Here is a 72089-nt window from a genome sequence, read left to right as displayed (position 1 = left end):
TTGGGGAAGAGGGTTATGAAAAGGTGTAAAGAGGAGAGAAGAAAAGGTAGGGATCCTGTGGGGTCCACAGATCAAGTGGGGTCAAGGACTTAACATCCCTGCTCCAATTAGGCGTGAGAACGCCCTTGCTGTGCAATCCTGGCCTTTAACGCCAGACTGCTGCTTGTTTCTGGCGTTAAACGCCCAAATGTAGCATATTTCTGGCGTTTAACGCTAGACAGATGCTTGTTTCTGGCGTTAAACGCCAGCTTGGTGCTTGTTTCTGGCATTAAACACCAGATAGATGCTTGTTTCTGGCGTTTAACGCCAAACTGCTCTTCCTCTAGGGTGTGCTGTTTTTAATGCTATTTTTCATTCTGTTTTTGATTTTTCAGTAGTTTTTGTGACTCCACATGATCATCAACCTAATAAAACACGAAATACACAAGGAAAATAAAATAGATATAATTAAATAACATTAGGTTGCCTCCCAACAAGTGCTTCTTTAATGTCAATAGCTTGACAGTGAGCTCTCATGGATCTTCACAAATGTGTAGAGCATTGTTGGGACCTCCCAACACCAAACTTAGAGTTCGAATGTGGGGGTTTAACACCAAACTTAGAGTTTGGTTGTGACCTCCCAACACCAAACTTAGAGTTTGACTGTGAGGCTTTGGTTGACTCTGCAGTGAGAGAAGCTTTTCATGCTTCCTTTCCATGGTTACAGAAGGAGATCCTTGAGTTTCAAACACAAGGTTGTCCTCATTCAGTTGGAGGACCAACTCTCCTCTGTCCACATCAATCACAGCTCTTGCTGTGACTAGGAAGGGTCTTCCAAGGATGACGGATTCATCCTCATCCTTCCCAGTGTCTAGGATTATGAAATCAACAGGGATGTAAAGGCCTTCAACCTTTACTAACACGTCCTCTACTTGTCCATAAGCCTGTTTTCTTGAGTTGTCTGCCATCTTTAATGAGATTCTGGCAGCTTGCACCTCAAAGATCCCAAGTTTCTCCATTACAGAGAGTGGCATTAAGTTTATTCCTGACCCCAGGTCACACAGAGCCTTCTCAAAGGTCATGGTGCCTATGATACAGGGTATTAAGAATTTGCCAGGATCTTGTTTCTTTTGAGGTAATTTCTACCTATCCAATGCATTTAGTTTATTGGTGAGCAAGGGAGGTTCATCTTCCCAAGTCTCATTACCAAATAGCTTGGCATTTAGCTTCATGATTGCACCAAGGTATTTAGCAACTTGCTCTTCAGTAATGTCTTTATCTTCTTCAGAGGAAGAATACTCATCAGAGCTCATGAAGGGTAGAAAGAGGTTCAATAGAATCTCTATGGTCTCTAGATGAGCCTCAGATTCCTTTGGTTCCTCAAAGAGATACTCCTTATTGGTCACTGAACGTCCCAGGAGGTCTTCCTCACTAGGAGTCACGTCCTCCTCCTCCCTTGTAGGTTCGGCCATGATGGTTAAATCAATGGCCTTGCACTCTCTCTTTGGATTTTCTTCTGTATTTCTTGGGAGAGTACTAGGAGGAGTTTCAGTGACTCTTTTACTCAGCTGGCCCACTTGTGCCTCCAAGTTCCTAATGGAGGACCTTGTTTCATTCATGAAACTCATAGTGGCCTTAGATAGATCAGAGACTATATTTGCTAAGCTAGATGGGTTTTGCTCAGAATTCTCTGTCTGTTGCTGAGTGGATGATGGAAAAGGTTTGCTATTGCTAAACCTGTTTCTTCGACCATTATTAAAGCCTTGTTGAGGCTTTTGTTGATCCTTCCAAGAGAAATTTGGATGATTTCTCTATGAGGGATTATAGGTGTTTCCATAGGGTTCACCCATGTAATTCACCTCTGCTATTGCAGGGTTCTCAGGATCATAAGCTTTTTCTTCAGAAGATGCCTCTTTAGTACTGTTGGATGATTCCTTCAATCCATTCAGACTCTGAGAGATCATATTGACTTGTTAAGTCAATATTTTGTTCTGAGCCAATATGGCATTCAAAGCATCAATTTCAAGAACTCCCTTCCTTTGAGGTGTCCCATTACTTACAGAATTCCTCTCAGAAGTGTACATGAACTGGTTATTAGCAACCATGTCAATGAGTTCTTGAGCTTCTGCAGGCGTTTTCTTTAGGTGAATAAATCCACCTGCAGAATGGTCCAATGACATTTTAGATAATTCAGATAGACCATCATAGAATATATCCAGGATGGCCATTCTGAAAGCATGTCAGAAGGACACTTTTTGGTCAGTTCCTTGTATCTCTCCCAAGCTTCATAGAGGGATTCACCTTCTTTCTGTGTGAAGGTTTGAACATCTACTCTAAGCTTGCTAAGCTTTTGAGGAGGAAAGAACTTGGCTAAGAAAGCCGTGACCAGCTTATCCCAAAAGTTCAGGCTATCCTTAGGTTGAGAGTCCAACCATGTTCTAGCTCTGTCTCTTACAGCAAATGGGAAAAGCAAAAGCCTGTAGACCTCGGGATCAACCCTATTAGTCTTAACAGTATCACAGATCTGCAAGAATTCAGTTAAGAACAAAAAGGGATCTTCAGATGGAAGTCCATAAAACTTGCAATTCTGTTGCATCAGAGAAACTAATTGAGGTTTCAGCTCAAAATTGTTTGCTCCAATAGCAGGGATTGAGATGCTTCTTCCATGTAAATTGGAATTAGGTACAGTAAAGTCACCAAGCATCTTCCTTGCATTGTTATTATTTTCGGCCATGTCTCCTTCTTTTTCAAAATTTTCAGTCATATTTTCTCCAGAGAGTTGTGCTTTAGCTTCCTCTTCAGAGTCCTTTCAGGTTCAGGATCAGCTTCAACAAGAATATTCTTATCCTTGTTCCTGCTCATATGAAAAAAAAGAAAACAAAAAAGAAAATTTGGAATCCTCTATGTCACAGTATAGAGATTCCTTATGTAAGTATAAGAAGAGAAGAATGGAGGAAGGAAAAAATAAGAATCCAAACAAAGGGAGATGAATGAGTTCGAATTCTTGGGTGAAAGAGGGGTGTTAGTAGATGAATAAATAATTAGAAAGAGATGAGGAGAAGAGAAATTCGAAAATTAAATAAATTAAAATAAAAGTATTTTTATTTTTAAATTGAATTTAAAATAAAAATTAAAGTTCGAAAATTTAAGAAAGGAAAATTGAATCAAATTAAATTAAATTTAAAACAATTAGTTAATTTAAAAAGGAATTTTGAAAAAGAGGGAAGGGATTTTCGAAAATTAGAGAGAGGGAGTTAGTTAGGTAGTTTTGAAAAAGATAAGAATCAAACAAAAAGTTAAGTGGTTAATTGAAAAAGATTTGAAAATTAATTTTTGAAAAGATAAGAAGTTAGAAAAGAAGTTGGAAAAGATTTTGAAATTGATTTTGAAAAAGATGTGATTGACATTTATTTTGAAAAAGATTTGAAAAAGAAATTTAAAAAGATTTGATTTTTGAAATCAAAGTTGATTACTTGACTAACAAGAAACTAAAAAGGTATTATTCTAAAATTTAAAGATTGGACCTTTCTTAATAGGCAAGTAACAAACTTAAAGATTTTTGAATCAATCACATTAATTGTTAGTAAAGATTTTGAAATTATGAAATAAAATAAGAAAAAGATTTTTGAAAATCAATTTGAAATTTTCAAAAATCATAAAAGAAAAATGAAAAAGATTTGATTTTTGAAAAAGATTTGAAAAAGATAGAATTTTTAAATTGAAAATTTGATTTGACTCATAAGAAACAACTAGATTTTAAAAAGTTTTGAAAAAAAATAAACTCAAATTTTCGAAATTTATGAGTGAAATAAGAGAAAGATAATTTTTTTTTATTTTTTGAATTTTTAATGAAGAAAGAAAAACATCAAAGAGACTCAATGCATGAGAATTTTGGATCAAAACAAATGATGCATGCAAGAACATTATGAATGTCAAGATGAACACCAAGAACACTTTGAAGATCATGATGAACATCAAGTATGTATTTTTGAAAAATTTTCAATAAAAGAAAACATGCAAGACACCAAACTTAGAAATTTTTAATATTTAGACACTAAGAAATTGAAAATGCATATGAAAAACAAGAAAAGACACAAAACAAGAAAATATGAAGATCAAACAAGAAGACTTATCAAGAACAACTTGAAGATCATGAAGAACACATGCATGAGTTTTCGAAAAATGCACAAATTTTAAAAAACATGCAATTGACACCAAACTTAAAATTTGACACAAGACTCAAACAAGAAACATAAAATTTTTGGTTTTTATGATTTTATAAGAATTTTTTTGGTTTTTTTCGAAAATTATTTTGGAAAAACGAAGAAGAAGAAAATTTTTTTTTTGTATTATTTTCAAAAATAAGAAATAAAAAAGCTTAAAAATAAAATAAAATTACCTAATCTGAGCAACAAGATGAACCGTCAGTTGTCCAAACTCGAACAATCCCCGGCAACGGCGCCAAAAACTTGGTGCGCGAAAATCGTGACGGTTCATTCCTTGGTAACGGCGCTAAAAACTTAATACGCACGTTCATAATCTTAGTTCTTTGTCACAACTTCGCACAACTAACCAGCAAGTGCACTGGGTTGTCCAAGTAATAAACCTTACGTGAGTAAGGGTCGATCCCACGGAGATTGTCGGCTTGAAGCAAGCTATGGTCACCTTGTAAATCTCAGTCAGGCTGATTCAATTGATTATGAAGATTTAATAATTAAAAGATAAATAAAACGTAAATTAAAGATAGAGATACTTATGTAATTCATTGGTGAGAATTTCAGATAAGCGTATGAAGATGTTTGTTCCTCCTGAACCTCTGCTTTCCTATTGTTTTCATCCAATCTTTCATACTCCTTTCTATGGCAAGCTGTATGTTAGGCATCACCGTTGTCAATGGCTACATCCTGTCCTCTGAGTGAAAATGGTCCAATGCACTGTCACTGCATGGCTAATCATTTGTCGGTCCTCGATCATACTGGAATAGGATCCATTGATCCTTTTGCGTCTGTCACTACGCCCAACACTCGCGAGTTTGAAGCTCTTCGCAACCATCCCTTCCCAGATCCTATTCGGAATACCACAGACAAGGTTTAGACTTTCTGGATCTCAAGAATGGCCGTCCATGTATTCTAACTTATACCACGAAGACTCTGATTAAGGAATCCCAGAGATATTCATTCAATCTAAGGTAGAACAGAAGTGGTTGTCAGGCACGCGTTCAAAGGTTGCGAATGATGATGACTGCCACGATCATCACATTCATATTAAAGTGCGAATGAATATCTTAGAATTAGAATAAGCTGGAATTGAATAGAAAAACAATAGTACTTTGTATTAATTCATGAGGAACAGCAGAGCTCCACACCTTAATCTATGGTGTGTAGAAACTCTACCATTGAAAATACATAAGAACAAAGTCCAGGCATGGCCGAATGGCCAGCCCCCATAAAGGTCTAAGATAGCATAAGACTGATCAAAGATGATCTGAAGATGTAAATACAATAGTAAAAAGTCCTATTTATACTAAACTAGTTACTAGAGTTTACAGAAATGAGTAAATGATGCAGAAATCCACTTCTGGGGCCCACTTGGTGTGTGCTTGGGCTGAGCATTGAGCTTTACACGTGTAGAGGCTTCTCTTGGAGTTGAACGCCAGTTTGTAACCTGTTTCTGGCGTTTAACTCCACTTTGCAACCTGTTTCTGGCGTTTAACTCCAGAATGCAACATGGAACTGGCGTTGAATGCTAGTTTTCGTCATCTAAACTCGGACAAAGTATGAACTATTATATATTTCTGGAAATCCCTGGATGTCTACTTTCTAACGCAATTGAAAGCGCACCATTTGGAGTTCTGGAACTCCAGAAAATCCACTTTGAGTGCAGGGAGGTCAGAATCCACCAGCATCTGCAGTCCTTCTTCAACCTTTGAATTTGATTTTTGCTCAAGTCCCTCAATTTCAGCCAGAAAATACCTGAAATCACAGAAAAGCACACAAAATTATAGTAAAGTCCAGAAATATGATTTTTATTTAAAAACTAATAAAAGTATACTAAAAACTAACTAAATTATACTAAAAACTATGTAAAAACAATGCCAAAAAGCGTATAAATTATCCGCTCATCAGTACGCATGGTAAGGGAACGTGCGCGTGTGCTACTTTTTCACGCTACCACGTGTACGCGTGGCCCACGCACACCCGTGGCCTCTGCTTGCTGCAAAACTGGATTTTTGATTGTTGAAACAAGATTTTTACTTCTAAACCTTCATTTTCTTCCTTCTAGACTTAAGGTATAGTACTAAGTCGAGTAACTAGTTGAAGCTAGGAAAATGAGGTAACTTGGAAATGAAGAAAAGGGAAGATATGAGGATTTATAAGAAAAGAGATGAACATTAAATAAAGTTATGATGCCATGGCTTGAATGAATGAATAACTAATGATTATGAACATAAATGACTTATTAATGATGTTATCTGAGATACGAGTTTTCCTGGGTAATAGAACCGTGGGTTGCCACCACGTGTTCTAGGTTGAATCTTGATACTCTGTTGACCCTACGTCGTAAGGGTGACCAGGCATGTATAAATTCCCGGGTATGGATATCCCCCATTGAGTGATTAAATGATGAATGAATGTGAAATCTATGCATAGACTCATGGGGATGTGCGATGGGGGATAGTCTAAGGTTTTCGGACTTGTCGGGTTGGCTAGATAACCGATAGATGAGTCTCATCAGCCATAGGACAGGCACACATCATGTGCGTTTGTTTGTTTTGATTGCTATGCATTACCTGGGATTGCCTAACTGAATATATATATCCTGCTACCTGTTCTACTTGCTACTTGTACTATCTGCTTCTTACTTGTGCGTGAACTTGTTTGGTTGCTTGTCTTTGCTGAATTATGGATGACGGAGGGACGGAGGAAAGGTGAAAAGGGTTGGTGCTTATGTTAGGTTTAAAATTGAGTAAGTTTAGGAATAGCTAGATTACCTACACCTATTTATGGCTTTTGCTTAGAAAATTAAGTTTTACAATTGTATGACGAAGTTCTAGGATTGCCTCTGGCATTCCCATAACCTTATTTATTATACGTGTGGCACCTTTACCATGCTGAGAACCTCCGGTTCTCATCCCATACGGTGTTGTTATTTTCAGATGCAGGTCGAGAGGCTCTTCGCTAGACGTCTGGATCTTCGTAGCGGAGTAGTCCCTGGGTTATTTTGGGTTTTCTGTTTGTATATATATGTACCTATGTACTTAGCCTGCTCTCCAAGAAACTTGTTTATTTTGTTCCTGATAGAGGTTGCGGAAGAGCTAGGGTCTTATTTTGTACTTGGAGTATTTTGGGATACCTGTATATGCATGTATATATATATTCTCCGGCCAGCCTAGGCTTTGCGGGTTGAGTCAGTAGCTAGTTATGATGTATTCTTGGCTTTCTTTACTCTTGTGCTTATCCCTATCCTTAATTTTTTAGGTTTCTTAGCACGCAAGTAATTCTATTCCCTAAGCGTTGCGCTTTTTATTTTGTGGTTTTAATTTACCCGTTTTTCAAGGCTCCTAGTATATTATCTCTTTACTCTATTATATGTATATATTTTATGATTAGAGGTCTGTAACACCACACTACCTCTGTTCTACGATTTAAGCATAAAACTCTGTGTAGTAGGGTGTTACAGGTGGGGGGTGGTACCTGCACCAATGCTTATGTTAGTAAGGGTCTTATGGACGTTTTTAGTAGATCTTTTATTTGAGTAGTTCCACCTTTATTGGTGGATAACTGTTTCCTTTATCTTGGGAGTTTGTCAGAATCTATTTTTTAGTGGAGATAGAGATTGTAAGAGAGATTTGAGGAGATAGTTACTTATTTAGATAAGTACAAACCGGTCTCTTTCATCGTCCCCGACCTCTTTAAAGAGGTCGGATATGAGTAGAGGTCACCCCCTTTTAGGTGGGCCTTTCATCCTTATTGGGCCTAACTTTATGTTTTGGGGCAGGGTATGAACAATGCCCCTGTTTGAGTCCAAGCTTGCCCCGAGGTCAGATTCAAGCATCACTACAAGAATTTGACAAATTAGCGACGAATTTTTGCGAGAAATATTTTTTCTCACTAATCCGTCACTAACCTGCAAGAAATTAGTGACGCACTAACGACAAAATTAATGAGCGGTCACAACATTCCCGAACTTGAGAAAAGAGACCGATTAGTGAGAGATTTACAAGTAAGTTTTTTCTCGCAGATTGACTTTGGTGGCTAAAAAAAGAGCGGGAAAAATTTCCTCGCTAATTTGTCACAAATTAATTAGTGAGTGACAATGTTCTAGCAAATCAGTCACTTAGGGGTTCAATCGAATAAAAATAAAGTAGCGAGAGATATTATTGTCACTATTCCGTCACAAATATTTTGAGACACAATTAGCGAGAAACCGTTCCCACGCTAGTTCGTCGCTAAATAAATTTTGTGCGAAAAGGCTAATTAGTGAGAAACAATGTTACTAGCTAATCTGTCACAAAGACTTGAAATGCATTCTACGATGGACAAATTCCTAGCTAATTTGTCACCAAGGATTTTATTTTTAGCGAGCAATTAGTTTCTCGCTGATTTGTCGCATAATATTGTAAAAATTTAAAATTAGGATAGCGACAGAAAATAGTCGTCGCTAACTCGTCACAACGGATAAATCATTCAACTAGGATAGTGTTCCTTGCTAATTAGTTGCCAAAGTGGAAATACGGATATTGAGTGCCTAGGACCTAAGTAGCGAGAAATTTGCGACCGTTTAACAACTGACACACTTCATTCACTGATTTCAAGTCGCTGATTAGCGGGCAAAATGTATTTGTCGCTAAGTTATCGCAAGTTTAATTTAGTGAGCGACTTGGCAACGGCAATAATATCGCAAAGTAAAAGCTATATCCTACCTAATTTGAAGCAAATTACTCGCTAATCTCGTTGAAAATCCGTCGCAGAGTCGTAATAAATCCAAAGCTAACAGAGAAAATGTTAGAAGTAATTGGTCGCAATTGAGTCACTAATCAAAAGCTTATTTAGTGAGGAATTAGCGACCGCTTAACAACTGATAAACTTTCCTCACTTATTTCATGTTGTTACTAATTTGTGAGGAAACACGTTAGTCCTTATTCCCTCACTACTTTTACTAGTGGCTCACGTGCTTGTTCAGCCGCTTTTCTATTGAGTTGAAGAAATTAATTTTATATTTTTATTTTTAAAATTATAAATTTAGTTTTAATAATTAAAAATAAATTATTAAAAAAATAAAATTCCTTCAGTTATTTAACATGTAAATTGTATAAAATAAATAAATTTAAATGAAAAATAAGATTAAAAAATATTTTGTTGTTATTATGTGTAACAAAATGAATATAAACACTTACTAATATTATATAAAGATTAGTTATTTATAAATATTATTAAATTTATTTATTTTCTCAATCTTGTTTAATTAGAAGCAAATTAAAAAATTTACATTGAAATCATTCTTTATTTTCATCTATAATTTCAATAGATAAAAAATCTTATTGAAATCATTTTTTTAATTTTATTATTTTTAAAAATTATTAATTTTTATTTTTATTATATCATCTCATCATATTATACACTATCATTTTCTCTTATCATCTATAACAATATATAATGGGAATATGGAGGATTTGGTATCCAATTTTTTTCTATTTTACCCCTATTTCTATAATCTAAAACTACATATTCAGTCACGTACACCCTTTTTGTAAATTCTGCAATAATCCATGAGAGAATTATGTAACTGTTCCACTTTCAATCGTAAAAAAGAGAGTAAAGTATCATTTTTGTCCCCAACGTTTGGGATAAGTCCCAAAGTTGTCCCTAACGTTTTAATCGTCCTATTTAAGTTCCTAACATTTTAAAATTGACTCAATGTTGTCCTGCTGTTAGGGATCCGTTAACAGAATTGACGGCGGGACAAAATTTAGACGATTTTGAAACGTTAGGGACTTAAATATGACGAAAATGTTAGGGACAAAAACGATACATAAAAATAAATTTTTAATTTAATTTTATCTTTCAAGAATATTAATTTTTTACTGTACGTAGTATTTAATTATTTTTCAATTATATCTAAATAAATTACACTTAATCACATTACTTTTATTTTAAATAAATTTATTTTTTTATAATTTTAAAGAATTTTGATACATTAGAGACAAAAGGTATAATTTATATTTTATTTTTTATATATTATTTTTTTCTGCAAGTTTATATACTAGTCATTTTATAAACATTTCATGATAACTAAAAATCTTTAAGAGTAAAATTATAAAAAAAAATAATTTATTTAAAATAAAAGTAATATGATTAAGTGTAATTTACTTAGATGTGATTAAAAAATAACTAAATACTATGTATAGTAAAAAATTGATATTATTGAAGGATAAAATTAAAATTTAATTCTATGTATCATTTTTGTCCCTAACATTTTCGTCCTATTTAAGTCCCTAACGTTTCAAAATCGTCTCAATTTTGTCCCGCCATCAATTCTTTTAGCGGATCCTTAACGGCAGGACAACATTGAGTGAGTTTTGAAACGTTAGGGACTTAAATAGGATGATTAAAATGTTAGGGACAACTTTGGGACTTACCTCAAACGTTGGGGACAAAAACGATACTTTACTCTAAAAAAAATTACTCACTCTCAATAGTAAAATTATTAAAATGGCTCCACTTGCAAAATAGTTTAAACAAGGTAATTTTTTTAATTAAATATATAAACAATAAATTTTCTCTTTAAATTATTATCATACTATTTTAATATACTCTTGATACTTATACAATATATAATGATAATTGGTGTTTAAATTTAAGTTCTAATATTACTTTTAAATAAACGTTTATTATTAAAAAAATTCTTTTGTCATTTACGTTAAAGAAAAAATTTCTACCCATTTTTTCACGGTAACCTCATTAAGATATTCCTATTGGATGTAAATTATTGTTGCAGATTTTTTTTATTAGCATATATTTTTAAGGAATAAAAGTGAAATAGTTCAACAAGGATAATTTTTTTTTAAAATAAATTTATATAGAATAATTTTTCTCTTTAAATTATTAACGTACTCTTCTAATATATTCAAAGTACCTAAACAATATATAATGTCAATTAGCGTTCAAATTTAAGTTGCGATATTATTATTAATGAGAGAGATTTATTATTTTTTTTTAAAATTTACACAGAATAATTTTTGTGTCAATATATCATAATTCATTTTGCATATAATATTCATTCATCTGAGTTTATGGAGTGCCTTAAAAAAATTATATTTAAGTAATTTTTTTATCTTTGGATTATTTTATATTTCGGGATTCGAAATTTTGTATTTTTATTTTTATTCAAGGTTTATTTTCATATTTTATTTTAATTCTGTTATTCAAAACTATGAATATTAATTTTAATTTTAATTTTTAGGATAAATAAAAAGATGAAATATTTTTTATAGATTAAATTATTGTAAAATTTACTTATTATAGAAGAAGTTAAGTCTATTTTTTGACTATAGGAATACATATAATTCACTCTTAAATGTAATCAAAATAAATATAAATTTATTTAATTTTTTAAAATTTATATTAATTATTAAAATATGATATAATGAATACTTAATGAAAAAAAATAATGATAGATATGTGTACGGAGAATGGTAAAAAAAATAATGAAAATAAAAATTAAAAAATTTAAAAGAATAATCTATAACAATATATAATGGGAATACGGAGGATTTGGTATCCAATTCGTTTTTCCTATTTTACCCCTATTTTTATAATCTAAAACTACATATTCAGTTCACGTACTCCGGTTTTATAAATTCTGCAATAATCCATGAGAGAGAATTATGTAACTGTTTCACTTTCAACCGTAAAAAAAATTGCTCACTCTCAATTGTAAAATTATTAAAATGGCTCCACTTGCAAAATAGTTTAAACAAAGTAATTTTTTTAATTAAATATATAAAGAATAATTTTTCTCTTTAAATTATTATCATACTATTTTAATATACTCTTGATACTTATAGAATATATAATGATAATTGGTGTTTAAATTTAAGTTCCAATATTACTCTTAAAAAGACGTTTATTATAAAAAAAATTCTTTTCTTCATTTACGTTAAAGAAAAAAATTTCTACTCATTTTTTCACAGTAACCTCATTAAGATATTCTTATTGGATGTAAATTATTGTTACAGATTTTTTTATTAGCATATATTTTTAAAGAATAAAAGTAAAATAGTTCAACAAGGATAATTTTTTTAAAAATAAATTAATATAGAATAATTTTTCTCTTTAAATTATTAACTTACTCTTCTAATATATTCTAAGTACCTACACAATATATAATATCAATTAGCGTTGAAATTTAAGTTGCAATATTATTATTAATGAGAGAGGTTTATTTTTTTTAAAAAAATTTACGCACAATAATTTTTGTGTCAATATATCATGATTCATTTTGCATATAATATTCATTCATCTAAGTTCATGGAGTACCTTAAAAAAGTTATATTTAAGTAATTTTTTATCTTTTGATTATTTTATATTTTGGGATTCAAAATTTTGTATTTTTATTTTTATTCAAGGTTTATTTTTATATTTTATTTTAATTCTATTAATCAAAACTATGAATATTAATTTTAATTTTTAATTTTTAGGATAAATAAAAAAATGAAATATTTTTTTATAGATTAAATTATTGTAAAGTTTACTTATTATAGAAGAAGTTAAGTCTATTTCTTGACTATAGGAATACATATAATTCACTCTTAAATATAATCAAAATAAATATAAATTTATTTAACTTTTTAAAATTTATATTGATTATTAAAATATGATATAATGAATGTACTCCTATAAAATCATAAAAATGATTTCATAACTATTTTTTTTGTTACGAGAAAACATATAGTACTCTTTTCTATCTTTTTTATACTTAATGAAAAAAAAATAACGATAGATATGTGTATGGGTACACCACCTTCAAGAAGTTGGGTACTTGACGTGTTTTGAAAAAATTTTTAAATGTTGCCTCTTTAAATGTGGGGCGAACGTTATGCGACAATTCCCTTAGAATCCGTGCATAGCTTTAAAGAGGGGTATGAAATGACTGTTGGGCCCCTTCTTTCTTATAAAGTGTCTTACGCTCTTCTTCTTCTCCTTTTTTCATTTCTGAAAAATGCTCCTTTTGCCTTCTTCATCACAAAAACTCGTTCAACTTCTTCCTGTGTTTCTTGCTTCCTAACCATTTTTAGTTCCAAGATTTCTCCATCTTGGACCCTTTGAAGATATTGTTTTGTTGTACGGAGAAGAACGTTCGTATTTCTTGTTGTTTGGCATGCCACTCTATTCTTCAAATCTCATTAAGGTTGGTACTTCTTGACTTTGGTTTTTTGTGTGGCTGTTATGGGCCTTTTGCATCTATTTCTTGTATTCGGGTGAGATTTTAGGTAGTAGCGGAGATTCTTACATTGTTGGTTTTGTTTGTATCTTAAAACTTCTTTGGGAAAAGTTGTTGAATGATGCTGCTTTGTTTACTAAAAACCCTTTTTGAAGCTGTTTTTGTCGTCTAATATTACTGTTATGAACATTTGACTATGTTTTTGGAATTTTGAGAAACTTGCTGCCATTTTATTATTGTAGAACATGATCGTGTTGCCCCTTAATCCCTCTAGTCGATAAAGAATACGCTGAGAACTTTCGTAGGTATCATAGGCTCTGTGAGAATCGGGAGGATAAGCGAAATTATGAAATAGTGGTAGCCGATCCCCAGGAGAGGTATGCTTTCCCCCTTTAGATAGGTCGGAGCATCCTTTTTTTCTATGCTTATGATTGTTTTTTCTCAAAACTAAATGTTAAGCTTCCTTTCTCTAATTTTGAGAGCATTGTTCTTTGGACTTTTAATGTTGCCCCTACCCAGTTACACCCGTATTCTTGGGCCTTTTTGAAAATTTACCAACTTTTGTGTCGATAACTTGATGTCCGACCTTCCCTCAAGGTCTTCTTTTACCTCTTTGTTTTGACCAAGCCTTTTGGTTAAAAAAAGCTAGCTTGGCTTTTCTTCCATACCGTTCAGGCTAGGAAGGTTTTTTTTGCATTTTTGACGAGTCCTTTTACGACTTTAAAAATTATTTTTTCGAGGTCTGAGCTATGGAGGGTGTCCGACCTTTCTTTTTGTATGAGAATGATGAACCCTATTTTCCGTTATACTGGGACGAAAAACCCGTGATATCCAAATATAGCGTAGATGACCTAGATGACCTTGAGAAGGTCGTAGTTGATTTTTTCCAAAAGTTCTGGGGCCGAGCTCCTTACTTGGATACTAAAAAGTTCTTAGGGGACCCCGGTCAGCTTCATTTTGAGCTAGGTAGTTTTCTTACCTTTAGCTTTTTTATTTTGGTTGTGATTTGTGTTGGCAATTAATGTGCTTTCACTTTTACAAAGAAAATGGCTCCGAGGAAGAACGTTGTTGCATGAGGTATACAACAAAAAGAAGCCAAGGGTGCTTTTGCCTGACCTTCGCCAAAGAAGTCAGACTCGGCTTATTCCCGCTCAAAAGAAGGTTATTTCCGCTCTCTCTAGTCGGTTGATTGCTCTTGACTCCCTTCTAGAAAGTGCAGCGATGCCCCCTTCTCCTTAATCCTCGGAGCCACCTCTCAGAAGGCAAAAGAACTGTTGATGAGAGGAATAGTATTTACGATAAATAATTTGACGGGCTCGTCTGGAACGAGAGAAATATTCTCCCTCATAGTCGTATCAGCATGGATGATGTGGCTATTCCGAACCATCTCCAACTTTTAGCCCAAAATGGAATTCGGATAGCGGGAGAGTGTGTATCTTTAGCCAAGGAGTTGTAGAGGACCACTTTCAACGCCACTCAAAGCTCCTTAGTAGCTGCCCGAGCTAAGGTGGAGAGGATGAAGGAGTTAAATAAGGAATTAGAGGAGGAGATGGTGGATTGTGGTCCGACTTGGTGAAGGCTTGGTCTAGAGTCAACATGGCTGAGGCTGCTGCGGCTATGGCAAAGGGTTGAAAAAAAGGGCCGAAGAGAGCTACACCCGAGTTTTCGGGGAGAAGCTCGATCTTCAGGAGGCATTGGAGAAGGCCAAGGAGAGATATGCCATACTTGAAGAATCTATGGCCGAGGGGATGGATGAGATGTTTGCTAAACTAAAGGGCCAGGAACAAGTCCTTATCCCTGAGGCCGATCTATCCTTGTTTAGCCAGGATAACATTGTGGTGGATGAGAAGATCGTCCTGGCCCCTGAAGACGGTGAGGAGGAGCCTTTGCCCAACTCAAAGTCTTCGGGTATAAAAGTCTGTCAGGCTTCTTAGACTCCCGAGGTCCTGCCTGAAGCCCTAAACGTCGAGCTCCCTCCTTCACTACCCCAATCTACCCAGGGCAACCACATCGTGACTGGGGATGACCTCAACCCTTTATTGGGTCCTTCTTTGTAGTTTTTACATGAATGTTTTGAATGACCCATGTGTGTGGGTCCTTTTGATGAACAATTTCTATTTGTAATAGTTGGTAGTTTTTTGGACAAATTTCTTTATGATAGTTGTAGTTTAAACAACTTTTTTAAGTTGTATTTAAAAAACTTTAAAATTTAAAGAGCATTTCTACACCTTAAATAATGAAGCTGTGCGTTTTAGAATTAGCTTTAATACAGTTGCTTAGTTTGGTATTATACTTTGGCAACTTTTTCAACACTGTTTCTTTGCTGAATTTAAGTAGTGAGTTCGTTTATGTAGATTTCCTTTTAAGTTCCGACTTCTTGTAGGCAGACTTTGTTAAGTTATTTTTACACTTTGTTTTTGTTCCACCTTGTAATTAAGGTTAGTTTTCACGAGTTGTTTATATAACTTCTGACATTAATTTGTACCTCGTCGCTTCATCTTGCCAACCATTTTAGGTCGGACAATGATTTTCGCAGTTTGTCGAGCTTAAACTAATGTATTTTTATAGGAAACTTTTGAAGAAGAAATGGAATTTAATTGATAAATGAGAAATTCCTTTACATAAATTTGCTACTAAGGGTGTTTGACTACACTCAGCCCTTGCCATGGTGCCTCGTTAAAACTCCCTTCAGAGAAACCCCTTTTAAGGAAAAAAATCTTAATGTGTAAAGAAGAATACATCAAGGAACAAGGTGTGCTACCTAACTATAGTACTTCTTTAGGTCACATGCATGTCAAGACCTCGAGAGCTCCCTTCCTTAGAGGTCGGACACCTTATAGGGTCCTTTACAGTTTATCGCTAGCTTTCCCTCGCCCGACTTTTAAACTCCTATATCATTTCGTGGTAAAACTTCTTTTGATCACCTTTTTATTATACCTTAGGGCCATCCTTTACTTTAGTGCTTCTTCCTTGATCCGAGCTTGTTCTCGGACTTTTGGGAGGAAGTTGAGCTCTTCCATTTGTGCCTGGGTATTGGCCCCTTCATTGTAGAATATAACCCTAGGTTACTCTTCAGTGATTTCTATGGGAATCATGGCTTCTATTCCGAAAGCAAGTCAGAAAGGTGACTGGTATGCGAAATCGTGATCTTCAACAATGGCGCCAATGGCTTGGTGCTCTCAAACGTGAATCACACTTTGTCACAATTCCGCACAACTAACCAGCAAGTGCACTGGGTCGTCCAAGTAATAAACCTTACGTGAGTAAGGGTCGATCCCACGGAGATTGTTGGCTTGAAGCAATCTTTGGTCACCTTGTAAATCTCAGTCAGGCGGATTCAGATAGTTATGGAGATTTGATAATTAAAACATAATTGAAATATAAACTAGGATAGAGATACTTATGTAATTCATTGGTGAGAATTTTAGATAAGTGTATAGAGATGCCTTTCGTTCCTCTGAACCTTTACTTTCCTGCTGTCTTCATCCAATCATTCCTACTCCTTTCCATGGAAAGCTTTATGTAGGGCATCACCGTTGTCAATGGCTACATCCCATCCTCTCTGTGAAAATGGTCCAATGCGCTATCACTGCATGGAGAATCATCTGTCGATTCTCGATCATACTGGAATAGGATTTACTATCCTTTTGCGTCTATCACTACGCTGACAAACCCCAATTTGACGGTTTATCTTGTATTGAATTTAGGGGATTTTATCACCTTTTACCCACATTTATTCAATGAAATAGCATGGTTTTGTATATTCTCCTTTAATTGTGCTTAAGAGTGAAAACATGCTTTTTAGGTCTTAAAATAGCTAAATTTAATTCTCCTTGATTCCATTAGATGCCTTGATATGTTTGCTAAGTGATTTCAGATTTAGAAGGCAAAGATTGGATCAAGGGAATGAAGAAAGAAGCATGAAAAGGTGGAGAACTCATGAAGAAATGAAAGAACCGGAAAGCTGTCAAGCCGACCTCTTTGCACTTAAACGACCATAACTTGAGCTACAGAGGTCCAATTGATGCGGTTCTAGTTGGGTTGGAAAGCTAACATCCGGGGCTTCGAAACGATATAAGATTTGCCATAGTTGCTACATGTATGGTGGCGCGCACGCGCAAAGTACGCGCACGCGCCGTTGCTGCCACCTAGTTCACTTAAAGCAAAACGTGGCCAACGAATTCTAAAGCCTTGTGGGCCCAATCCAACTCATTTCTGATGCTATTTAACCCAAGGAGTAAAGAGGGAAACATATGTTAGTTACCCATTAGTTTAGTTTAGCTTTGTAGTTAGTTTCTAGAGAGAGAAGCTCTCTCTTCTCTCTAGAATTAGGATTAGGAATTAGGGTTAGATTAGGACCTCATAATTCTAGGTTTAATTCAAGTCTCCTTCTACTTCTACCTTCAATTGATGATTGCTACACTTTGGTTCTTCTCTCTATCCCTATTCTCTTGTTGTAATTTCTCTTATTTTGTTTCTAGGTTTTGTAATTGAGATACTCTTGTTCTCTTTATTTTCTTTCAATAATGCAATTTGAGGTAATTCATGATAATTGTGATTTCCTTGATTGTTGTTGTTAATTCTTTACATTCAATTGTAGTTAGAATTCATTCTTGTTGTGATTGACTATACTTTTCTTTTGTGCCTTCCAAGTGTTTGATTAAATGCTTGGAAGAATGTTAGACTAGAATTTTATGTTCTTGGCTTGAGAAGGTAACTTAGGATTTCTTGAGTCACTAGTGTCCAATTGATTGATAGTTGATAGCCATTAACTCTAGCCTCCATTAATCCAATTAGTGGAAAGCTAGGACTTATGGACTAGGATTGATATAACTCACTTGACTTTCTTTTGTTAATCGATTTAAGGATGACTAAGTGGGATTAATCCTTGCAACTACCATACTTGTGGCTAGTGATAATGATGAAGACCCTTGACAACCAAACCTTGCCAAGACCATTTTGTGAATAAAGTTTTCCTACCATTTAATATTCACATTCCTCATCCAAAACCCCAAAATAAACAAGTCCATAACCAATAACAAGAACACTACCCTGCAAGTCCTTTGAGAGACGACCCGAGGTTTAAATACTTCGGTTTATAGATTTTAGGGGTTTGTACTTGTGACAAACAAATTTTTGCATGAAAGGATTATTGTTGGTTTAGAGACTATACTTCAACGAGATTTCATTTGTGAAATTCTAAACCAAAAAAAATCCAATCGTCAAAATGGCACGCCCAGCACTCGCGAGTTTGAAGCTCGTCACAGCCATCCCTTCCCAGATCCTACTTGGAATACCACATACAAAGTTTAGACTTTCCAGATCTAAAGAATGGCCGTCCATGGGTTCTAACTTATACCACGAAGATTCTAATATCTCGGACTCGGTCCTCTGTATTAGATATCTAAGAGATACTCATTCTAGCTTGTTTGCATGTAGAACGGAAGTGTTTGTCAGGCACGCGTTCATAGGTGAGAATGATGATGAGCGTCACATAATCATCACATTCATCATGTTCTTGGGTGCGAATGGATATCTTAGAGAAGGAATAAGCTTGAATTGAATAGAAAAACAGTAGTAGTTTGTATTAATTCATGAGGAACAGCAGAGCTCCACACCTTAATCTATGGAGTGTAGAAACTCTACCGTTGAAAATACATAAGTGATAAGGTCCAGGCATGGCCAAATGGCCAGCCCCCTAAACGTGATCAAAGGATCAAAAGATAATCCAAAGATGTAAATACAATAGTAACAAGTCCTATTTATGCTAAACTAGTTACTAGGGTTTACAGAAATGAGTAAATGATGCAGAAATCCACTTCCGGGGCCCACTTGGTGTGTGCTTGGGCTGAGCATTGAGCTTTACACGTGTAGAGGCTTCTCTTGGAGTTGAATTCCAGTTTGTAACCTGTTTCTGGCGTTTAACTCCACTTTGCAACCTGTTTCTGGCGTTTAATTCCAGAATGCAGCATGGAACTGGCGTTGGACGCCAGTTTGCGTCGTCTAAACTCGGGCAAAGTATGAACTATTATATATTGTTGGAAAGCCCTGGATTACTACTTTCCAACGCAATTGAGAGCGCACCATTTGGAGTTCTGTAGCTCCAGAAAATCTACTTTGAGTGCAGGGAGGTCAGAATCCAGTAGCATCTGCAGTCCTTCTTCAACCTCTGAACCTGATTTTTGCTGAAGTCCCTCAATTTCAGCCATAAAATACCTAAAATCACAGAAAAACATACAAACTCATAGTAAAGTCCAGAAATGTGATTTTTATTTAAAAACTAATAAAAATATACTAAAAACTAACTAAAATATACTGAAAACTATGTAAAAACAATGCCAAAAAGCGTATAAATTATCCGCTCATCACAACACCAAACTTAAATTGTTGCTTGTCCCCAAGCAACTGAAAATAAAATAGGATTAAAAGAAGAGAATATACTATAAATTCCAAAATATCAATGAAACTTAGCTCCAATCAGATGAGCGGGACTTGTAGCTTTTTGCCTCTTGAATAGTTTTGGCATCTCACTTTATCCATTGAAGTTCAAAATGATTGGTGTCTATAGGAACTCAGAGTTCAGATAGTGTTATTGATTCTCCTAGTTTAGTATGTTGATTCTTGAACACAGCTACTTTATGAGTCTTGGTCGTGGCCCTAAGCACTTTGTTTTCTAGTATTAGCACCGGATACATAAATGACAAAGACACATAACTGGGTGAACCTTTTCAGATTGTGACTCAGCTTTGCTAAAGTTCCTAATTAGAGGTGTTCAGGGTTCTTAAGCACACTCTTTTTTTTGCTTTGGACCTTGACTTTAACCGCTCAGTCTCAAGCTTTCACTTGACACCTTCATGCCACAAGCACATGGTTAGGGATAACTTGGTTTAGCCGCTTAGGCCAGGATTTTATTCCTTTAGGCTCTCCTATCCACTGATGCTCAAAGCCTTGGATCCTTTTTATTTACCCTTGCCTTTTGGTTTTAAGGGCTATTGGCTTTTTCTGCTTGTTTTTTTTTTCGCTATTTTTTTCTTTTCTTTTTTTTTTCTGCAAGATTTTGTATTCACTGCTTTTTCTTGCTTCAAGAATCATTTTTATGATTTTTCAGATTATCAAATAACATTTCTCCTTTTCATCATTCTTTCAAGAGCCAACATATTTAACATTCATAAACAACAACTTCAAAAGACATATGCACTGTTCAAGCATACATTCAGAAAACAAAAAGTATTGCCACCACATCAAAATAATTAAACTAGTTTCAAGGAAGATTTTGAAACTATGTACTTCTTGTTCTTTTGTTTTTAGAACAGTTTTTATTTAAGAGAGGTGATGGATTCATATTCATAACTTTAAGGCATAGATACTTAGACACTAATGATCATATAGTAAAGACACAAACATAATTAAACATGAAGCATGGAAACCAAAAGCAGAAAATAAATAGACAAGGAGATTAAGGAATGAGTCCACCTTAGTGAGGGTGGTGTCTTCCTCTTCTTGAAGAACCAATGGTGCTTTTGAGCTCCTCTATGTCTCTTCCTTGTCTTTGTTGCTCCTCCCTCATAGCTCTTTGATCTTCTCTAATTTCATGGAGAATGATGGAATGCTCTTGGTACTCCACCCTTAGTTGTCCCATATTGGAACTTAATTCTCCTAGGGAGGTGTTGATTTGCTCCCAATAGTTTTGTGGAGGAAAGTGCATCCCCTGAGGCATCTCAGGGATTTCATGGTGAGGAATTTCCTCATACTCTTGTTGAGGTCCATGATCTCTTGTTTGCTCCATCCTTTTCTTAGTGATGGGCTTATCCTCTTCAATGAGGATGTCTCCCTCTATGTCAATTCCAGCCGAATTGCAGAGGTGGCATATGAGGTGAGGAAAGGCTAACCTTGCCGAATTGAAAATTTGATTTGATTCATAAGAAACAACTAAATTTTAAAAAGTTTTGAAAAAGTCAACTCAAATTTTCGAAAATTTATGAGTGAAAAAAGGAAAGATATTTTTTTGATTTTTTAATTTTAATAAAGAAAGAGAAAAACATCAAAAAGACTCAATGCATGAAAATTTTGGATCAAAACACATGATGCATGCAAGAATACATTGAATGTCAAGATGAACATCAAGACTTATTTTTGAAAAATTTTCAAGAAAAGAAAACATGCAAGACACCAAACTTAAAAATTTTTATTCTTTAGACATTAATAATTCAAGAATGCATATGAAAAACAAGGAAACACACAAAACAAGAAAATATGAAGATCAAACAAGAATACTGGCCAAGAACGACTTGAAGATCATGAAGAATGCAATGCATGAAATTTTCGAAAATAATTTTTTTTAGAAAATTAAAAAGATGCAATTGACACCAAACTTAAAACTTGACTCTAGACTCAAACAAGAAACACAAAAATATTTTTGATTTTATGATTTTCTAATTTTTTTTGATTTTTCGAAAACTAATTGGGAAAAATGAAAAAGAGGAAAATATTTTTTTTTGTATTTTTCGAAAATAGGGAATAAAAAGCTTAAAATTAAAATAAAATTACCTAATCTGAGAACCAAGATGAACCGTCAGTTGTCCAAACTCGAACAATCCCCGGCAACGGCGCCAAAAACTTAGTATGCGAAATCGTGATCTTCAATAATAGCGCCAATGGCTTGGTGCTCTCAAACGAGAATCACACTTTGTCACAATTCCGCACAACTAACCAGCAAGTGCACTGGGTCGTCCAAGTAATAAACCTTACATGAGTAAGGGTCGATCCCACGGAGATTGTCGGCTTGAAGCAAGCTATGGTCACCTTATAAATCTCAGTCAGGCGGATTCAGATAGTTATGGAGATTTGATAATTAAAACATAATTGAAATATAAACTAGGATAGATATACTTATGTAATTCATTGGTGAGAATTTCAGATAAGTGTATAGAGATGCCTTTCACTCCTCTGAACCTCTGCTTTCCTGCTGTCTTCATCCAATCATTCCTACTCCTTTCCATGGCAAGCTTTATGTAGGGCATCACCGTTGTCAATGGCTACATCCCATCCTCTCTGTGAAAATGGTCCAATGCGCTGTCACTGCATGGCTAATCATCTGTCGGTTCTCGATCATACTGTAATAGGATTTACTATCCTTTTGCGTCTGTCACTACGCCCAGCACTCGCGAGTTTAAAGCTCGTCACAGCCATCCCTTCCTAGATCCTACTCAGAATACCTCAGACAAGGTTTAGACTTTCCAGATCTCAAGAATGGCCGTCCATGGGTTCTAACTTATACCACGAATATTCTAATATCTCGGACTCGGTCCTCTGTATTAGATATCTAAGAGATACTCATTCTAGCTTGTTTGCATGTAGAACGGAAGTGTTTGTCAGGCACGCGTTCATAGGTGAGAATGATGATGAACGTCACATAATCATCACATTCATCATGTTCTTGGGTGCGAATGGATATCTTAGAGAAGGAATAAGCTTGAATTGAATAGAAAAACAGTAGTATTTTGTATTAATTCATGAGGAACAGCAGAGCTCCACACCTTAATCTATGGAGTGTAGAAACTCTACCGTTGAAAATACATAAGTGATAAGGCCCAGGCATGGTCGAATGGCCAGCCCCCTAAACGTGATCAAAGGATCAAAAGATAATCCAAAGATGTAAATACAATAGTAAAAAGTCCTATTTATGCTAAACTAGTTACTACGGTTTACAGAAATGAGTAAATGATGTAGAAATCCACTTCCGGAGCCCACTTGGTGTGTGCTTGGGGTGAGCATTGAGCTTTACATGTGTAGAGGCTTCTCTTGGAGTTGAACACCAGTTTGTAACCTGTTTCTGGCGTTTAACTCCACTTTGCAACCTGTTTCTGGCGTTTAACTCCAGAATGCAGCATGGAACTGGCGTTCAACGCCAGTTTGCGTCATCTAAACTTGGGCAAAGTATGGAATATTATATATTGCTAGAAATCCCTGGATGTCTACTTTCCAACGCAATTGAGAGCGTACCATTTGGAGTTCTGTAGCTCCAGAAAATTTACTTTGAGTGCAGGGAGGTCAGAATCCAGTAGCATCTGCAGTCCTTCTTCAACCTCTGAATATGATTTTTGCTCAAGTCCCTCAATTTCAGCCAGAAAATACCTGAAATCACAGAAAAACACATAAACTCATAGTAAAGTCCAGAAATGTGATTTTTATTTAAAAAATAATAAAAATATACTAAAAACTAACTAAATTATACTGAAAACTATGTAAAAACAATGCCAAAAAGCGTATAAATTATCCGCTCATCAGTGACTCCCCTGTTGTGGAATGAGGGGTGATTCATTTGCATTATTAGTAGTTTTCCTTTATGAATTTCATTCCACAACAGGGGAGTCCGAGGGGTGATGCATTGAATAATGTGTTTTACGAGATTTTGAAGATAAACCAACCAAAACAAGACCAAGAAGAACAAAAAGAGCCGAGGACACACTTTCAAGCAGAATACAATTTGGAAGTAAGGGTACACTGGTGCGCAAAAGTAAAACTCGCACAACTGAACCGACAAGTGCACCGGTCGTCCAAGTAATACCTCAGGTGAGTGAAGGTCGAATCCCACAAGGATTGTCGGATTGAGCAAGCTGTGGTGATCCTACAGATCTTAGTCAAGCGAATAGAAAGTTGATTGTTGTTTTTGTAGGCACATAAACAAAACAATAACAAAAAGATGTAGAAACAATGATAGAAAATTAGTTAAGGCCTCGAAGATGCTTATTCTTCCGGACTAATACTTCTTACTGACTATTTTAATGATGAGTGATTCATTCAATGGCGAGGCTGTAAATGATTAAGCCATGGGTCGTGGTCATTAATCTCCTCTGTTCCATATCAAACACCAGGGTCAGTGGTCATTCAATATGAATGAGGGTGAAGCTCACGCAATTCAATCTCTGATGATCCTACTCAAAATGCCACAGACAAGGTCAGATCTTTCAGATTGGAGAATGAAGCTCTATGATTCTAGGCTTAGTGCCACATGACCTCAATTACCTATTACTAACGGGATTTCATGTCATGTATCCTAATTAGCCCAAATAACTTGTTGGAACCTGTGATGTACTCTCAAGCTGTAGCTCAATGCTATCCGGGTCAGGACTCGTAACGAACTCATATAGAATAAGGGGGTCATACGTTCGTTCCGCTCCAGATTCATAAAGATGAAGAATGATAATATATCATGGAATGGAATCAAACATATATTAAAATAGCAAGGTAATAATATTAATCCATGGGAATGAGCAGAGCTCCTATCCTTAACCTAGGAGGTTTAGTTGCTCATACTTTATAGAGAAAACAGAAATAGTGTGTCTGTACTTCTCCCCTCCTGGGAGGCATAGTCCTCAGAAGGAACGAAGTCCCTTATTTATAATAAAAACTCTAAGACTAAACCTAAAAGATATTGTTTTTAATTAAAAATTACAAAAGGGAAATAAAATAAGCTAAGAAGTGCTAAAATCCACTTTGGGACCCACTTGGTGAGCGTTTGGGCTGATGGCTGGCGTTCAAATCAAGCTCTGGGTGTTTCATGCTCCCTAGCTGGCATTGAACGCTAGTTTGGGCATTCAATGTAATACCCTAATTAGCCTAAGCTTTACCTCGCGTCGTCAAGCAAAGGTTAATCAGAGATTATAACAGTTCTAAGCTCATACATATAATATATATAGAAAGAATAGTATAATCTAGAAGCTCGATAAAGGATATAGCTCAAAATAGGATTTCAAAGTACAAAACGTACTAACAAAGCTACTATCTTAAGGCATAAGAAACAGATAAGATATAACAAAAGATATGTATATAATATCATAGGAAACTAACCATGACTTGCGGAGTTTAAGCCAGCTAGCCATATACAGATATACAGAACCAGACAGTAAAAATAGTTTATACAAGTTTTGTTCTCTCAATACACAAGCCTCTAGGCAAAGTAAAATACAAAAGTGAGAGACATTTACAAAATAAACCACAAAGACTCAAAAAGAAGTCCGGATCCTCTGCTTCTGTCACCAGCCAAACAACTCACCGAGGTGGGTTGCGACCTGCAACTGAAAAACACAACAGAAATGTGGTATGAGAATCGGAGGTTCTCAGTATGGTAACTGGTGCACGAAATTGTGATGTCTAGGCTCAAACAATCCCTGGCAACGTGAGCAACTTGGTACGCGCAATCGTGATTACACTTTGATTATGTAAAATTCATGGCTCTTTCTTTCCCTGGCAATGGCGCCAAGAACATGGTGCCAATACCATGGTTCACAACTTCGATACAATTAACCAGCAAGTGCACTAGGTCGTCCAAGTAATACCTTACGTGAGTAAGGGTCGAATCCCACAGAGATTGTTGGTATGAAGCAAGCTATGGTCACCTTGCAAATCTCAGTTAGGCAGATATAAATTGATAATGGTGTTTTCGAATTTAATATAATAAAATAGGGATAGAAATACTTATGTAATTCATTGGTAGGAATTTCAGATAAGCGGATGGAGATGCTTTCGTTCCTCTGAACCTCTGCTTTCCTGCTATCTTCATCCAATCAGTCTTACTCCCTTCCATGGCTGGCTTTATGCAAGGGCATCACCGTTGTCAGTGGCTACATCCCCTCCTCTCAGTGAAAAATATGCTCACATGCTCTGTCACAGCACGGCTAATCATCTGTCGGTTCTCGATCATGCTGGAATAGGATTCACCCTCCTTTTGCGTCTGTCACTAACGCCCAGCACTCGCGAGTTTGAAGCTCGTCACAGTCATTCAATCATTGAATCCTACTCGGAATACCACAGACAAGGTTTAGACTTTCCGGATTCTCTTGAATGCCGCCATCATTCTAGCTTACGCCACGAAGATTCTGGTTAGGAGATCTAAGAGATATTCATTCTAGCTTATTTCATGTAGAACGGAAGTGTTTGTCAGGCACGTGTTCATAGGGGAGAATGGTGATGAGCGTCACACAGAATCATCACCTTCATCACGTTCTTGGGTGCGAATGGATATCTTAAAAGCGAAACAAGATGAATTGAATAGAAAACAGTAGTACTTTGCATTAATCTTTGAGGAACAGCAGAGCTCCACACCTTAATCTATGGAGTGTAGAAACTCTACCGTTGAAAATACATAAGTGAAAGGTCCAGGCATGGCCGAATGGCCAGCCCTCAAATGTGATCTAAGATAGCATACAACTGATCAAAGATACCTAATACAATAGTAAAAGGTCCTATTTATAATAAACTAGCTACTAGGGTTTACAGAAGTAAGTAATTGATGCATAAATCCACTTCCGGGGCCCACTTGGTGTGTGCCTGGGCTGAGCTTGAGTGTTGCACGTGTAGAGGTCCTTCTTGGAGTTGAACGCCAGTTTTTGTGCCAGTTTGGGCGTTCAACTCTGGTTTTGGCTCCTTTTCTGGCGCTGGACGCCAGATTTGGGCAGAAAGCTGGCGTTGAATGCTAGTTTACATCATCTATTCTTGGCCAAAGTATGGACTATTATATATTGCTGGAAAGTCCTGGATGTCTACTTTCCAACGCAATTAGAAGCGCGCCATTTCGAGTTCTGTAGCTCCAGAAAATCCACTTTGAGTGCAGGGAGGTCAGAATCCAACAGCATCAGCAGTCCTTCTTCAACCTCTGAATCTGATTTCTGCTCAAGTCCCTCGATTTCAGCCAGAAAATACCTGAAATCACAGAAAAACATTTCTGCTCATGGTAAAGTCTAGAAATGTGAATTTAACATAAAAGGAGTTCAAACTTAAAGCATTCTAAAATAAATAAGCATAGTTATATGAACCTTAACATAGATAAACCGGGTTTAGGTATTACATGGTACGATCCGGTGCACTTGCCGATTAGTTTCTAGGTTATAAATTCTACACCAAGTTTTTGCACCAGTGGAGCAAATCAACTTTAAGAAAAATTCTTCCAGGATACAATAAAATGATCCTTATTCAAAGACATACAATCCTGGATGGAGAAACCATCCAAATTTGGGTGGGAAGGTCAACAAAGTCAGGGATAAAGAAGCAAGGATTCCAACAATAATAATTTCTACAATACAAACAATTTCAACCATCAACTAACTAACCAAAATAATTTAAAAAACATACAAAATGCCCCTTGCCACTATCACATGCATCCACCATAAAACCACACACAACTATATCATGAACCCCAAAGGCTCTCTTACCTTTAATTTTCCTTGGAGAAGCTCTCTTAAGAAACTTGAAGCTTCATGCAAGAAACAAGAGGCTTCATTCAAGAAATAAAAAGCTTAAGAGGAAAGACAAGGTCCAACTTCCAAAATTAAGGTGCTTAAATAAAAATGTTGGAAGTGCAAATAGGCCAAATTGCTAAACAACTAGCAAAACCCACTAATACCTTCCCAAGTGACACTGAGAACAACCTACGGAAAGAGCGCAAAGCCATTATGTGGAAAAATGAAAAGTTGAAGATGGAGAATCTACATGCCAGGGAGTGCACAATAAAGAAGCTAGCAACCAAATAAATAAACAAAGGGAGAAAGAAGCCCCTACAGCTAGTTCACCAAAAGAAAAAGAAGTTATGAAGCCTTATGTACCAAAAGCTCCATACCCCCCAAAAGCTTCAAAAGGATGTCAAGGATAAACAATTTTTCAAATTCCTAGAAATCTTCAAAAAGCTCAAGATTAATATTCCCTTTGCTAAGGTATTAGAACAAATGCCTCTATATGCTAAATTCTTGAAGGAGGTCATGTCCAAAAAGAGGAGATAGAAGGATAAAGAGACAATGGTCTTGACTCAAGAGTATAGTGCCATCATATAAAAGCATCTATCTCAAAAATTAAAATACCTGGGGTGTTTTCAAATCCCATGCACTATAGGTGATATTACCATTGAAAGAGAACTTTGTGATTTAGGTGCTAGTATCAACTTGAAGCCTCTCTCAGTGATGAAAAGGATGCTAATTGAAGAAGTTAAACCTACAAAAATGGCACTCCAAATAGCTGACAAATCACTCATTCCCACATGGAGTGGTGTAAAATTTGTTGGTGAAAGTGGGAGAGTTTATCTTTCTTGCAAACTTTGTGGTACTAGATATGGAAGAGGATATAAATGCCTCAATTATTTTAGGAAGACCATTCTTGGCCACTGCTAGAGAAATTATTGATGTCTAAAAGGGAGTACTTATGCTCAAAGATCATGAAGAGAAGATGGTCTTTAATGTCTTTAAAGCAATGAACTATTCAAGTGAACTTGAAGAATGCATGGGAATTGATGTGATTGAATCGTTGGTGCATGAGGTCTTGGGAGAAGAAAAATTTGATGAGATCCTTAGAATTTCACAAGAACCTTGCAATGAAGTAACAAAGGAAGTCATAATCACTCCATCCATGCTAGAGAAGGAAAAAGAGGAAGCACCCAAGTTTGAACTAAAGCCATTGCCTTCAAATCTCAAATATGCCTTCCTTGGAGATGGAGACACACTTCCAGAGATTATTAGTTCTTCATTAAGTGAAGTGGAAGAAGATGACTTGCTGGAAGTTTTGAGAAGACACAAAGATGCCATTGGTTAGACTATAACCGATCTTAATGGAATAAGTCCAATAATATGCGTGCATAAAATTCTCATGGGGGATGATGCAAAGCCCATAGTGTAAGCACAGAGGAGATTAAATCCAACAATAAAGGAGGTTATTCAGAAAGAAGTGTTAAAATTGTGGGAGGTAGGAGTGATTTATCCTATCTCAGATAGCTCATGGGTGAGCCTTGTCCAAGTGGTTCCAAAGAAGGGAGGGGTCGTGGTGCTAGATGAGAAGAATGAAATAATTCTAACAAGGACAGTGACTGATTGACGAATGTGTATAGATTATAGAAAACTTAATGAGGCCACCAAGAAAGATCATTTTTCTCTCCCATTCATGGATCAAATGTTGGAAAGGCTAGCAAGACATGCTTATTATTGCTTCTTGGATGGATACTCTGGATACAACCAAATAGTTGTGGATCCTAAAAATCAAGAAAAGACATCATTCACCTGTCCATTTGGAGTTTTTGCATACAGGCGCATGCCCTTTGGACTTTGCAATGCACTCGCTATATTTCAAATGTGTATGCTCTCCATTTTCTCCGATATGGTTGAAAAATTCATAGAGGTTTTCATGGATAATTTTTCAGTCTTTGGTAATTCATTTGCTAATTATTTACACCATCTTGCCTTAGTTTTAAATAGGTGCCAAGAAACTAATTTGGTTATGAATTGGAAAAAGTGCCATTTTATGGTAACTGAGGGAATTGTGCTTAGACATCGAATTTCTAATAAAGGCATAGAGGTGGACAAAGCTAAAGTGGAGGTAATTGAAAGATTACCACCACCAAGCAATGTCAAAGCAATTAGGATTTTTTTGGGTCATGCTGGTTTCTATAGAAGGTTTATCAAAGACTTCTCAAAGATTGCTAAACCTTTGAGCAATCTTTTAGTGTTTGATACTGGTGCAGAATTTATAACCCACAAACTAACCAGCAAGTGCACCAGATCGTTCCAAGTAATACCTCAGGTGAGTGAAGGTCGATCCCACGAGGATTGATGGATCAAGAAACAATAATTGAGTGATAGGCTTAGTCAGGCAAGCAGAAAATAGTGTTGAGAGTTCAAAAGTATTAAATAATAAATTCAGAGTTTGAAGACAGGCAGGTGAATAGGTTGGGAATAAAATATGGAGAAAGCAGTTAAGGTTTCAGAGTTATCTATTTTTCCGGATTGACTTTTCTTATTAATTTATTTTAATCATGCAAGATTTAATTTATAGCAAACTATATATGACTAGACCCTAATTCCTTAGACCTTTCTAGTCTCTTCTAATTCCCATCAATTGCCAATTCCTTGGTCAATTAATTCCAATTAGAGAGTGAAGCTTAATTCTAGTTATTATGCCACAAAAACTCTAATTATCCAAATATAAAAGGATTATATGTCACGTATCCCGTTAAATCCAAATAATTAGAAGTTTAGGAGAAATTGTTTTCAAGCTGTTGTTCAAGTAAAGAGCTTTTCCAAGTTATACAAGAACTCAATTAGAAAGAGGGTCATACTTCCGTTCCACCCAAATTCATTAGATGAATAATGAAAATAATTCTTAAATTATAAATCAGTGCATGAATTAAAATAAAAAAAACAATAGACTCAATCCATACAAATAGACAGAGCTCCTAACCTTAACAATGGAGGTTTAGTTGCTCATGGTTCAGAGAGAAAATAAGGATTGTAAATTGGGCTGAGGTGGAATGAAAAGTTAACTCCTTCGGATCCCCCTCAGAGAAGTTCCTTTTATATCTAATCCTAATAAATTTAAAATCTAAGTTTTAAAACTAAAACAATATCTTTTCCTAAAATAAGATTTAAATTTAAATCATAATTAATTAAATAATCAAGTCTTCAATTGATGGATGGGGACCACTTGTTTTGTCCATTCTGCAGCTTCTAATCTGTGTTTTCTGGGCTGGAAACTGGATAAAAACAGCCCAGAAATTGCCCCCAGCGTTTTCTTCATTTTCTGCACGTGGCGCATGTCACGCGTACGCATCAGTCACGCTTACGCATCGATGGTCTTCTTTGCGTGTCACACGTACGCGTCAGTCACGCGTACGCGTCGCCGTGCAAATATTCCAAAGACGTGTACACGTCAGGTACACGCACGCGTTGCCATGGAAAGCTCCAAATCACGAGCACGCGTCAGGTACGCGCACGCGTCGCTCCTCGCTGTCATCTCCTTTAATTCTTGTGCTGCAGAAACTCCATCAAATCCAGCCGAATGCTACCTAAATTAAACAGAATTGCACGAGACTCAAAGTAGCATCCATAGTGGCTAAAAGATAATTAATTCTTAATTAAACTCAACAAATTAAATGCAAATTCACTAGGAAAAGATAGGAAAGATGCTCACGCATCACAACACCAAACTTGAATTGTTGGTTGTCCTCAAGAAACCAAAATAATATAAGCTTAGGATATGAATTTGCATGAGAATAAGAGTTCGATTAAGCCCATGTCTCTTCTTATAGTGGGGTTTACAGCTGCAATCCTGAATAGTTTTGGCATCTCACTCTCCTTTGAATCAGAAGGATGTCATTGTCATTCGGAATTAAAATCCGGATAATATTATGAATTCTCTGATCTTTTGTAACTCAATTTAACTCTTGAATACAGCAATTTTTCTTTGATTCTTTTTTTTTCTTTGGTGCTTTGCACCTTGAACCTAGCCGTGACTTTAAATGTTTTGTCTCAAGCTTTACTTGACACAGAAACACCACAAGCACTTAACTGGGGAACTCTCTTTAAGTTCTGATTTTCCTTTCAGTTACTCCCAGACAGTGGTGCTCAAAGCCTTTGGCATACTCTGTTAATTGCAATTGATCTCGACTTTAAATGTTTTGTGTCAAAGATTACTTGACACAAGAACACCACAAGCATGTGACTAGGGAAACAACTCTTTGAGCTTTTAATCATGTCTGACCTCCCTAGTCATTGATGCTCAGAGCCTTGGACCTTGCTTTTATATCCCTTTCTTTTTTTTTTCTTTTGCTGTTTCTTTGCATTCAAGGATTAAACTATCATTAATTTAAGAGAAGTCATAATAATTCTCTAAATTCCTATTCCTTATACATCAACATCCTTTGATTCAAATTCAAATATGCACTGTTCATATCATGCATTTAGAATTACAATTAATACCACCACATTTGAGTAAATAAGACTACTCTTAAAATTAAACTCAATTTCTCATGCATTACATCCCCTTTTTCTTCTTTTTTTTATTTCAAGCTTAGTGGACAATACATGAGACATCTTTCAGAATTAAAGCAACTAACAGAACTAAACTAAAACCTAGGAATCTAACTAATAAAGGATCATGCAATAAACGAGACAAAATAGCAGAAAACCGAAATATAACATAGTAAGAGCGGGAAGGAATATAGAATGAAAGAAACTCAACCACCTTAGTTATCCTAGCGGTCGTTTTATTCTTCAGGTTGTGCTCCTCCGTGAAGATGATTTGCCTCCCTTTGGTGCCATAAAAATAAACAGAAAACCCATAAGCGAAGCGTCAACACCAAACTTAAAGGTTTGCTTGTCCTCAAGCAAAGAAGAACTGAAAAAAAAACAAAGAGTATGAGGAAAGAAGAATAAAAGGATAGAAGAATAAGAGAGAATTAGGATTTGGGAGGGAGAGAGAATGAAAAGTAAAAACTGGACGGCGCATGCGACGCGTACACGTACAGCACGCGTACGCGTGGATCGGGCGATTTTTTTAATGACGCGTAAGCGTCAGGCACGCCTACGCGTGCCCATGATTTGTGCGAATCGCGCGAAGGCAGTCGCATCCACGCGCAACTCTCTGTTCGCGTGGCTTGGGAACTAAAATTTTCATACGATGCGTGCGCGTCATGCACGCGCACGCGTGGATGGCTGTTTGTGCAATTGACGTGCACGTGTTAGGGATGCGTACGCGTGATCAAATTTGTGCTTCCAGCACACTTCCAGCCCCAAGCCATCACAACTGCCCAAACACTCATTGACCCCGATTTTCAGGGTCACGCGTACGCGTCAGGGACGTGAACGCGTGGATGACTAAAAGCGCAAATGACGCGCACGTGTGAGGTACGCGTACGCGTGGCATTGTTTGTGCGCCAAGCATAGTTCCAGTGCCACTCCTGCTCAACTCTCTGTTCACTTTTATTTTTTCACGCACACACATATGACGCGTACACGTCAGCGATGCTTGCGTGTCGTGTGCTCATTTTTTTTATAGTGTACGGTTCCTATGATAAAATAGCTGCATGATCAGAAAAACAGTAAAAACTCAATAAAAATCAAATAAGTAAGAAAACTACTACTACGAAAAATAGCTAAGGATACGAGCCTCCCAACAAGCACTTCTTTAATGTCACTAGCTTGACAATTGATTATTAAATTTTCTTCTTCTTCTTCTAGTTGGTTAAAAGAAATGTCTCCAAGGGGGAAGAGGTGAAAGTTTGTGTCCTCTGATATAAATTCCTCCGAACAAGCTTTCTTTTATTGTGATTAACTTGATTCACCTTGCTTGTTGGTGTAGAGGTTAGATTGTTTTTTTCTGACCTTCTCTTTTTCATGAATATTTTCTTCAGTTTCTTGGTCACAATCCCCTTTTCAGTGCTTTCCTTGGTTTCCTTCACTTCTTTGATTTCAAAATTTGGGTGTTGTGTGATGGTTAGAGTGTACCTGATAAACCACTATTTTATGGTTTATATTGTGTTCAATTGGTTTTATCAAGTCTTTACCCACTTATTCATATGATTAGCATGATATTATAATTCCTTCCCAAGTTTGGTTCTATGGTTGAAAACTTGCTTCCTAGAGATCTTTTATTTGTGTATTTTAATTCTCCTTTATACCATTCGATGCCGTGATCCATGTGTTAAGTGTTTCAGGCTTCATAGGGAAGGAATGGCTTAGAGAATGGAGAGGAAGCTTGCAAAAATGGAAGGAACACAAGAAACGAAGGAGATGACCAACGAGCATCGACGCGCACGCATGGCTCATGCGTGCGCGCGAAATGGAGAAAATCGCAGTGACGCGTGCGCATGCTTGACGCGTACGCGTGGATTGGAGTCTACAAAAATGATGCGCACGCGTGGATGACGCGTACGAGTGACAAGGAAAATCGCTGAATGACACGCAAGCGTGGACGACGCATACGCGTGACATGCGCGATCTGCAGAAATAACAGAATACGCTGGGAGCGATTTTGGGCCACATTTTGACCCAATTTTTGGCCCAGAAACACAGATTAAAGCCAGGGAACATGCAGAGACTCCACACATTCAGACACATTGACATACATTCTCATTAGGATTACTTTTAGTTTTAGATCTGAATCTGGAGAGAAACTACTCTTCCTCTAGGTTCTCTTTACAGTTATAATTTATTAGTTTATGCTTTTAGATATTGAAGAGTCATCACCTCCGTTGAAGATATTATTCTAGTTTGTTTCCTAGTTCTTTACTCTTTTAATTACGGTTTATCTTATCTAGTTTGTCACTTACTCTTCCATATCCTTATTTACTTTATTTAGAGTTACAATTGGATTATTTTCATGGATTGTTGATAAAGAGGATTACTTTTACTTTTAATTAATTTTCAATCTCTATTTTATTTAATTTAATTTATTATGTCTTTTTCTTATATTTTTTTGAGTATTATATTCATGTCAATGGAGTAGATTCCCAAACTTGACATGGGGGTTGATTAAAAGGAGACACTTGATTTGGAATGCTCAAGTGCTTAGTTAAATTGGACGTTGTTGGCTAATTCTGTATTTACTAACGCTAGACCTTCCCAAGGGAGAGAACTAGGATTTGCGAATAAGAGTTAGCCCAATCACTTGACTTTCCTTTATTTAGTAAGGGTTAACTAAGTGAAAACAACAACCTCTTTATACTACACTTGAGAAGATTTCAACAAGGATAGAACTTCCAATTAATCATTCCCCCAGTCAAGGCTTTTTATATTAATAATAATTCTTAGTTTTTATTGCTTTAATTTACAATTATTTAATTGCTCATTATCCAACTCGAACTTTCTTGAAAACTCCTGATTAATAAATTAGCACCCTTTTTTGCAACTCGTTGGGAGACGACCTGGGACTCATACTCCCAGTATTTTTATTTCTAAATTTTGTGACAACTTTTCTAAATTGACAAGGCGAATCTTAGCTGGTTAAGAACTATACTCACAATGCATTCCATATATTGATTTCTTAATTAGCCGACTTCTGCCCTCTCATCAATTTTTGGCGCCGTTGTTGGGGAGTTGCAATAGTGTGCTAGATTATTAATTAGTGTACATCTTTTTATTTTTATTTGCTTAGTTTTATTTTTGTTTTGTTACCATGAGCTATATGTTTTTCTCATTGAATGACGTGTTCACTGCCTGATCCGAGCTTAGTCGCATTTGATCCTGAAATTGAAAGAACTCTTTCACGTATTAGGCGAGCTCGACGTCGGTTAGCCTCTGAAGGTGGTGAAGTGATTGTTATCGATTCACCAGTCTCATCTGACGACGAATCTGAACCGCCATCTGAGAGCGAAATAAGCTCCTTTACTACAGATTCAGTTGATTCATGTGCAGATAACATGGCAGCACCTAGGAGGATTACTCTCCAGGAAGCTGGAGCCCCAGATTTTTCAATGCAGCCGTATCAAGTGCATCACCCAACTCTGGCTGCAGATTTTGAGCTGAAGGCTGCACTAATCAACTTGATGCCCAAGTTTCATGGCTTACCTGCTCAGGAGCCTATCAAGCACCTTAGAGATTTCCAGATAGCCTGTTCTACTATTAGGCGTCATGGTGCAAATGAAACTTCTATTATGTTAACTGCCTTCCCGTTTTCTCTTGAGGAAAAGGCGAGGGAGTGGTACTACTCCCAACATAAAGCGACTGTTGTAACAACCCTGGTTTTTGAAAATCAAATGATTAGTTATTTGTAATTTTTTATATTTGTTGACAATTATGTTTTAAGAAAATTATTTAGCTAGAGGTAATTAAATAGAGTTTCATGATAATTGGAGTTTAAACTAATTAGAATTTTTATATAATCTTTATTGGATTTCTGGTATAATTGAAATTATAATTTTGGTAATTGAAAAATAAGAAAGAATTATATAATTTAATTTAAATAAATTCTATTATGAATGAATTATGTTCTATTTTATTAATTTGTACTCTTGGAGATTAATTTATTAGAAATGATTAGTTTGATTTTTATAAATGCTTTATGTTTAAGTCAGTCAATATTTATGCACAATTTTTATTATAATTAGTTATTTTATAATTTGAAATTAAAGTTTTGGTAATAGAAAAATAATAAAAAGTGATATCATTTAATTTGAATAATTAATATTGAGTTTAAACTATATTTTATAAAAATGTGATTAATATGTTTATTTTACAATTAAATTAGAAATAATTGATTGAACTTAGCAATATGTTGATAAACAATGTTTTTAGATATTTTTAACGGACTATGTTTGATTTTAAAATTATCCTACCCTCCAATTTTATCAAAATATCTATTCATACCTATCCTTATTCTTTTATAAAATCCCTAATTCCTAAACCTAAATTCCCAAATTGAATCAGAAACCCTAATTCCCAAATCCTAGAAACCCTAACCCTAATGTTTCCCTTTCCTCAGCCTCTGAACGCAGCCTCCACCCCCCTTTCTTCCTAAACACCACACACACACACAAAAGAAGAAAGAAACGCAGAGAGAAAGAGCATGAAGAGCAGAGAAAAGAGAGAAGGAAGAGCTGCTGCCCCGCCGCCGCCGTGACCGTCGCACTGCCACCATTCAACTCCGCTCGCGCTGCCGCGCGTTCCGTCACTATTAGAGTCATCGTCGCCGTTTGTGGAGCCGTGAGGAGCTCGCCGTCGAGCTGCTTTGCAGCGCCGTCCCGTCCATAGAGCCGAGCCCGAGCCCGCGTCGCCGTCGTTCATTCGTGTTCTGCTGTCGCCGCTTCAAGGGTTTGTCGTCGCTGCTGATGTCGCCGAAAGGAGGAGAGCGACTACCACGAGGAGCCGTCGCTGGAGGAGGAGGGTTTGCTGGGTGCTACTGTCACCAACATCGCAAAATCCACGCAGAGGATAGGGAGGAAGGATCTCCGCTGCTGTCAGGGTCGTGTGTGACTACTACTGCCATCAGAGTTGTTGTTCTGCCACTATCAAGTTTGGAGGAGGGCGCTGCCCCTGTCACCATTGAAGCTCGCTGGGAAAGGAGCTATTGACAGAAGAAACTGTTGCCGTTCTTATTTTATACTACTCTGGGTTCTGTGAGTTGCCGAAGCCCTCTGCCACCGGGAACCAACATTCGAGGTGCCTAGGAAGCCACCCTTAGAACCACTACTGTTTTGGTGAGCTCTCTCCCCTGTTTCTGCTTCCTTGTCCTACCAATTTGTTTCTACTTTGAAGCTTGTCCCTGAAACTGTTTGTATTATATAAAGAGATTATTGTAAATTACCTTGCCTTGCCGCCGCCATTACTGGAGGTAGCTGCCGGCTCTATCTGAAGACTGCTGCTAAGTCACCACCGAAGCTAAGAAAAGGTGTTGGGATTTGATGGAGCAGCTGCATTTAGTGAATTTTTGCGAGTTTCGACTTTGAGGTAGGGGATTTAACGTTTTTAATTTAGAATGCCTACAAAGTTATTGGATAAGTGCAAATGGTTAATAATAGTTAAGAACTTCTTAATTGTCAATAATGACTTGAAATGTGTTTGAGAATGGTTAGCTATTGTGATTTTTCTGAGTTATGATTCAAATTAAATGTGGTTGTGAACGATGATTAAACTGGTGATATTGATTTTGATTTGAGGCTGTAACTATTACCGATTTTCTAATTGTTTGGAATTACTGAGAATCCTGTTATTTGATTATGTTGAGCTGGTTGCCATACGCTGGTTTGCTTGATGGTTGCAAACTGACTGAAATTCTGATCCTTGATGGATTTATATTGAATTGAATGATGTGCTGGTTATTTGATATAGTGTAATGGTAGTGGATTTGTTGGAAATTCTGATCTTATGTGATATTGCTGAATTGGTTAAAATCTGGTTGTGAATTGTATTTTGAATTACTGATTTTTTTTGTGATGAGTTGGCTAAGGTTTTGATCTTGAGTGAGTTATTTTGAATTGTTTGATATTGAATTGGAATTTTAGTATATTGGAATGGCTGTGAAATGGACTTGTGACGGGTTCAAATTAGTTGAAATGGGGCTGTGAATGATTTATTTAATGTTACTTATTAAGCTGAAAAATGTTGAGCTAATTATTAAAAATCTGACATTTTGATAATTGATGAATGGAGTTTAGATTAAGGCTGATTTTTGGGATTACTAGTTGATTGAGTTTAATTTTAAAAGGATTCCATGATATGTGAAAAGTAAATATGAATTGATGAGATTGGAGTTGGATTGATGGATTAGTCGGAATTGTGGAGTATGATTGATTTGTTAAATATTATGAATTGTGAATGTCTGATTGATTGAGAATTATGTTTTTGAAAATTGTTGGGAAAAGGACTGGTGATTTGTGGAGAAAGAGGGAACCCGTAAGGGTGGCTAGGTCCGAGTTTTAGGGGAAGTGCTGTCGAAATTTTATAAAAATCTGAGGTTTCATTTGAAAAGTTATTTTAGAAGCTTTGAATTTGGAAAATTATATCACTTGAGCTTTATTTAATTTAGAAAAGAATTAAAATATTTTGAGTTCAATTTACCAAGGAAAGGAATTATGTTTCGAACTTGAATTATTTAAGAAAGAAATTATGTTTTGAATTTGATTCAATATAGAAAGAGTTATGTTTTGGGCATGAAATAAAAGATTACCTTTTTTAGAAATTTGGTGAAATAATAATATTTGAATTTGAATAGTAAGAGAGATGATTTTTGAATCTTTGTGAAGTTAGTAAATTTGAGAAAGAGTTTTATTTGATTACTTCTAATGAAAGGTTATGTTTTGAAAAGTGTTTAATGAATTTAAAAATAAATGATTTTCTTGAGTCTTTGATAGAGAACTAAAATGAAAGATAGTTTTAAAGTTGGCTTGACTCAAGATTGCCATAGTAGAGATTATGAACTGAATTGATGATTGAGATTTTTATGAACGAATGGTAAAGAGAAATAGCTTGAGCCAAGATATTACAAAAGTGAAAGATGTAAAGTTTGTATAGTATGATTGAACAGAGAAAGAAAAAGATATTGCATAAGAATGTGAAAGTAATGATGAATTATGAGAATGATAATGAATGATGATAATGAGAATGATTATGTAATGATCTGCTGCGTGAAGGCAGCCAGATAGATGGTGGTACGACCGCTAAGAGCACTTCCTTGGGATACTTAGCTATAATGCTATTCTGTTAGTCAGAGGACTCTTACAGAGGTATCAAGAAAATACATAAGTAGCATATTCTCCTGTAAGTCAAAGGACTCTTACAGTGAGTGTGTTGGGCAGACTTGCTCCGCCCTGCAAGTCAAAGGACTCTTGCAGTGGGTTGTTAGTGCCGCCATGCAAGTCAAAGGACTCTTGCGATGGGTGTTGCCAACAGGGAAGCCTTACCTGGTCAAAAAACTCCGGGTAACGTCGGGAGAGGGTATGTAACCGACAGATGAGCTCATTACCTGCACTAGGGCTAGACATGCATCATCCTCGTTTGCGCATTTGCATTTGATTGGGTTTGCTCATTGTACTTCCCTGTGATTGTGCTGTTTGTCTTGCTGTGACTTGTTTGTATGTTGAACTGGATCTCTGGCTTATACTATTAGTTTGTGAATGTATTAAATTGGTTAAGAATTGATGTTTTAATTGAGAATTAATTATGTGACTGATAGATGGTTAATGTGACTAGTTTCATATTTAGAATTTGTTTGAGTTTAGAGATCTGGAAGGAGGTAATTAATTAGTTAAAGTAAAACCAAAAGTATTTTCAAAAAGGTTTGATAAAAATATAATTTCCTTGAGTATGTTAATTATTTGCATTCTATTTCATTACTTTTACGGCATTCCCATTCCCTACTGAGAACGTGTGGTTTGTTCTCACCCCAAAATTTTCCACCCTTTCAGTGACACAGGTTCGAAGACACAGTGTGAAGCTGGGGCGATTATAGAATTTATTTATGAGTTAAGTGTGAGTTAATCTGCTTTCATAGAGTTCCCTCGCGCTTATTGCTTAAGATTTTTATTTTATACAGAGGGATAGGATTTGTATCTGAGTTTTATTTGAAATCTTTTGTATGACAGATATTATTATTAATAATTATGTGATTATTATTACTTTGAAATGTTTGATATATGATTTTGATTATCAAAAACAAAATTTTCTGGAATTTTCTATAAAACTAAATCGCGATATCGAACTAAAGGCTCAATAGTAAATAGTTAATAAAGGAAAGCAGGTTGGTAACACCTTACTTTCGGTACAATCATGACGTTTTGGAAGTTGGGTCGTTATAAATATTACCAACTGGGATACGCTCAGGAGAGAATTCTTGGAAAAATATTTTCCAACTGAAGTTATAGACAGACTGAGGAAGGAGATCTCCTGCATTGTTCAAGGTGAATCGGAGACTCTCTATGAGTACTGGGAGCATTTTAAGAACTTTCTAGACGCATGCCCCCATCACATGATTGACAGACTAGTTTTTATCAGCTATTTCACTCAAGGCATGAAGCCTCAGGATAAGACCACACTGGATGGTGCTAGAAATGATTCTCTGAAAAAGTTCAAGATCGCAGATGAAGCATGGCAACTAATCAGCGACTTAGCTGAGTCCACTAGGAATCACAGGCACAGGCACAGCCACTCAAAAGCTGTTGCAGAGGTTTCCTCTAGCATTGAGACTACTGCTCTCACACAAAGTATATGTGAAATGACCAACCTACTGAAGCAGAAGTAGTTAAATCAACAACAAGCACAACAAGCTCAGCCTCCCCCACTACAACAAAGCCAACAGTTGGTCCCACAAAGAGTATGCGGAATCTGTGCTGATTATAGTCATTATACTGATGAATGTCCGCAGCTCCAACAAGAAGACAACACTGTGGCAGCCACTCATAACTTCTATGACCGCCCGAGTCAAGGATATAATCAACAAGGCGGCAACTACAACCAAGGTGGCAACTATAACCAAGGGTGGCAAGACAACTCCAACCAGGGCTGGAGAGATAATTCCAACCATGGCTGGAGAGGGACAATGATGAGCGGATAATTTATACGCTTTTTGACACTGTTTTTAGTATGTTTTTAGTAGGATCTAGTTACTTTTAGGGATATTTTCATTAGTTTTTATGTTAAATTCACATTTCTGGACTTTACTATGAGTTTGTGTGTTTTTCTGTGATTTCAGGTATTTTCTGGCTGAAATTGAGGGACTTGAGCTAAAATCAGATTCAGAAGTTGAAGAAGGACTGCTGATGCTGTTGGATTCTGACCTCCCTGCACTCAAAGTGGATTTTCTGGAGCTACAGAACTCGAAATGGCGCGCTTCCAATTGCGTTGGAAAGTAGACATCCCGGGCTTTCCAGCAATGTATAATAGTCCATACTTTGGCCAAGCATAGACGACGTAAACTGGCGTTCAACGCAAGCTCTCTGACCAAACCTGGCGTCCAGCGCCAGAAAAGGATCCAAAACCAGAGTTGAACGCCCAAACTGGCACAGAAACTGGCGTTCAACCCCACAAATGGCCTCTGCACGTGCAACACTTAGGCTCAGCCCAAACACACACCAAGTGGGCCCCGGAAGTGGATTTATGCATCAATTACTTACTCATGTAAACCCTAGTAGCTAGTTTATTATAAATAGGACCTCTTACTATTGTATTAGGCGTCTTTTAGACCATCTTTGGATTACCTTATGATCCTTTGATCACGTTTTAGGGGGCTGGCCATCTCGGCCATGCCTGGACCTTCACTTATGTATTTTTAACGGCAGAGTTTCTACACTCCATAGATTAAGGTGTGGAGCTCTGCTGTCCCTCAAAGATTAATGCAACGTACTACTGTTTTCTATTCAATCCTTCTTATTTCGCTTCTAAGATATCCATTCGCACCCAAGAACGTGATGAAGGTGATGATTATGTGTGACGCTCATCATCCTTCTCCCTTATGAACGCGTGTCTGACAAACACTTCTGTTCTACATGAAATAAGCTAGAATGAGTATCTCTTAGATCTCCTAACTAGAATCTTCGTGGCGTAAGCTAGAATGATGGCGGCATTCAAGAGAATCTGGAAGGTCTAAACCTTGTCTGTGGTATTCCGAGTAGGATTCAATGATTGAATGACTGTGACGAGCTCCTAACTCGCGATTGCAGGGCGTTAGTGACAGATGCAAAAGGATAGTAAATCCTATTCCAGCACGATCGAGAACCGACAGATGAATAGCCGTGCCGTGACAGGGTGCGTGAGCATATTATTCACTGAGAGGATAAGATGAAGCCATTGACAAGGGTGATGCCTCCAGACGATTAGCCGTGCCGTGACAGGGCATTGGATCATTTTCCCGTGAGATGACCGAAAGTAGCTGTTGACAGTGGTGATGTATCACATAAAGCCAGCCATGGAAAGGAGTAAGACTGATTGGATGAAGATAGCAGGAAAGCAGAGGTTCAGAGGGACGAAAAGCATCTCCATTCGCTTATCTGAAATTTCTACCAATGAATTACATAAGTATCTCTATCCCTATTTTATTATATAATATTCGAAAACACCATTATCACTTTATATCTGCCTGACTGAGATTTGCAAGGTGACCATAGCTTGCTTCATAAGGTATTACTTGGACGACCCAGTGCACTTGCTGGTTAGTTGTATCGAAGTTGTGACAATCATGAATTAAGATCAGAGCACCAAGCTTTGGAGCCATTACCAGGATTTGTTCGAGCCTGGAGATCACAATTTCGTGCACCAAGTTTTTGGCGCCGTTGCCGGGGATTGTTTGAGTTTGGACAACTGACGGTTCATCTTGTTGCTCAGATTGGGTAACTTTCTTTTCGTTTTCTTTTCAAAAATCTTTCAAAAATATTTTCAAAAAAAAATTTTTCTTTTGTTTTCGAAAAAAATAAAATGTTTTCAAAAATTTATTCAAAATTTTTAAGAATGAATTCTAGTGTTTCATGAAGCATGTGAAGCCTGGCTGGCTGTAAAGCCATGTCTAAATTCATTTGGACTAAGGCTTGCAATTTGTTATCAAGAGCAAATTAGTTGTTGCTCATCCACCTGCTGCTGATCCATGATCACCTGCTGAAGCTTGGCTAGCCATTGGCCATGTCTAGTGTTTTGGACTGGAGCTTTCTTTGAAAGCTTGGCTGGCTAGTGAGCCATGTCTAATTCCTGGACTAAAGCTTTAGACTAACATGGCAAGATTCCTGGAATTCATATTCAAAATTTTTGGAATCCTCATTTTTCCTTTTAATATGCGAAAAATATAAAAGAAAAATCCAAGAAAAAATTAGAAAATCAAAAAAATCAAAAATATTTTTGTGTTTCTTGTTTGAGTCTTGAGTCATGTTATAAGTTGGTGTCAATTGCATATGCATCTTGCATTTTTTCGAAAATATCATGCATTCATAGTGTTCTTCATGATCTTCAAGTTGTTCTTGGTAAGTCTTCTTGTTTGATCTTGATGATTTTTTGTTTTGTGTCTTTTCATGTTTATCATATGCATTCTTGAATTCTTAGTGCCTAAGCATTAAAGAATTCTAAGTTTGGTGTCTTGCATGTTTTCTTTGCATTAAAAATTTTTCAAAAATATGTTCTTGATGTTCATCATGACATTCATAGTGTTCTTGGTGTTCATCTTGACATTCATAGCATTCTTGCATGCATTCATTGTTTTGATCTAAAAATTTCATGCATTGCATCCTTTTAGTGTTTTTCTCTTGCATCATAAAAATTCAAAAATCAAAAAAATATCTTTCCTTTTTTCTCTCATCAAATTCGAAAATTTGAGTTGACTTTTTCAAAAATTTTTAAAATCAAGTTGTTTCTTATGAGTCAAATCAAATTTTCAATTTGAAAATCTTATCTTTTTCAAAATCTTTTTCAAAAATCAAATCTTTTTCAAAATTCTTAGTTATTTTCGAAAATTTCAAAAATATTTTTCAAAAATCTTTTTCTTATTTTTATACCAAATTTTCGAAAATAACATAATCAATTAATGTTTTGATTCAAAATTTTGAAGTTTGTTACTTGCTTGTTAAGAAAGATTCAAACTTTAAGTTCTAGAATCATATCTTGTGATTTCTTATGAATCAAGTCATTAATTGAGATTTTAAAAATCAAATCTTTTTCAAAAACTAATTTCTATCATATCTTTTCAAAAATATATTCTCATCTTATCTTTTTCAAAAATATCTTTTCAAAATATCTTTTCTAACTTCCTAACTTCTTATCTTTTCAAAATTTGTTTCAACTAACTAACTAACTTTTTGTTTGTTTCTTAACTTTTTCAAAACTACCAAACTAACTCTTTCTCTCTAATTTTCGAAAATATCTTCCCTCTTTTTCAAAAATTTCTTTTTTATTAACTAATTATTTTTATTTCTAAATTTTAAAAATTTTTCGAAAATTTCTAACATTTTTCAAAAACCATTTTTCAAAAATCACTAACTCTTTTTCAAAATAATTTTCGAAAATTATCCCTCCCCCATCTCATTCTATTTATTCATTCATATCCTAACATCTCATCTCACCTCTCTTCCATCCTCACAGTTGTGTTTCTTCCATTATATTACATTCTTTGTCTCCCCCTCTTCTTCCACTCACACAGGAATCCCTATACTGTGGTATAAAGGATCTCCATTATTATTATTATTTTTCTATGCCTTCTTCTTTGTCATATGAGCAGGAGCAAGGATAAGAACATTCTTGTGGAAGCAGATCCAGAACCTGAAAGGACTCTGAAGAGAAAATTAAGAGAAGCTAAAATACAACAATCCAGAGATAACCTTTCAGAAATTTTTGAACAGGAAAAGGAGATGGCAGCCGAAAATAATAATAATGTAAGGAAGATGCTTGGTGACTTTACTGCACCTAATTCCAATTTACATGGAAGAAGCATCTCCATTCCTGCCATTGGAGCAAACAACTTTGAGCTGAAACCTCAATTAGTTTCTCTGATGCAGCAGAACTGCAAGTTTCATGGACTTCCATCGGAAGATCCTTTTCAGTTCTTAACTGAATTCTTGCAAATATGTGATACTGTTAAGACTAATGGAGTAGATCCTGAAGTCTACAGGCTCATGCTTTTCCCTTTTACTGTAAGAGACAGAGCTAGATTATGGTTGGATTCTCAACCCAAAGACATCCTGAACTCTTGGGATAAGCTGGTCACGGCTTTCTTAGCCAAGTACTTTCCTCCTCAAAAGCTGAGCAAGCTTAGAGCTGATGTTCAAACCTTCAGACAGAAAGAAGGTGAATCCCTCTATGAAGCTTGGGAAAGATACAAACAGTTGACCAAAAGGTGTCCTTCTGACATGCTTTCAGAATGGACCATCCTGGATATATTCTATGATGGTTTATCTGAGCTATCAAAAATGTCACTGGACACTTCTGCAGGTGGATCCATTCACCTAAAGAAAACGCCTGCAGAAGCTCAAGAACTCATTGACATGGATGCTAATAACCAGTTCATGTACACTTCTGAAAGGAATCCTGTGAGTAATGGGACGCCTATGAAGAAGGGAGTTCTTGAAGTTGATACTCTGAATGCCATATTGGCTCAGAACAAAATATTGACTCAGCAAGTCAATATGATTTCTCAGAGTCTGCATGGAATGCAAGCTGCATCCAACAGTACTCAAGAGGCATCTTCTGAAGAAGAAGCTTATGATCCTGAGAACCCTACAATAGCAGAGGTAAATTACTTAGGTGAACCTTATGGAAACACCTATAACTCAACATGGAGAAATCATCCAAATTTCTCATGGAAGGATCAAAAGCCCCAACAAGGCTTTAATAATGGTGGAAGAAACAGGTTTAGCAATAGCAAACCTTTTCCATCATCAACTCAGCAACAGACAGAGAACTCTGAACAAAATGCTTCTAATTTAGCAAATCTAGTCTCTGATCTATCTAAGGCCACTGTAAGTTTCATGAATGAAACAAGGTCTTCCATTAGATATCTGGAAGCACAAGTGGGCCAGCTGAGTAAAAGGATCACTGAAATCCCTCCTAGTACTCTCCCAAGCAATACAGAAGAGAACCCAAAAGGAGAGTGCAAGGCCATTGATATAAGCGCCATGGCCGAACCTCTGAGGAGAGGAGAGGACGTGAATCCCAAGGAGGAAGACCTCCTAGGACATCCAGTGATCAATAAGGAGCTTCCCTCTGAGGAACCAAAGGACTCTGAGGCTCATCTAGAGGCCATAAAGATTCCATTAAACCTCCTTATACCCTTCATGAGCTCTGATGAGTATTCCTCTTCTGAAGAGAATGAGGATGTTACTGAAGAGCAAACTGCCAAGTTTCTTGGTGCAATCATGAAGCTGAATGCCAAATTATTTGGCATTGATGCTTGGGAAGTTGAACCTCCCTTGTTCATCAATGAACTAAGTGATCTGGATCAACTGACATTGCCTCAGAAGAGACAGGATCCTGGAAAGTTCATAATACCTTGTACCATAGGCACCATGATCTTTAAGGCTCTGTGTGACCTTGGTTCAGGAATAAACCTCATGCCCCTCTCTGTAATAGAGAAACTGGGAATCTATGGGGTGCAAGCTGCTAAAATCTCACTAGAGATGGCAGACAGCTCAAGAAAACAGGCTTATGGACAAGTAGAAGATGTATTAGTAAGGGTTGAGGGCCTTTACATACCTACTGATTTCATAGTCCTGGATACTGGAAAGGAAGAGGATGAATCCATCATCCTAGGAAGACCTTTCCTGGCCACTGCAAGAGCTGTGATTGATGTTGACAGAGGTGAAATAGTCCTTCAATGGAATGAGGACTCCCTTGTGTTTAAAACTCAAGGATCTCCCTCTGCAACCATGAAGAGGAAGCATGAAAAACTTCTCTCAAAGCAGAGTCAACCAGAGCCCCCACAGTCAAACTCTAAGTTTGGATATGGGAGGCCACAACCAAACTCTAAGTTTGGTGTTGAACTCCCATATCCAAACTCTAAGTTTGGTGTTGGAGAGTCTCAACAAAGCTCTGCACATCTGTGAGGCTCCATGAGAGCCCACTGTCAAGCTATTGACATTAAAGAAGCGCTTGTTGGGAGGCAACCCAATGTTTATCTAATTCTTATTTTTATTGTTTTTCATGTTTTCTTAGGTTCATGATCATGTGGAGTCACAAAATAAATATAAAAATTGAAAACGGAATCAAAAACAGCAGAAGAAAAATCACACCCTGGATGAGCATCTGTCTGGCGTTCAAACGCCAGAACAGAGCATGGTTCTGGCGCTGAACGCCCAGAACAAGCATGGTTCTGGCGTTCAACGCCAGAAATGGCAGCAAAGGGGCGTTGAACGCCCAAAAAGGGCACCAACCTGGCGCTGAACGCCCAGAGTTGTGTGCAAGGGCATTTTACATGCCTAAATTGGTGCAGGGATGTAAATGCCTTGACACCTTAGGATCTGTGGACCCCACAGTATCCCCACCTACCTCATCATCTCTCTTCCCATTCATGATCATCCCTTCTACTTTCCATTTACCACTCACATCCATACACCCACTACCTTCAAAATTCAACATCTCTCTCCCACCAAATCCCACCCATATGGCCGAATACACATTCCCATCCATCTCCTCCATATCTTCTTCTTATTCTTCTATTCTTTCTTCTTTTGCTCGAGGGCGAGCAACATTCTAAGTTTGGTGTGGTAAAAGCATAGCTTTTTTGTTTTTTCCATAACCATTGATGGCACCTAAGGCCAGAGAAACCTCTAGAAAGAGGAAAGGGAAGACAAAAGCTTCCATCAAGGGTCTATAGCTCAGTGGTAGAACATTTGACTGCAAATCAAGAGATCCCTGAGATACCTTAGGGGATAAATTTTCTTCCACACAATTATTGGAAGCAACTAAGGGTGGAACATCAAGAGCACTCCATCATCCTTCATGAAATCAGAGAAGATCTAAAAGCAATGAAGGAGGAGCAGCAAAGACAAGGAAGAGACATAGAAGAGCTCAAGGACATCACTAAGGTGGATTCATTCCTTGTTCTTATTTCTTCTGTTTTTCGTTTTCTATGTTATGTGCTTATCTATGTTTGTGTCTTCATTACATGATCATTAGTAGTAATAACTATGTCTTAAAGCTATGAATGTCCTATGAATCCATCACCTCTCTTAAATGAAAAATGTTTTAATTCAAAAGAACAAGAAGTACATGAGTTTCGAATTTATCCTTGAACTTAGCTTAATTATATTGATGTGGTGACAATGCTTCTTGTTTTCTGAATGTATGCTTGAACAGTGCATATGTCTTTTGAAGTTGTTGTTTAAGAATGTTAAATATGTTGGCTCTTGAAAGAATGATGACTAGGAGACATGTTATTTGATAATCTGAAAAATCATAAAAATGATTCTTGAAGCAAGAAAAAGCAGCAAAGAACAAAGCTTGCAGAAAAAAAAAATAGGCGAAAAAAAAAATAGAAAGAAAAAGAAAAAGCAAGCAGAAAAAGCCAAAGCTCTTAAAACCAAGAGGCAAGAGCAAAAAGCCAATAACCCTTAAAACCAAAAGGCAAGGGCAATTAAAAAGGACCCCAAGGCTTTGAGCATCAGTGGATAGGAGGGCCTAAAGGAATAAAATCCTAGTCTAAGCGGCTAAACCAAGCTGTCCCTAACCATGTGCTTGTGGTGTGTAGGTGTCAAGTGAAAACTTGAGACTGAGCGGTTAAAGTCAACGTCCAAAGAAAAAAAAAAAAAAGAGTGTGCTTAAGAACCCTGGACACCTCTAATTGGGGACTTTAGCAAAGCTGAGTCACAATCTGAAAAGGTTCACCCAATTATGCGTCTGTGGCATTTATGTATCCGGTGGTAATACTGGAAAACAAAATGCTTAGGGCCACGGCCAAGACTCATAAAGAAGCTGTGTTCAAGAATCATCATACTGAGCTAAGAGAGTCAATAACACTATTCAAAATCTGAAGTTCCTATAGATGCCAATCATTCTGAACCTCAATGGATAAAGTGAGATGCCAAAACTATTCAAGAGGCAAAAAGCTATAAGTCCCGCTCATATGATTGAAGCTCTGTTTCATTGATAGTTTGGAATTTATAGTATATTCTATTCTTTTTATCCTATTTTGATTTTCAGTTGCTTGGGGACAAGCAACAATTTAAGTTTGGTGTTGTGATGAGCGGATAATTTATACGCTTTTTGACACTATTTTTAGTATGTTTTTAGTAGGATCTAGTTACTTTTAGGGATGTTTTCATTAGTTTTTATGGTAAATTCACATTTCTGGACTTTACTATGAGTTTGTGTGTTTTTCTGTGATTTCAGGTATTTTCTGGCTGAAATTGAGGGACTTGAGCTAAAATCAGATTCAGAAGTTGAAGAAGGACTGCTGATGCTGTTGGATTCTGACCTCCCTGCACTCAAAGTGGATTTTCTGGAGCTAAAGAACTCGAAATGGCGCGCTTCCAATTGCGTTGGAAAGTAGACATCCCGGGCTTTCCAGCAATGTATAATAGTCCATACTTTGGCCAAGAATAGACGACGTAAACTGGCGTTCAACGCGAGCTCTCTGACCAAACCTGGCGTCCAGTGCCAGAAAAGGATCCAAAACCAGAGTTGAACGCCCAAACTGGCACAGAAACTGGCGTTCAACCCCACAAATGGCCTCTGCACGTGCAACACTTAGGCTCAGCCCAAACACACACCAAGTGGGCCCCGGAAGTGGATTTATGCATCAATTACTTACTCATGTAAACCCTAGTAGCTAGTTTATTATAAATAGGACCTCTTACTATTGTATTAGGCGTCTTTTAGACCATCTTTGGATTACCTTATGATCCTTTGATCACGTTTTAGGGGGCTGGCCATCTCGGCCATGCCTGGACCTTCACTTATGTATTTTTAACGGTAGAGTTTCTACACTCCATAGATTAAGGTGTGGAGCTCTGCTGTCCCTCAAAGATTAATGCAAAGTACTACTGTTTTCTATTCAATCCTTCTTATTTCGCTTCTAAGATATCCATTCGCACCCAAGAACGTGATGAAGGTGATGATTATGTGTGACGCTCATCATCCTTCTCCCTTATGAACGCGTGTCTGACAAACACTTCTGTTCTACATGAAATAAGCTAGAATGAGTATCTCTTAGATCTCCTAACCAGAATCTTCGTGGCGTAAGCTAGAATGATGGCGGCATTCAAGAGAATCCGGAAGGTCTAAACCTTGTCTGTGGTATTCCGAGTATGATTCAATGATTGAATGACTGTGACGAGCTCCTAACTCGCGATTGCAGGGCGTTAGTGACAGACGCAAAAGGATAGAAAATCCTATTCCAGCACGATCGAGAACCGACAGATGAATAGCCGTGCCGTGACAGGGTGCGTGAGCATATTATTCACTGAGAGGATAAGATGAAGCCATTGACAAGGGTGATGCCTCCAGACGATTAGCCGTGCCGTGACAGGGCATTGGATCATTTTCCCGTGAGATGACCGAAAGTAGCCGTTGATAGTGGTGATGTATCACATAAAGCCAGCCATGGAAAGGAGTAAGACTGATTGGATGAAGATAGCAGGAAAGCAGAGGTTCAGAGGGACGAAAAGCATCTCCATTCGCTTATCTGAAATTCCTACCAATGAATTACATAAGTATCTCTATCCCTATTTTATTATATAATATTCGAAAACACCATTATCACTTTATATCTGCCTGACTGAGATTTGCAAGGTGACCATAGCTTGCTTCATACCAACAATCTCCGTGGGATTCGACCCTTACTCACGTAAGGTATTACTTGGACGACCCAGTGCACTTGCTGGTTAGTTGTATCGAAGTTGTGACAATCATGAATTAAGATCAGAGCACCAAGCTTTGGAGCCATTACCAGGATTTGTTCGAGCCTGGAGATCACAATTTCGTGCACCAGACAACTATAACAGAGGAGGCAAAGACAACAATGGAAACCAGAGGTGAAATAACAATAACAGGTAGCAGAATCAGAACCAACCTTACAGAGCACCTCACCTAAGACAATCTCAAGGATCCCAGCATAACCAACAACAAGTTCCTCAGATCAACTATCCTAATTCCTCATCAAATGACGAGATGCTCCGTTCTCTTGCACAAGGACAACAAGACATGCAGACGCAGCTGAACTCTACTTTAAATAGTCTAAATGCCACTTTACAAGCTCTCATCTCTCGGATAGATTCATTACCTAATTCCACCAACCAACCTTCAAACTCCATTGGAATTCCTTCTCAACCCCTACCTAATCCCAAGGGTGGCATCAATGCTATCACTTTGAGGTCCGGAACCACACTGTAAGAGAGGAACCATGAGGAGCCAAGCCCATCAGAACACGCCCCAGCTGAGGATGTGGTGGAAGTGGAAGACGCTGAAGAGGAAGAGGACGTAAAAGACATAGTTGAAGAAGAAGAAGTTCAACCAAGGAATGGAAAACCAAAGGAAGCTGAAGTTGTACAATACACCATTCCTATCCCATTTCCACACCTTGCAAGGAAATCCAGAAAGCAGATGGAACTTGATCCCAAAATGGTAGAAATATTCAAAAAGGTTGAGGTAACTGTTCCCCTTTTTGATGTCATTCAGAAAGTACCTAAATATGCAAAGTTTCTGAAGGATTTATGCATTCATAAAGATAAAATTAATGAGTTAGAAAGTATTCCTTTAGGTAGTTTTATATCTTCTTTAATGGGAGGTATACCTGAAAAATGTAGTGATCCAGGTCCATGCATGGTTAACTGTACCATTAGAGGTGTAATATTTTCTAACTGCATGTGTGATTTAGGAGCGTGTGTTAGTATAATACCATTGTCTATATATGATACTTTGAGGCTCCCTCCCTTAAAAAGGTCGGCAGCTCGTTTTGTGTTAGCAAATAAAAGTATTATTACAGTAGTTGGAATTGCTGAAGATGTATTAATGAGCATTAAGGGGCTCACATTTTCCATTGACTTCTATATCCAGGAAATGCCCCCTAATGACTCAGGAAGACCATCATCAATCCTGCTTGGAAGACCATTCCTGAAGACTTCGAAGTTCAAGCTGGATGCATTCTCAGGAACTTACTCCTTTGAGATAGATGGCAGAACAATGAGTTTCAGTTTAAATGAAGCTATAAAGCACCCTCCGGAAGATTATTCTATCTTTCAGTGTGACATCATTGATGAAACTATAGCTGAAGTTCACCAACAAGAAATAGAAGATAAGCACATAGAGCAAGGTCCAAGTGTGGGGACACCCTCTGAACACAATGAGGACACTTTGCCATTATCACTAGCCCCGAATGATCCAGAAGCTAGCCATGAGAAGAAATTGGAATTAAAGCCCCTCCCTCCATACCTCAAGTATGCTTACCTTGAGGATAATCAGAAGTTCCCAGTTATCATTGCAAGGGAACTCACTTCTCAACAAGAAGAGCAACTTCTCAGTGTGCTGAGAAAACATAAGAGAGCAATTGGATGGAGCTTGGTGGATATTGTACGCATCAGCCCCCAAGTTTGTGAACACAGAATATTCTTAGAAGAGGGAGCAAAGCCTGTCCGTCAGCCTCAAAGAAGATTGAATCCCACCATCTTAGATGTTGTCAAGAAAGAAGTGACCAGGCTACTTGAAGCAGATATCATTTACCCCATTTCAGATAGTGAATGGGTCAGCCCAGTACAAGTGGTGCCCAAGAAGTCTGGAGTCACAACAGTAAAGAATGAGCATGGAGAGCTCCTGACAACTAGAGTGCAGAATTCATAGAGAGTTTGCATTGAATATAGGCGTCTCAACCAAGTCACTCGCAAGGATCATTACCCCTTGCCATTTATTGATCAGATGCTTGATCGCCTGTTAGGTAAATCCTATTACTGCTTTTTAGATGGTTATATAGGCTACTTTCAAATTCATATAGCTCCTGAAGATCAGGAGAAGACTACTTTTACAAGTCCCTTTGGAACGTATGTATATAAAAGGATGCCTTTTGGCTTATGTAATGCACCGGCTACTTTCCAAAGATGCATGATGAGCATCTTTTCTGATCTTATGGAAAACTGTATGGAAGTTTTCATGGATGATTTTAGCATATATGGTGATTCATTTAGCCTTTGCTTAGATAGTTTATCTAGAGTATTAGACAGTTGTGTTAGTTCAAACCTTGTGTTAAATTTTGAAAAATGTCACTTTATGGTTAAACAAGAAATTGTACTAGGACATGTGTCTAATTCTGGCATTTCTATAGATCCAGCAAAGGTAGATGTCATTTCTAGTTTACCTTACCCCTCCTCTGTAAGGGAAGTCCGTTCGTTCCTTGGCCATGCAGATTTTTACAGGAGTTTCATTAAGGACTTCAATAAGGTAGTATTGCCTTTATCCAGATTGCTGCAGAAAGATATTGAGTTCGAGTTCAGTGAGGATTGCATGCAAGCGTTTGACAAGATGAAGATCGCCCTGACTCAAGCTCCGATTGTGAGAGGACCAGACTAGATCCAGCCATTTGAAATTATGTGTGATGCTTCCAACCATGCAGTGGGAGCGGCGCTGGCTCAGCGTGAAGGTAAGGATCCTTTTGTAATTGCTTATGCGTCTAAGACTTTAGACGCCGCTCAGTCTAATTACACTACTACTGAAAAAGAGCTTCTTGCTATTATTTACTTGGTACAAAGGTGGTAGTGTACTCAGACCATGCATCTCTAAAATATTTATTAGCTAAAAAGGAGTCCAAACCAAGGCTAATACGTTGGATACTGCTGCTACAAGAATTTGATTTAGAAATTAAGGATAGGAGTGGTAACCAGAATTTAGTGGCTGACCACTTGAGTCGCCTTGAGCACATTAAGGATGACTCCACTCCTATCAATGATACTTTCCCATTTGATAACTTACATGCAGTATCTGAAGTAGTTCCTTGGTATGCATCTGTAGCTAATTATCTAGTTAGCCGCATCTTCCCTCCAAATTTTACTAAGCATCAAAGAGACAAGCTGAAAAGCGAGTCCAAATATTATGTATGGGATGATCCATATTTATGGAGATGTGGTTCTGACCAGGTAATTAGACGGTGTGTGCCTCCATCAGAATTCCAGTCCATTTTAGAGGCCTGTCACTCATCTGAGAGTGGAGGACATTTTGGCCCTCAAAGAACAGCTAGAAAAATCTTAGACTGTGGATTCTGGTGGCCTACTCTTTTTAAAGATGCTGCTACCTTTTGTAAATCTTATTCCCCTTGCCAAAGGTTTGGTAATATATCCAAGAGGGATGAGATGCCTCAACAGATTATGCTTTTCTGTGAAATTTTTTATGTTTGGGGCATTGACTTCATGGGTCCATTCCCAAACTCTAATGGTTACCTTTATATACTGTTAGCTGTAGATTACGTTTTTAAATGGGTGAAAGCAATTCCTACCCGTACTGATGATGCTAACACTGTTGTGTCCTTTGTTAGAAACCATATTATTTGTCACTTTGGATCACCACGAGCAATCGTGAGTGATCAAGGCACTCAATTTTGTAACAGGAGACTAACATGATTACTGAAGAAGCATGGGATAATTCACAAAGTAGCAACAGCTTATCATCCCCAAACAATGGGCAAGGAGAATGCCAGGCAACTAGAATAGTAAAAGATAGTAAAGCCTCATAGGAAGGACTGGAATGCCAGGCTCCAGGATGCACTCTAGGCATATAGAACAGCGTACAAGACACCCATTGGGATGAGCCCCTTTTGCTTAGTATACGGAAAGGCTTGCCACCTTCCAGTAGAGGTAGAACACAAGGATTTCTGGGCTGTGAGGGAGTGCAACATGAATTTGGAGGAAGCTGGTGCTGAAAGGAAGCTGCAACTAGCAGAACTAGAGAACCTTCGCCTAGAAGCATATGACAACTCCAGGCGATACAAAGAAAAGATGAAGGCTGTCCATGACAAGCATATAAAAAGGAGAGAATTCAGACCAGGGCAGTTAATTCTTCTTTATAACTCCAGACTGAGGCTCATGCCAGGTAAGCTGAGATCAAGATGGGAAGGTCCATACAGAGTAGAAAAGGCAGAGCCATACGGAGTTTTTCACCTGCGTTATCCTTCTAGCTTCAAATTCATCAAGGTCAATGGACATCGCCTAAAGCTCTATCATGGAGAAAAAATGAAGGATCACAAAGAACTAGAGGTCTTCCTCTTGGAAGACCCACCAACAGAAGCAGAATGAGCTTGAAGACCGTCCAACTTAAGGATGTAAAAGCAAAGTGCTAGGTGGGAGACAACCCACCATGGTATGATCGTTTCGTTTCAATCTTAGTTTTATTTTACTTTATTCTATTTTTATTTTGTTAACGACTCTTCTCATAATCTCTGCATATAGTCTACATTTACATTTGTATTCTGCATAAAAAAGGGGGGGGGGGAGAGCACGCGACACACAAGCGTCACTAACGCACTCGCGTCATAAGGATGCATTCAAAAGAAAAGAGAAGTGAACAGAAAGTCACGCGGGAGCGTGGCTAGAGGCGTGCCTTAGGCACAAACATGCCCACGTGAATGCGTGCCCTATGCATCCACGTCAAATTTCATATCCAGCCCTCCACGTGTGCGCGTCACCCACGCGCACGCATGACCCTGCAAAATCGACGTAAATAGGTGTATGGCAGCAAGTTGTGATGGAGTGGGGCTGGAACCATTCTAGAAGCACAAACCTTACCACGTGAATGCGTGTCCCACGCGTCTGCGTCGGTTTTCAAAATAACGCCTTTCACGCGTACGCGTCACTCACGCGCACGCATCACCCAAAATTTTGGCAAAATACAAACGAAATAGAAAGTCATGCGAACGCGAGGCTGCTCTTGCACTACTAGCCCAAATCAAGTCACGCGTCCGCGTCACTTGAAATTATCGCCAATCACGCGAACGCGTGATCCACGCGTCTGCGTCGCCTGCGCCGCATAACTTATCCAGATCAGCGCCAATTGTCTTATCTTTTCTTCCCCAAAACCCAATTCTTTCTTTCCCTTTCTTATTTCTTTCTTCTTCCTTCTTTCTTCTTTATTCTTTCTCACTTTTTACTTTCTTTTCCCCCTTCTTTCTTTTCCACATTTATAAACAATGTTTTTTTCTTTTCTTCTTCCCTCTTTACTTTTCCATTATTATTTTTATTTATGCTTTCTTCTTCTTTTTCTTTTTTACTTTCATTATATATATTTTTCTTTTTCTTTCTTTTTCTTTTTATTATCCTTTTCTTTGGTGTTAGAAATTTAATGACGTGATTGTTTTCTTCCATATGTTGCTTGTGGATTATTAAGAAATTATTTGACAATTATATATTACTTCTTAAAGGGTTGCTTGCATGTTCAATTTCATATTTTCAATAACATATTTACTATGCATGCTATGTATTTGTGAAAAAGCCCGTATGGTATGGTGCATTATTTTAAATTATTCTATTCTACTACTCTAATGCCTATTTTTCACAAAATCCCTTTTATATTTTATTGATTAAATATAATTGTCAATACAAACAGATTGTTAGTTTGAAAGAGTTGATAATCTAACTTGGACATTTAATGCTTGATCTATACTAATCATGCCTTTGCCGGCATGCCAATAAACATCTTGCATCTAAATGCCATCACATGCACTTGCTATATTTCCATTGATGAACTTTTCACATGTAGTCATGACCATGTGTTAACGACATCCTCCTTTACCGTGCATTGATTATCACCTATACCATCCCCTTCCTTGCTCTAATCCTTAGTTTTAAAAAGTTACTCTCTTCTTCCCTTTTCTGGATGGCCACCAAGAAAGGCAAGGAGAAAGCTACTCCCAAACCACCATCAAGGAGAGGAACAAAAAGAGCACTAGTGGCAGAGCCATCTTCAACAGCGGTGAAACCCTCAACAAAATAAATCAAGAGGATCATCAAGGTCGATGAAAAAGAGAAAGTCTTTCCAGCAAAGGACACTGCGCGGTTCACTAACCGCTACTACGAGCAGATGTTCCCCATCCTGGCTAAGAGGAATTATAACAATGAGCACCTTCTCATCCTCCCAACCCGCATTGTTGAAATTGTTGAGCCCTTCATTGAGCGAAGACAATGGGGATTCCTATAGAGACAGCCACGGCAGGTTAATCTATCATGGGTAGTTGAATTCTACTCCAATTTTCACATGCCAACCCTGCAGCCTGTCTATGTCCGTCAGAAGCAAGTCCCCATAACTGAAGAGGCCATTCAGCGAGCTTTAGATCTTCCCCCTGCTCCAGAAGGATTGGACGCATTCCAAGAAGCCTCACTCAAGCGCCGGACATACCAATTTGACTAGGACACCATTCTCAGAATTATCACACAACCTGGTAGCAGATGGATCTATGGATACCATCGATCCCGACCTAAGGGCATAATGGCTTCAGCACTTACCTTGGAGGCTCGAGTATGGGCACATATTATGTCCCACTACATTTTTTCGAGCTCTCACGAGTCCTCTTTCACTGCAGACATGGCCATTTTACTTTGGTGTATCCTTACAGACCAGCCTCTAAACTTACCAAGACACATTCAGGATACTATGGGACACGTACAGATTGCGGGCAATTTACTTTTTCCTACCTTGGTTTTAGATCTAGTCTCAGCAGCCAGAGTCTCCTACAGAGTTGGGGACACTAAAGCCATGATTCCACGGGATGATCAGTATGTCCCTAACGTGAAGTATATCAGACCTCCAGCAGCCACTACTAGCCAGCCTGTAGAACCGGCCTAAGATATTCCTTCCCCTTCCACATCACAAGCACCTTCAACAAACCAACTGCTCCATCAGATACTTGAAAGATTGGATCGGCAAGAACAAAAAGCAAAGCTAAGAGAGCGCCGTAACCAGCGCCGATTCACAAACCTCAAGGAGCTGCTTATGGGAAACCACAGACCTGAAGAAAACCCAAACACCCCGGACTCCACTTTATTTACCAGCACAGGGAGCCATGACGGTGCCGATTGTGGAGATACTGCTACCAGCCTCCCTTTGTTCCTGACTAATGGCACCGAGGACGGTGCAAAGTCTTAAGTGTGGGGAGGTCGATCAGTGCCTGACTTCCGGAGGTAATTTCTCTTTTTTAACACCAATAAAATAAGATATTTATTTCGTTTTCTTTTGTTAGAATAGGATAGATTTTATAGAAATAGGTTATTTGCATGCATGTTCTATTTGGTTGAAAATTAATAAGTTTCTTTTTAAGACCCTATTTTTGAAAAATTTTACTAATTTAATTCAAACCTTTTCTGTTAAATTTGTTTGAAGTTGTACTTGGAACATAGTTTAAAAAGCTAAGAATACACAACCTGTGAGATTTGAGCTTAAAGACATGGTTACACTATTTAACCATAAATATTTTATTCTTGTGTGTTTACTTCTCTATGATTGTAATCTATATTTTGTTCCATCGTATATGTCCAATATTTAATGTATTTAAATGCATGCATATGATTGAGGCCATTATTTTATTAACTCATTTATCCCAAATAAGCCTACCCTTTAAATCACCCTTGTCAGCCACTTTGAGCCTTTTAATCCCATTTGTTCTATATTTTACCACATCACTAGCCTTAAGCAGAAAAACAATTAAATACCCCAATTGAATCTTTGGTTAGCTTAAGTTAGAGATTGTATATTGATTAAGTATGGGAAAATCGTGGGAACATGGATTAATAAGGGAATGTGTTATGTTCTTACTTTGATAAAATATTGGGAATTTGGGTGCCTACTCATGTAAAACAGAAACATTAAAAAAAAATCCATGTGCATTATTGATATGTTATTTTTTTTGCTTTATTTATATAATTAAAAAAATCCAAAAATATTCAAGTAATTAAGTAATTAAATAAGGGGACAAAATTACACCAATGCTAAGTTAAGTTAAGGAAAGGATCAATGCATATGTGATACAAGTTAAAGAAAAGTTGATGCATGAGTATGTAATGCAAAAGTGGGAATTTTGGGTAGCTAGGCATGAATTTAAAAGGATAAAAAGTGTATGTATAGGTAAGAGCTTAGGTTATTCAAAGATTCAATTTATAGCTCACTTAGCCATATATATATACCCTCACCCTTACCTTAGCCCCATTACAACCTTGAAAAGACCTCATGATGTTTGCATTGGTACATTAAATATTTGTTGATTGGTTAGGTGAAGAACAAGGTTTAGAAAGCATGATTCGAGAAGAGTAGAGTGATTACCCTATACATTAGAGAGACTAGAGTGCACATACACCATTAGTGAGGGTTCAATGCTTGATTCTATGTTCCCTGCTTTCATGAGCTGTCTTCTTACAATTTTACCTGTTTTTACTGTATAATTTGAATTAGTGAAATTTGATTTATGTTTGTCTTAAAGAAATTATTTACTTTTAACCAAGTAGACAAAATCATATAGTTGCATTCATATACATAGGTTGCATTGCATTGCATGAGTCTTACTTTTCCCTACTCATTTATTTTATCTCCTTAAGCTAAGCATGTGGACATGCTAATGTTTAAGTGTGGGAAGGTTGATAAACCACTATTTTATGGTTTATATTGTGTTCAATTGAATGGTTTTATCAAGTCTTTACCCACTTATTCATATGATTAGCATGATATTACAATTCCTTCCCAAGTTTGGTTCTATGGTTGAAAACTTGCTTCCTAGAGATCTTTTATTTGTGTATTTTAATTCTCCTTTATACCATTCGATGCCGTGATCCGTGTGTTAAGTGTTTTAGGCTACATAGGGCAGGAATGGCTTAGAGAATGGAGAGGAAGCTTGCAAAAATAGAAGGAACACAAGAAACTAAGGAGATGACCAGCGAGCATCGACGCGCACGCATGGCTCACGCGTGCACGCGAAATGGAAAAAAGCGCAGTAACGCGTGCGCGTGCCTGACGCGTATACGTGGATTGGAGTCTGCACAAATGACGCGCACGCTTGGATAACGCGTACGCGTGACAAGGAAAATCGCTGAATGACGCGCAAGCGTGGACGACGCGTACGCATGACATGCGCGATCTGTAGAAATAACAGAATACGCTGAGAGCAATTTTGGGCCACATTTTGACCCAGTTTTCGGCCTAGAAACATAGATTAAAGCCAAGGAACATGCAGAGACTCAACACACATTCAGACACATTGACATACATTCTCATTAGGATTACTTTTAGTTTTAGATCTGAATCTGGAGAGAAACTACTCTTCCTCTAGGTTCTCTTTACATTTATAATTTATTAGTTTTATGCTTTTGGATATTGAAGAGTCATCACCTCCATTGAAGATATTATTCTAGTTTGTTTCCTAGTTCTTTACTCTTTTAATTATGGTTTATGTTATCTAGTTTGTCACTTACTCTTCCATATCCTTATTTACTTTATTTAGAGTTACAATTGGATTATTTTCATGGATTGTTGATAAAGAGGATTAGTTTTATTTTTAATTAATTTTCAATCTCTATTTTATTTAATTTAATTTATTATGTCTTCTTCTTATATTTTTCTGAGTATTATATTCATGTCAATGGAGTAGATTCCCAAACTTGACATGGGGGTTGATTGAAAAGAGACACTTGAGTTGGAATGCTCAAGTGCTTTGTTAAATTGGACGTTGTTGGCCAATTCTGTATTTACTAATGCTAGACCTTCCCAAGGGAGAGGACTAGGATTTGCGAATAAGAGTTAGCCCAATCACTTGACTTTCCTTTATTTAGTAAGGGTTAACTAAGTGAAAACAACAACCTCTTTATACTACACTTGAGAAGATTTCAACAAGGATAGAACTTCCAATTAATCATTCCCCCAGTTAAGGCTTTTTATATTAATAATAATTCTTAGTTTTTATTGCTTTAATTTACAATTATTTAATTGCTTATTATCCAACTCGAACTTTCTTGAAAACTCCTGATTAATAAATTAGCACCCATTTCTGCAACTCATTGGGAGACGACCTGGGACTCATACTCCCAGTATTTTTATTTCTAAATTTTGTGACAACTTTTCTAAATTCACAAGGCGGATCTTAGCTGGTTAAAAACTATACTCACAATGCATTCCATATATTGATTTCTTAATTAGCCGACTTCTGCCCTCTCGTCAGTACCCTTCATCAAGAACTTCTTGAATTGATGGTTCAATAAACTCACTATCTATGCCAGTCTCTACTTCATTGGAGTGTAGATTCCCATAATTATTTTCATCCCTTACAACCTCCTTTGTTTGTGCATCTTCCTTCTTTGTTGGTGCATCTTCCTCCTTTATTTTTGCATCTTTCTCTTCTTCCATAGTATCTTACATTATATCTCTTGGGAAGGAATTTGCTTGTTCCTCTTCCTGGGACTTGATAATCAACTGCACATCTTTCTCTACATTTTTGACACTTGTCTTTATATCATGTATGAATTCTTTCATGAAAAGCTCAAGATCTGATGGTATTTGATATGAATAAGGAGATGGTGGCTCTTGATACGAGTAAGAAAGAGATGATGATTCTTCATAAGAGTAAAAATATGATGGTTCTTGGTATGGGTAGGGAGATAGTGGCTCTTGATATGGGTAAAAAGATGATGGTTCTTGATATGGATAGAGAGGTGGTGGTTCTTGGTATGAATATGGAGATGATGGTTCTTGATATGAATATGGAGATGGTGGTTCTTGATAGTTGGAACATGGAGCACTGAAGTTTCTTTGGTTTTGACCTTGCCAACCAAAATTTGGGTAGTTCCCCCATTCATAATGATATGAATCACTCCTTGGGTGTGAGTAGTAACCCTTGTGATCTCTCTCCATTATTTTTCCTTAGTACAAAATACCAAACAGAATTAAACACACCATGTGGTAAACAGGCAAGCAAAGAGGAAAGAATATAAGGAAATTTAAACTCAATAAATAAAATAACTAGGGAGAATAAAACAACTAAAGGGACACCAAATTTAATTTCAGAAATTAAGAGAAATGAAAAAAAATAATGGTTTAATTGAATAAATCAAAATATTTTTTTTTGAAAAATTTTAAATAAAATTTAAATAAAATTAAAACTAAAACGCCTAATCTAAGCAATCAAACAACTAATAGTCGTCAATCACAGTCAATCCCCAGCAACGGCGCCAAAAACTTGGTGCGGAATTTATAACCCACAAACTAACCGGCAAGTGCACCGAGTCGTACAAAGTAATACCTCAGGTGAGTGAGGGTCGATCCCACGAGGATTGATGGATCAAGCAACAATAATTGAGTGATAGGCTTAGTCAGGCAAGCAGAAAATAGTGTTGAGAGTTCAAAAGCATTAAATGATAAATTCAGAATTTGAAGACAGGCAGGTGAATAGGTTGGGAATAAAATATGGAGAAAGCAGTTAAGGTTTCAGAGTTATCTATTTTTCTGGATTGACTTTTCTTATTAATTTATTTTAATCAGGCAAGATTTAATTTATGGCAAACTATATATGACTAGACCCTAATTCCTTAGACCTTTCTAGTCTCCTCTAATTCTCATCAATTGCCAATTCCTTGGACAATTAATTCCAATTAGAGGGTGAAGCTTAATTCTAGTTATTATGCCACAAAAACTCTAATTACCCAAATATAAAAAGATTATATGTCACGTATCCCGTTAAATTCAGATAATTAGAAGTTTAGGAGAAATTGTTTCCAAGCTGTTGTTCAAGTAAAGAGCTTTTCCAAGTTATACAAGAACTCAATTAGAAAGAGGGTCATACTTCCGTTCCACCCAAATTTATTAGATAAATAACAAAAATAATTCTTAAATTATAAATCAGTGCATGAATTAAAATAAAGAAAATAATAGAATCAATCCATACAAATAGACAGAGCTCCTAACCTTAACAATGGAGGTTTAGTTGCTTATGGTTCAGAGAGAAAATAAGGATTGTAAATTGGGCTGAGGTGGAATGAAAAGTTAACTCCTTCGAATCCCCCTCAGGGAAGTTCCTTTTATATCTAATCCTAATAAATTTAAAATCTAATTTTTAAAACTAAAACAATATCTTTTCCTAAATTAAGATTTAAATTTAAATCAGAATTAATTAAATAATCAAGTCTTTAATTGATAGATGGAGACCACTTGTTTCGTCCATTCTGCAGCTTCTAATCTGTGTTTTCTGGGCTGGAAATTGGGTAAAAACAGCCCAGAAATTGCCCCCAGCATTTTCTGCGTTTTCTGCACGTGGCGCATATCACGCGTACGTGTCAGTCACGTGTACACGTCGATGGTCTTCTTCGTGTGTCATGCGTACGCATCAGTCACGCATACGCGTCACCGTGCAAATCTTCAAATGACGCGTATGCGTCAGGTATTTGCACGCGTCGCCATGGAAAGCTCCAAATCACACGCACACGTCGTTCCTTGCTGTCATCTCCTTTAATTATTGTGCTGCAGAAACTCCATCAAATCCAGCCGAATGCTACTGATGAGCGGATAATTTATACGCTTTTTGGCATTGTTTTTGGTATATTTTTAGTAGGATCTAGTTACTTTTAGGGATGTTTTTATTAGTTTTTATGTTAAATTCACATTTCTGGACTTTACTATGAGTTTGTGTGTTTTTCTGTGATTTCAGGTATTTTCTGCTTGAAATTGAGGGACTTGAGCAAAAATCAGATTCAGAGGTTGAAGAAGGACTACTGATGATGTTGGATTCTAACCTCCCTGCACTCAAAGTGGATTTTCTGGAGCTACAAAACTCCAAATGGCACGCTAACAACGGCGTTGGAAAGTAGACATCCAAGGCTTTCCAGCAATATATAATAGTCCATATTTTGCCCAAGTTTAGATGATGCAAAAGGGCGTTGAACGCCAGTTCTACGCTGTAGTCTGGAGTTAAACGCCAGAAACAGTCACGAACCAGAGTTGAACGCCAAAAACATGTTACAACTTGGCGTTCAACTCCAAAAAGAAGCCTCTGCACGTATAAACTTTAAGCTCAGCCCAAGCACACACCAAGTGGGCCCCGGAAGTGGATTTATGCATCAATTACTTTCTTCTGTAAACCCTAGTAACTAGTTTAGCATAAATAGGACTTTTTACTATTGTATTTACATCTTCGGATCATCTTGGGACGTCTAGTTCTTAGATCATGGGGGCTGGCCATTCGGCCATGCCTGAACCTTTCACTTATGTATTTTTCAATGGTAGAGTTTCTGCACTCCATAGATTAAGGTGTGGAGCTCTGCTGTTCCTCATGATTTAATGCAAAGTACTAATGTTTTATATTCAATTCAACTTATTCCGCTTCTAAGATATCCATTCGCACCCAAGAACATAATGAATGTGATGATTATGTGACGCTCATCATCATTCTCACTTATGAACGCATGTCTGACAAACACTTCCGTTCTACATGCAAACAAGCTAGAATGAGTATCTCTTAGATATCTAATACAGAGGACCGAGTCTGAGATATTAGAATCTTCGTGGTATAAGTTAGAACCCATGGATGGCAATTCCTGAGATCCAGAAAGTCTAAACCTTGTCTGTGGTATTCCGAGTAGGATCTGGGAAGGGATGGCTGTGACGAACTTCAAACTCGCGAGTGCTGGGCATAGTGACAGACGCAAAAGGAGGGTGAATCCTATTCCAGTATGATCGAGAACCTCCAGATGATTAGCCGTGCCATGACAGAACATTTGGACCTTTTTCATAGAGAGGATGGGATGTAGCCATTGACAACGGTGATGCCCTATATAAAGCTTGCCATGGAAAGGAGTAGGACTGGTTGGATGAAGACAGCAGGAAAGCAGAGGTTCAGAGGAACGAAAGCATCTCTATACGCTTATCTGAAATTCTCACTAATGAATTACATAAGTATTTCTATCTTTATTTTCTGTTTATTAATTATTATTATTCGAAAACTCCATAACCATTTGATATCCGCCTGACTGAGATTTACAAGATGACCATAGCTTGCTTCATACCAACAATCTCCGTGGGATCGACCCTTACTCACGTAAGGTTTTATTACTTGGACGACCCAGTGCACTTGCTGGTTAGTTGTATCGAAGTTGTGACAAATTATGAAATAAGATTAGAGCACCAAGTTTTTGGAGCCAGTACCAGGGATCACAATTTCGTGCACCAAGTTTTTGGCGCCGTTGCCGGGGATTGTTCGAGTTTGGACAACTAACAGTTCATCTTGTTGCTTAGATTAGGTAATTTTCTTTTTCGTTTTATTTTCAAAAAAAAAATTTCTTCAAAAATCTTTCAAAAAATTTTTCCTTTTGTTTTTGTAAATTATTCAAAATTTTTAAGAATGAATTCTAGAGTTTCATGGTAACATGTTGAAGCCTGGCTAGCTGTAAAGCCATATCCAAATTCTTTTGGATTGAGGCTTCCACATGTCAACATAAAAGGCTTGTATATGGAGTTGGATGAAGTATCAGCTGTTGCATGCCTGATTTATATCCTAAAGCTAGCTGGCTATTAAGCCATGTCTAACCCTTGGATTGGAGCTTTAGGCTAACATTGAAAGATTCCTGGAATTCTTATTAAAAAATTTTGGAATTTCTTATTTTCTTTTTCCAATATGTTTTTCGAAAAAAATATATAAAATCATAAAAATAAAAGAATATTTTGTGTCAATTTTTACGTTTGGTGTCAATTGCATTTTTTCTAAAAATTTATGCATTTTTCGAAAATTCATGCATTCATAGTGTTCTTCATGATCTTCAAGTTGTTCTTGGTAAGTCTTCTTGTTTGATCTTGATGTTTTCTTATTTTGTGTCTTTTGTTGTTTTTCATGTGCATCTTTGCATTCATAGTGTCTAAGCATTAAAGATTTCTAAGTTTGGTGTCTTGCATGTTTTCTTTGCATTAAAAATTTTCAAAAAATAAGTCTTGATGTTCATCATAATCTTCAAAGTGTTCTTGGTGTTCATCTTGATATTCATAGTGTTCTTGCATGCATCACATGTTTTGATCCAAAATTTTCATGCATTGAGTCTTTTTGATGTTTTTCTCTTTCATCATAAAAAAATTCAAAAATAAAAAAAATATCTTTCCCTTTTTCACTCATAAAATTCGAAAATTTGAGTTGACTTTTTCAAAATTTTTTAAAATTTAGTTGTTTCTTATGAGTTAAATCAAATTTTCAATTTAAAAATCTTATCTTTTTCAAAATCTTTTTCAAAAATCTTTTTTTTAATTTTATATCATATTTTCGAAAATATCATCAACAATTACTGTTTTGATTCAAAAATATCAAGTTTGTTAGTTGCTTGTTAAGAAAGATTCAAACTTTAAGTTCTAGAATCATATCTTGTGATTTCTTGTGAATCAAGTCATTAATTGTGATTTTAAAAATCAAATCTTTTTCAAAACTAATTTCAATCATATATTTTCAAAAATATATTTTTATCTTATCTTTTTCAAAATCATATCTTTTTAACCATACCTTTTCATATCATATCTTTTTCAAATATCTTTTCTAACTTCTTATCTTCTTATCTTTTAAAAATTGATTTTCAAAATTTGTTTCAACTAATTAATTAACTTTTTGTTTGTTTCTTATCTATTTCAAAACTACCTAACTAACTATCCCTCTCTAATTTTCGAAAATACCTCCCTCTTTTTCAAAAAATTCTTTTTAATTAATTAATTGTTTTAAATTTTAATTTTAATTTTATTTTCCCTTTAATTTTCAAAAATCATCAACTCCTTTTCAAAAATTATTTTCGAAAACTTCTCTCTCATCTTCTTCTATTTATTTAATTACTTACTAACACTTCTCTTTATCTCATATCTCTGCTCTCCTCACCCTTGTGTTTGGATTCTCCTCCCTTCTCTTTCCTTACATTACATTCTTTTCTTCTTCTACTCACACAAAGGAATCTCTATACTGTGACATAGAGGATTCCATATTTTCTTTGTTATTCTCTTCTTTGTCATATGAGTAGGAGCAAGGACAAGAACATTCTTGTTGAAGCAGATCCTGAACCTGAAAGGACTCTGAAAAGGAAACTAAGAGAAGTTAAAATACAACAATCCAGAGACAACCTTACAGGAATTTTTAAACAGGAAGAGGAGATGGCAGCCGAAAATAATAATAATGCAAGGAGGATGCTTGGTGACTTCACTGCACCTAATTCCAATTTACATGGAAGAAGCATCTCCATCCCTGCCATTGGAGCAAACAACTTTGAGCTGAAACCTCAATTAGTTTCTCTGATGCAGCAGAACTACAAGTTTCATGGACTTCCATCTGAAGATCCTTTTCAGTTCTTAACTGAATTTTTGCAGATCTGTGATACTGTTAAGACTAATGGAGTAGATCCCGAGGTCTACAGGCTTATGCTTTTCCCATTTGCTGTAAGAGACAGAGCTAGAGTGTGGTTGGACTCTCAACCCAAAGATAGCTTGAACTCCTGGGATAAGCTGGTCATGGCTTTCTTAGCCAAGTTCTTTCCTCCTCAAAAGCTGAGTAAGCTTAGAGTGGATGTTCAAACCTTCAGACAGAAGGAAGGTGAATCCCTCTATGAAGCTTGGGAGAGATACAAGCAACTGACCAAAAAGTGTCCTTCTAACATGCTTTCAGAATGGACCATCCTGGATATATTCTATGATGGTCTGTCTGAATTAGCTAAGATGTCATTGGATACTTCTGCAGGTGGATCCATTGACCTAAAGAAAATGCCTGCAGAAGCTCAAGAACTCATTGACATGGTTGCTAATAACCAGTTTATGTACACTTCTGAGAGGAATCCTGTGAGTAATGGGACGCCTCAGAAGAAGGGAGTTCTTGAAATTGATACTCTGAATGCCATATTGGCTCAGAATAAAATATTGACTCAGCAAGTCAATATGATTTCTCAGAGTCTGAATGGAATGCAAGCTGCATCCAACAGTACTCAAGAGGTATCTTCTGAAGAAGAAGCTTATGATCCTGAGAACCCTGCAACAGCAGAGGTAAATTATATGGGTGAACCCTATGGAAACACCTATAATCCCTCATGGAGAAATCATCCAAATCTCTCATGGAAGAATCAAAAGCCTCAACAAGGCTTTAATAATGGTGGAAGAAATAGGTTTAACAATAGTAAACCTTTTCCATCATCCACTCAGCAACAGATAGAGAATTCTGAGCAGAATCCATCTAGCTTAGCAAATTTAGTCTCTGATCTATCTAAGGCCACTCTGAGTTTCATGAGTGAAACAAGGTCATCCATTAGAAATTTGGAGGCACAAGTGGGCCAGCTGAGTAAAAAGATCACTGAAACTCCTCCTAGTACTCTCCCAAGCAATACAGAAGAAAATCCAAAAGGAGAGTGCAAGGCCATTGAAATGACCATCATGGCCGAATCCAAGGAGGAAGGGGAGGACGTGAATCCCAAGGAGGAAGACCTCCTAGGACGTCTAGTGATCAACAAGGAGTTTCCCTTTGAGGAACCAAAGGAATCTGAGGCTCATTTAGAGACCATAGAGATCCCATTGAACCTCCTTATGCCCTTTATGAGCTCTGATGAGTATTCTTCTTCTGAAGAGAATGAGGATGTTACTGAAGAGCAAGTTGCCAAGTACCTTGGTGCAATCATGAAGCTGAATGCCAAATTATTTGGTAATGAGACTTGGGAAGAAGAACCTCCCTTGCTCACCAATGAACTGAGTGATCTGGATCAATTGAGATTGCCTCAGAAGAAACAGGATCCTGGAAAATTCTTAATACCTTGTACCATAGGCACCATGACCTTTGAGAAGGCTCTATGTGACCTTGGGTCAGGGATAAACCTCATGCCACTCTCTGTAATAGAGAAACTGGGAATCTTTGAGGTGCAAGATGCCAGAATCTCATTAGAAATGGCAGACAACTCCAGAAAACAAGCTTATGGACAAGTAGAGGACGTGATAGTAAAGGTTGAAGGCCTTTACATCCTTGCTAATTTCATAATCTTGGACACTGGGAAGGATGAGGATGAATCCATCATCCTTGGAAGACCCTTCCTAGCCACAGCAAGAGCTGTGATTGATGTAGACAGAGGAGAATTGATCCTTCAACTGAATGAGGACAACCTTGTGTTTAAAACTCAAGAATCTCCTTCTGTAACAATGGAGAGGAAGCATGAAAAGCTTCTCTCAGTACAGAGTCAACTAAAGCCCCCACAGTCAAACTCTAAGTTTGGTGTTGGGAGGCCTCAGCCAAACTCTAAGTTTGGTGTTGAACTCCCATATCCAAACTCTAAGTTTGGTGTTGGGAGTCTATAAAATTGACCTGATCACCTGTGTGGCTCCATGAGAGCCCACTGTCAAGCTATTGACATTAAGGAAGCGCTTGTTGGGAGGCAACCCAATTTTATTTATCTAATTTTATTTTTATTTTTATTATTCTTTCATGTTTTATTAGGTTCATGATCATGTGGAGTCATAAAATAAATCCAAAAACAGCAGAAGAAAAATCACACCCTGGAGGAAGGGCTTACTGACGTTTAAACGCCAGTAAGGAGCATCTGGCTGGCGTTCAACGCCAGAACAGAGCATGGATCTGGTGCTGAACGCCAGAAACAAGCATAGAACTGGCATTCAACGCCAGAAACATGCTGCATCTGGGCGTTGAATGCCCAGAACAAGCATCAATTCAGCGTTTAAACGCCAGAATTGCATGCAAAGGCGTTTTACATGCCTAATTGGTGCAGGGATGTAAATCCTTGACACCTCAGGATCTGTGGACCCCACAGGATCATCTCAGCATCTGTGGACCCCACAGGATCCCCACATACCTCTACTCACCTTACCTCCTCATAATCCTATATCACCCTTTCCCAAGAACCCTTCACCAATCACCTCCAATTCCCCTCCAAAACCATCATACACCCACCTACACCCACTCCTCCATCTCCTCCATCTCTTCTTCTTCTCATCTTTCCTTTCTTCTTTTGCTCAAGGATGAGCAAACATTCTAAGTTTGGTGTGGAAAAAGCATTGCTTTTTTGTTTTTCCATTACCATTGATGGCACCTAAGGCCAGAGAAACCTCTAGAAAGAGGAAATAGAAGACAAAAGCTTCCACCTCCAAGTCATAGGAGATGGAGAGATTCATCTCAAGGGTCTATAGCTCAGTGGTAGAACATTTGACTGCAAATCAAGAGATCCCTGAGATACCTCAGGGGATATATTTTCCTCCACACAATTATTGGGAGCAACTAAGGATAGGAGCACAAAGAGCACTCCATCATCCTCCATGAAATTAGAGAAGATCAAAGAGCTATGAGGGAGGAGCAACAAAGACAAGGAAGAGACATAGAAGAGCTCAAGAACATCATTGGTTCCTCAAGAAGGAAATGCCACCATCACTAAGGTGGACTCATTCCTTACTCTTAAATTTTCTGTTTTTCATTTTTTATGTTAAATGTTTATTTATGTTTGTGTCTTATTACATGATCATTAGTGTCTATGCCTTAAAGTAGTGAATATGAATCCATCACCTCTCTTAAATGAAAAATGTTTTAATTACAAAAGAAGAAGAAGTACATGGTTACAAATTCATCCTTGAAACTAGTTTAATTATTTTGATGTGGTGACAATACTTTTTGTTTTCTAAATGAATGCTTAAACAGTGCATATGTCTTTTGAAGTTGTTGTTTAAGAATGTTAAATATGTTGGCTCTTGAAAGAATGATGAAAAGGAAAAGTGTTATTTGATAATCTGAAAAATCATAAAAATGATTCTTGAAGCAAGAAAAAGCAGTCAATACAGAAAGCTTGCGAAAAAAAATAGCGAAAAAAAATAGAAAGAAAAAGAAAAGCAAGCAGAAAAAGCCAAAAGCTCTTAAAACCAAAAGGAAAGAGCAAAAAGCCAGTAACCCTTAAAACCAAAAGGCAAGGGTAATAAAAAGGATCCCAAGGCTTTGAGCATCAGTGGATAGGAGGGCCTAAAGGAATAAAATCCTGGCCTAAGCGGCTAAACCAAGCTGTCCCTAACCATGTGCTTGTGGCGTGAAGGTGTCAAGTGAAAACTTGAGATTGAGCGGTTGAAGTCAAGGTCCAAAGAAAAAACAGAGTGTGCTTAAGAACCCTGGACACCTCTAATTGGAGACTTTAGCAAACCTGAGTCACAATCTGAAAAGGTTCACCCAATTATGTGTCTGTGGCATTTATGTATCCGGTGGTAATACTGGAAAACAAAGTGCTTAGGGCCACGACCAAGACTCATAAAGTAGCTGTGTTCAAGAATCAACATACTGAACTAGGAGAATCAATAACACTATCTGAACTCTGAGTTCCTATAGATGCCAATCATTCTGAACCTCAATGGATAAAGTGAGATGCCAAAACTATTCAAGAGGCAAAAAGCTACAAGTCCCGCTCATCTGATTGGAGCTATATTTCATTGATAGTTCGAAATTTATAGTATATTCTCTTCTTTCTATCCTATTTGATTTTCAGTTGCTTGGGGACAAGCAACAATTTAAGTTTGGTGTTGTGATGAGCGGATAATTTATACGCTTTTTGGCATTGTTTTCAATATGTTTTTAGTAGGATTTAGTTACTTTTAGGGATGTTTTATTAGTTTTTATGTTAAATTCACATTTCTGGACTTTACTATGAGTTTGTGTGTTTTTCTGTGATTTCAGGTATTTTCTTGCTGAAATTGAGGGACTTGAGCAAAAATCAGATTCAGAGGTTGAAGAAGGACTACTAATTTTGTTGGATTCTGACCTCCCTGCACTCAAAGTGAATTTTCTGGAGCTACAGAACTCCAAATGGCACGCTCTCAATGGCATTGGAAAGTAGACATCCAGGGCATTCCAGCAATATATAATAGTCCATACTTTGCCCAAGTTTAGACGACGCAAAAGGGCATTGAACGCCAGTTCTTCGCTGCAGTCTGGAGTTAAACGCCAGAAACACGTCACGAACCAAAGTTGAACACCAAAAGCACGTTACAACTTGGCGTTTAACTCCAAAAGAACCCTTTGCACGTGTAAACTTCAAGCTCAGCCCA

At 37.1% G+C, this 72089-nt stretch overlaps 3 non-coding genes across 3 annotated transcripts; 1 reads left to right on the top strand and 2 right to left on the bottom strand.

The window, feature by feature from the left end:
* The first annotated feature begins 2212 nt into the window (after window positions 1-2212).
* LOC112759910 (small nucleolar RNA R71) lies at window positions 2213-2320 on the top strand. The gene has a single exon (XR_003180374.1). It is a non-coding gene; the product is annotated as a small nucleolar RNA R71 (small nucleolar RNA).
* Window positions 2321-45385: 43065 nt separating this feature from the next.
* LOC112761396 (small nucleolar RNA R71) lies at window positions 45386-45493 on the bottom strand. The gene has a single exon (XR_003181791.1). It is a non-coding gene; the product is annotated as a small nucleolar RNA R71 (small nucleolar RNA).
* Window positions 45494-67577: 22084 nt separating this feature from the next.
* On the bottom strand, window positions 67578-67685 carry LOC112760616 (small nucleolar RNA R71). The gene has a single exon (XR_003181048.1). It is a non-coding gene; the product is annotated as a small nucleolar RNA R71 (small nucleolar RNA).
* Between the last annotated feature and the right edge of the window lie 4404 nt (window positions 67686-72089).

This window comes from Arachis hypogaea, chromosome 16 (genome assembly GCF_003086295.3).
Source record: "Arachis hypogaea cultivar Tifrunner chromosome 16, arahy.Tifrunner.gnm2.J5K5, whole genome shotgun sequence".
Lineage (NCBI taxonomy): Eukaryota > Viridiplantae > Streptophyta > Magnoliopsida > Fabales > Fabaceae > Arachis > Arachis hypogaea.
The sequence above is the reverse complement of the archived record's forward strand: the minus strand, read 5'-3'. Positions and strand labels throughout refer to the sequence as shown.